At 43.5% G+C, this 72,089-nt stretch overlaps 1 protein-coding gene across 1 annotated transcript; it reads left to right on the forward strand.

Annotated features, from left to right (window-relative positions):
• Positions 1 to 14,443: 14,443 nt before the first annotated feature.
• LOC126458268 (esterase E4-like) lies at positions 14,444 to 46,466 on the forward strand. The gene is made up of 9 exons (XM_050095194.1): positions 14,444 to 14,729; positions 28,404 to 28,541; positions 32,873 to 33,035; positions 38,450 to 38,635; positions 44,977 to 45,167; positions 45,301 to 45,475; positions 45,552 to 45,730; positions 45,818 to 45,965; positions 46,312 to 46,466. Exons 1-9 carry the CDS (start codon positions 14,505 to 14,507, stop codon positions 46,449 to 46,451), a joined length of 1,545 nt encoding a protein of 514 aa, XP_049951151.1. The 5' UTR covers positions 14,444 to 14,504; the 3' UTR covers positions 46,452 to 46,466.
• The last annotated feature ends 25,623 nt before the right edge of the window (positions 46,467 to 72,089 follow it).

The raw sequence follows: 72,089 nt of genomic DNA on the forward strand, positions 1-72,089 counted from the left end.
CTAATGTTACCAGAATTCATTATTGTTATCGGTAGGCTTCAACAAATGATCACTTGCATAAAAGTTGTAACAATGTTTTACAAGCATTCACACGATGTTCTTTCAACAATGCATTAAGTTGTCTCAATATCTACGAAGTATATATTTCAGCATATTATGTACAATATGTATCACGAAAGAAAATTAAATTCTACAGGAAATTCGCTCTTGTACAAGCTCTTCGGTTTCGCTCGATCTGTTGTAGTAATACACTCTGCTCCGTAATCATCCACTTCATGTTAATTACTATAAAATAAAGTTGTTCCAACAATTCCACAAAAACCCATAAAGAACAATATATACATCCATATACATTCTACATCATCCACAATACAAGAGACCTTTGAGGACTGCAACCACTTCATCTAATAACGACTTCACTAAACATTGCGAAAGGGTCAACACGGCTTCAACAAGCACAGAACAGGTAGATGGAAATAAAGAACGTCCAAGAACATAAAATTAAAAAAATCACCAGATAAACCGCTACCGGCTAGCCCCGCACGGATTTTTGTGAAATGACCTTGATGTGGATGAGGACTTGTCACGGGGAAACGAATCCGAAAGTGTACTGTAATTGTACTGCTTTCAAGACGTAAAGTAAATAGAGAGTATTACCAAAAATATGCGTCGTCATCAAAGCGAGGACGAATGCTTGAAAATTGCGAAAATGGTTCAAATGGCTCTGAGCACTGTGGGACTTAACATCTGAGGTCATCAGTCCCCTAGAACTTAGAACTACTTAAACCTAACTAACCTAAGGACATTACACACATCCGTGCCCGAGGCAGGATTCGAACATGTGACCGTAGCAGTCGCGCGGTTCCAGACTGCATCTCCTAGAACCGCTCGGCCACATCGGCCGGCTGAAAATTGTGAAGATGAACCATAACGAAAAAAATAAAGACGAAGATTAGTTGATAAAGTATTATAGGTAGTACAACAATATTCTGTATATACGCAAAGACGTGGATAGCGACACTTGGCGGGCGTGTTGGCCCACCAAGTACGTCACTGAAACGTTGTTGTTGATGTTGTGGTCTTCAGTCCAGAGACTGGTTTGATGCTGCTCTCCATGCTACTCTATCCTGTGCAAGCTTCTTCATCTCCCAGTACCTACTGCAACCTACATCATTCAGAATCTGTTTTGTGTATTCATCTCTTGGTTTTCCTCTACGATTTTTACCCTCCACGCTGCCCTCCAATACTACATTGCTGATCCCCTGATATGTCCTACCAAGCGATTCCTTCTCCTAGTCAAGTTGTGCCACAAATTTCTCTTCTCACCAATTCTATTCAATACCTCCTCATTAGTTATGTGATCTACCCATCTAATCTTTAGCATTCTTCTGTAGAACCTTATTTCGAAAACTTCTATTCTCTTCTTGTCTAAACTATTTATCGTCCATGTTTCACTTCCATACATGGCTACACTCCATATAAATGCTTTCAGAAACGACTTCCTGACACTTAAATCTATACTCGATGTTAACAAATTTCTCTTCTTCAGAAACGCTTTCCTTACCATTGCCAGTCTACATTTTATATCCTCTCTACTTCGACCATCATCAGTTATTTTGCTCCCCAAATAGCAAAACTCATGTACTGCTTTAAATGTCTCATTTCCTAATCCAACCCCCTCGGCATCACCTGATTTAATTCGACTACATTCCATTATCCCCGTTTTGCGTTTGTTGATATTCACTGAAATAGTAAACCATTATCACTTAGCCTTTGGCCATTGCGGACCAAAGAAACGTATAGAGAAAATGGCAGAAGGTTTGGATTTTAATAACATGTTGGAGACATAACAGATAGGATAAAGACTTGCGATAAGCGTCAGAGGATGAAAGTGTTCAAGTGCACAAATCGCAATCCTATGAAGAGCATAAGACCTGATGATGTACTAGAGTCAGTGTGTACGGACCTTTATGGCCCCCTGCCAAAGACCCAGGTAATTTCCTTTATATATTAGTAGTGCGGGAAGCCTTTTCAATGTTCATCAAGTTATATTCGGTAAGAAATGCAACATACACTCCTGGAAATGGAAAAAAGAACACATTGACACCAGTGTGTCAGACCCACCATACTTGCTCCGGATACTGCGAGAGGGCTGTACAAGCAATGATCACACGCACGGCACAGCGGACGCACCAGGAACCGCGGTGTTGGCCGTCGAATGGCGCTAGCTGCGCAGCATTTGTGCACCGCCGCCGTCAGTGTCAGCCAGTTTGCCGTGGCATACGGAGCTCCATCGCAGTCTTTAACACTGGTAGCATGCCGCGACAGCGTGGACGTGAACCGTATGTGCAGTTGACGGACTTTGAGGGAGGGCGTATAGTGGGCATGCGGGAGGCCGGGTGGACGTACCGCCGAATTGCTCAACACGTGGGGCGTGAGGTCTCCACAGTACATCGATGTTGTCGCCAGTGGTCGGCGGAAGGTGCACGTGCCCGTCGACCTGGGACCGGACCGCAGCGACGCACGGATGCACGCCAAGACCGTAGGATCCTACGCAGTGCCGTAGGGGACCGCACCGCCACTTCCCAGCAAATTAGGGACACTGTTGCTCCTGGGGTATCGGCGAGGACCAATCGCAACCGTCTCCATGAAGCTGGGCTACGGTCCCGCACGCCGTTAGGCCGTCTTCCGCTCACGCCCCAACATCGTGCAGCCCGCCTCCAGTGGTGTCGCGACAGGCGTGAATGGAGGGACGAATGGAGACGTGTCGTCTTCAGCGATGAGAGTCGCTTCTGCCTTGGTGCCAATGATGGTCGTATACGTGTTTGGCGCCGTGCAGGTGAGCGCCACAATCAGGACTGCATACGACCGAGGCACACAGGGCCAACACCCGGCATCATGGTGTGGGGAGCGATCTCCTACACTGGCCGTACACCACTGGTGATCGTCGAGGGGACACTGAATAGTGCACGGTACATCCAAACCGTCATCGAACCCATCGTTCTACCACTCCTAGACCGGCAAGGGAACTTACTGTTCCAACAGGACAATGCACGTCCGCATGTATCCCGTGCCACCCAACGTGCTCTAGAAGGTGTAAGTCAACTACCCTGGCCAGCAAGATCTCCGGATCTGTCCCCGATTGAGCATGTTTGGGACTGGATGAAGCGTCGTCTCACGCGGTCTGCACGTCCAGCACGAACGCTGGTCCAACTGAGGCGCCAGGTGGAAATGGCATGGCAAGCCGTTCCACAGGACTACATCCAGCATCTCTACGATCGTCTCCATGGGAGAATAGCAGCCTGCATTGCTGCGAAAGGTGGATATACACTGTACTAGTGCCGACATTGTGCATGCTCTGTTGCCTGAGTCTATGTGCCTGTGGGTCTGTCAGTGTGATCATGTGATGTATCTGACCCCAGGAATGTGTCAATAAAGTTTCCCCTTCCTGGGACAATGAATTCACGAAGTTCTTATTTCAATTTCCAGGAGTGTATAAAGGTGTTTATAACACACTTGCAGAAAGATTACTATGTGCATGTCGGCAATTCAAAAGCGATATTGTCCCACAATGGAGCACAGTTTACTTCAAAATTATGGAATGAAAGTATGGAAAGCAATGGGGCTGAAATGGCGCATATCTCGGCCTGTTGGCCGGCCAGAAATCCAGTGAAATGATACACGCGTGAGCTGAGGCGACTTTGCCGAACGTATTGTCACCACATTCACAAGAAATATATATATATATATATATATATATATATATATATATATATATATATATATATAAACGATTTTGAGAAGATTATGAATGCTTTGACGCACGAAACTATAGGACTCACTCCGGAGGAAATCCTGTTAGACAATAAGTCGAACAGTTTGGTGGAGCAGATAACTGATTTCATTCCGCGAACTAGTACTGCCGTTGAAGTGAAAAAAGAACGATTACGAGAGGTAATGAAAAAGAAAGCAGAGGCGAGAATACGGCGTCATGACGCGAAAGCGCGGTATGCTGAATTTGAAATTGGCGACCTCGTTAAAGCGAGATTGATAATGAGATTTCAATGTAATGGACCAAATGGTTCAAATGGCTTTAAGCACTTTAGGACTTAACATCTGAAGTCATCAGTCCCCTAGACTTAGACCTAACTAGACTTAAACCTAACTAACCTAAGGACATCACACACATCCATGCCCGAGGCAGGATTCGAACCTGCGACTGTAGCATCAGCGCGGTTCCAGACTGAAGAGCCTAGAACCGCTCGGCCACAGCGGCCAGCTGTAATGGACCATTAAAGACTATCAGTATACTGTAAGTAGCCTGTTTGTATGTTGCCAGCGCTATAGATTGTTCTAACATCGCTGACAGCGCTCTGCGCCATCGGTAAGAGATTCTGTGGTTGGACGGAATAGCGGTTAGCGAGTTGATAGAGAAGTGTATGGACATGATATTCTTAGTGTAGACTCTGTGTTGGTAGGGCATGCATAGTAAAGTGAGATGAAATGATGTGTTTATAAGAAAATACGCAAGGAAATGTATGATGGATGTTTGGTTGACAATGTTTGGGCAGTGGAATTATATAATTTTGGAACTGGATGTCATATTAATAATGTAAAATTTTCTAAATACATTGTTTGCTCTTCAACAAAATCTTTCTTTCGCTAACCATATGCCTCCTAGTAGTTTGAGTCTATAGAGTTAGAATCTTTTTATTTAGCCGGCTGTAGTTGCTACCTGCTGTAATTGCTGTAGTTCGTGTTATGAAGATTTTCTGTGAGGTAAGTCACTTATGGAAAGGTATGGGGTCAGCACTGTTGGGATTCGTGATTTAAATTAGTTTAGGCAATTAACAGAGTTGGCGGAACTGCAGTTTCATATTTCTTCAATTTCATATTTTTTGGAGTAGTATTATTCTTATTATTTCTTGCGATTCAGGGTCATTCTTTTGTGCTAATTATTGGAAGTCATGTTGTCAATGTATTGCAGTCACAATGCGTTGGGCTTGTACTTTGTGGGAAATAAATGAATAGATTAAGTTTGAGTTGTGTTTGTCAGGGAAAATTCTGTAGACCAGGCTTTAATAAAAATAATTAAAGAGGTAGTTTCAGTACCTCGCACTAACGCTTACTGTTTAGCTTTTCCTGGTTTTGGCGAGCTGTTAGGTGTAAGTTAACGTTGTTGATTTGAAATTGTATCATCAAGAACTACTATTTTCAAAATTTATTTCAGATTTATTTCTTGGAGCAGACGGTCATCAATGAATTTGCAAAACGTATAACGGGAAATATAGCTTGCAGAGTAAATGTTCTAAAAGGGACTGACATGAAAGGAAAACCCAGGCCATAACGAAGGTGTAAAAACGTCACTCTGCTGTATGTATCATTTGTAATTTTGTAAATAATATGTTGTCAAAAATTTTTTATAACATGTATTATGTAAGTGAATACCTATGCACTCATATATTGTATAAGTTTCAGCCCTGTGTATGCATGTGAGTATACACAGTGTTGGGTTAATCACTGTGATAGGAATATAAGAACTCCTTGAGATTACTCGGGAGTGAGTTTTCAAAGAATGCGAGGCAGATGGACATCATGGTATGCCACTGCTCAAACATAACGCTGTGGCACACGCAACAACGCCATGTCTGGACTGAGCCGCTGCTGGCTCTTTGAATACTGCGCCGTCCTTTGTAAAAACCCTTGTGAACACGACGTTTTTCTTTTCAGTGCAACCAGTGTAAGGCTTTGATGTATTTGTTATCTTGTTTCTTATACTTTACTTATTCTTTTGTGTACCTTTAACTGTGTTACTTACATCTCCTTGTACAGTACAGTACTGACATAACGCTGTGGCACACGCAACAACGCCATGTCTGGACTGAGCCGCTGCTGGCTCTTTGAATACTGCGCCGTCCTTTGTAAAAACCCTTGTGAACACGACGTTTTTCTTTTCAGTGCAACCAGTGTAAGGCTTTGATGTATTTGTTATCTTGTTTCTTATACTTTACTTATTCTTTTGTGTACCTTTAACTGTGTTACTTACATCTCCTTGTACAGTACTGACATGAATTCTCGTACCGCATAAACCATTTCGAAAGTAATGATTTCTTGAAAGCTGTATTTTTATTGTTTAAAAAATGTTATGGTACACTATGATGTTTTGAGTTATATGACACTGTATTGTCGTGCTAATTAAGAGCTCACACGTAATTATGATAGTTATTTTTAAGCTTAATGAGTGATCATCAAAACGTGTGTACACCAAACTGAATGTATTTACGCATCTGCATTTGCATCTTTATTTCTTCGGACATTCCCTGATTCTGTTTACGCTCAGGAAAAAAACTCATGGAATGTGGGGCGCATGTAACACCGAAAATGCAAATAGAATACGTTATGAACCATCAAAATTTTTCGCCGTTTAATATCCATTGACAACTTGTACTGTAGTGCTAATTCTTAATCTGTAAGCTTTATTACAGAAACTACACTCCTGGAAATTGAAATAAGAACACCGTGAATTCATTGTCCCAGGAAGGGGAAACTTTATTGACACACTCCTGGGGTCAGATACATCACATGATCACACTGACAGAACCACAAGCACATAGACACAGGCAACAGAGCATGCACAATGTCGGCACTAGTACAGTGTATATCCACCTTTCGCAGCAATGCAGGCTGCTATTCTCCCATGGAGACGATCGTAGAGATGCTGGATGTAGTCCTCTGGAACGGCTTGCCATGCCATTTCCACCTGGCGCCTCAGTTGGACCAGCGTTCGTGCTGGACGTGCAGACCGCGTGAGACGACACTTCATCCAGTCCCAAACATGCTCAATCGGGGACAGATCCGGAGATCTTGCTGGCCAGGGTAGTTGACTTCTAGAGCACGTTGGGTGGCACGGGATACATGCGGACGTGCATTGTCCTGTTGGAACAGCAAGTTCCCTTGTGGTCTAGGAATGGTAGAACGATGAGTTCGATGACGGTTTGGATGTACCGTGCACTATTCAGTGTCCCCTCGACGATCACCAGTGGTGTACGGCCAGTGTAGGAGATCGCTCCCCACACCATGATGCCGGGTGTTGGCCCTGTGTGCCTCGGTCGTATGCAGTCCTGATTGTGGCGCTCACCTGCACGGCGCCAAACACGCATACGACCATCATTGGCACCAAGGCAGAAGCGACTCTCATCGCTGAAGACGACACGTCTCCATTCGTCCCTCCATTCACGCGTGTCGCGACACCACTGGAGGCGGGCTGCACGATGTTGGGGCGTGAGCGGAAGACGGCCTAACGGTGTGCGGGACCGCAGCCCAGCTTCATGGAGACGGTTACGAATGGTCCTCGCCGATACCCCAGGAGCAACAGTGTCCCTAATTTGCTGGGAAGTGGCGGTGCGGTCCCCTACGGCACTGCGTAGGATCCTACGGTCTTGGCGTGCATCCGTGCGTCGCTGCGGTCCGGTCCCAGGTCGACGGGCACGTGCACCTTCCGCCGACCACTGGCGACAACATCGATGTACTGTGGAGACCTCACGCCCCACGAGTTGAGCAATTCGGCGGTACGTCCACCCGGCCTCCCGCATGCCCACTATACGCCCTCGCTCAAAGTCCGTCAACTGCACATACGGTTCACGTCCACGCTGTCGCGGCATGCTACCAGTGTTAAAGACTGCGATGGAGCTCCGTATGCCACGGCAAACTGGCTGACACTGACGGCGGCGGTGCACAAATGCTGCGCAGCTAGCGCCATTCGACGGCCAACACCGCGGTTCCTGGTGTGTCCGCTGTGCCGTGCGTGTGATCATTGCTTGTACAGCCCTCTCGCAGTGTCCGGAGCAAGTATGGTGGGTCTGACACACCGGTGTCAATGTGTTCTTTTTTCCATTTCCAGGAGTGTATATTTAATACGTAATGGATGTCTAGTGTATTTATTTCTGTATGTATATAATAAATTATAATTATAATGTAAATATTGTAAATAGCTGGGTAATAGCCAAAGGAACTGTATTTAAGTGTATCAGTAACAACGACGAAATGGTGGTGGGTATGGCGCTGAATGTGTTTGCGTATAGAGAGTCTCTGACGCGCTGCGAGGAGACAAGAAGCAGAGTAGTTTGAGTGATGAAGGAGTGCTGAAGTGTTTGGCGCCCCGCAGACGCGGTGTGCAGATATTATAGCGCCTGTGTAGGCGCACCTACTTTGTAAACTCTCGAGTATTGAGAGCGCGCGGTCTAAGTGGACAGGCGGAGGAAGCTGCAGTTCTAACTACTGCCTGTCTCATAATTATCAGTGGCTCTGGAAACGACTCGTGGTTCCCAACGAGCAGCAACAGTAGCTGTTCAGCATTGTCATCGACTAAATTCTCTGTCGTCTGTACAGCTACATCGTTGACTGTTAACTGACAAAGTATATCTAATATTGTACAGGCATTGCACAGTGGCATTTCCTTCACAAAGCGGAATAACTGACTTTCTTGAATGACAAACTGCAATAATTAAAACTGGTTGGGTACCTGTGTTTGGCCGGTTTCGGTCTAAATTTTTTTGTCTCAGTAACTTTTCATTCTTGTATTCCATTATAGATGCTTAAATAATTTGCAATTTTAAGTATTTACTTCACTCAAAGTAGAGTAAAATTTCACTGGCAAAACTAATAACTAAAGACACAGTACAAATTAAAAGCGCACAATTTCTTATATTCTGTACTTTTTAGTGACTTTTGCTGGCTTTGTTCGTATGTTATTGTTATTATGTTAAAAATAAATCAGTTGCTCATTCGCTTAAAATAAATTCAATCCAATCTTTCAATAATTAAAAGTAAATTGCTTTCCTTTTTCCAAATTTTACATTACGCAACGGTGACGTTATGGAAAGTAATTTTTTTTTTACGTAGCAAAAGTTTCAGTTACAGCCACTCATTTATTTAACCAGCAGCTTCGTTTAAATTTAATTTCAACATTTAGCATTTCAGAATAAGCAACTGCAAACTCAGTGCTTTCTGCTTCATTTGTATTTTTGTGGACTATTGTGTTGAGGAAAATCGTGACAATCTTCTGTTGCCATGCCAGTGATGTGGTTCGTGAGTAGTTGCACTCTATTCCAGCATTTCAAAATTGTCAGTATTTAGAGTAGAATTAGAATAGATTCTGCCTTCAGAGGGGTCTGTTGTACACTTTCTTCCTATTACCCGGCATTATTTTCCTTCGATGGCGATAGCCTTACTCACTGCAAGATGTCATTAGCTCTCCGCGATCACGGCCATTTATATCGCAATCCCATAGGCCTATTAGGAAGGGGGAGGTTGCACCAGCACAAACTCCGGACTTGTCTCTAGTCGTTCCTGTGGAAGATGATGGGACGAAAAGAGACTCGTGCGACTCGGTTGAACCAACTCTTACGTGAACAGGCCGAGCACGCGAGAACAGTATTCGCCATCTGTAAGATCGACTTAAATTCCGGAGTCAGTGCCTGCATTGCTGCCTGTGGAGGCTACAGCATGCATTAATATGCGTGTTTCAGCAAGGGTCGATGAGTGGTATCCTTGTGTTATTGATCTGTAAATATAGATATGTGCCGTTTGTTCTTTCGGACACGCTCTAATGAAGAGACACCACATATATATACATGGATCTATGTGAAGCATTCATTGCAAGCAATATTCCACCTCACAAAGTTACAAACGCTATCCTCAAAGGCTTCTTGCGCAAATATTGCTTAAATAAAAATATACCACATGAATCAACACTGCGTAAAAATTACATACAGACAATTTACGTAGATGTTCTGGAAGAAATCCGCAATGAACTCAAGGACAGCATTATCTGGATTTCAGTTGACGAAACTACAGACACTTGTGGCCGTTACAGCGCAAATTTGATTGTTGTTTTTTTAAAAGAAGAGCCTTCTTCTTCCTATTTAGCGGCCTGCAAAGAACTTGAAACAGTAAATCATTCTACAATCGCCAGATTTGTGAATGAGGGCATTAGAAAAATATTTGCAGAATCTTCTGCAGATGAAAAGGTGTTTGTGTTGATTTCAGGTTCTGCTCCCTATATGATCAAAGCAGGAAAAGCCCTCCGAGTATTTTACCCCAATTTTATTCATGTGACATGCTTTGCTCATGGAGCACATCGCCTTGCTAAAGAAGTATGTTCCACGTTTGTGAACGAAAATAAACTGATTTCATCCACAAAGAAAGTGTTTCTAAACGCTCCTGCTCGCATCAAGACCTACAAAGAAAAACTACCACATGTGCCTTTACCTCCAGAACCAGTGGTAACTCGTTGGGGTACGTGGGTCGAAGCTGTGTTGTTCTACAGTGAACATTTCGAGGCCATTAGAGGGGTAGTAAACGACTTCGGTTGTGCATAGGCTTTGGCATTTTGCCAATGCAAGGAAGCTTTGAATGATTCCGGTAGTAAAAAAGACATTGCTGTGATTAGCGATTAGCACTCATTTTTCCCATATACCGGCAAGTATTAAAATGCTTGAAACTCAAGGTTTGGCGTTGAATGAATCTATTCAGTTAATGAATAAAATTATTCTAGTGAACTCCTACTTCCCAGAGGTATTCCCAAGAAAACTTACAGAAAAAAATTTAAAAACATTTTCAACAATAACCCAGGCTTTGAACCCTTGTGTCAAACTGACAGTTTTGCTAAAGGAATGGGTGAACTTTTACCAGAAACAGTAAGTACCAACATAGCATCCAAATTCAAGTACTGCCCAGTTAACTCACTTGATGTAGAAGGGTCCTTTTCCGCTTATAAAAATGTTTTGAGTGATCAAAGACACAATCTTACTACTGAACATTTGGAATAGTATTTCGTCGTTTCTGTTTACAATAGTAGAAAAATGTAAAATAAATTGTAAATGTTGCTTTGGTCCAATAGTATTAATTAAAAGTTAATGCTGCTCAAAAAATTCATGATTACATGTTGTTTTTTAAATAAAATATTACGGAGATTATGAGGGTGATCCTCTGCGTGCGATATATCTCGTAGTTGGCCCTGTCCATATCGGTTGTTTTGTTGCGACTCAGTCACATCGCATCCCGTTGTTACCGACAACAATGGGAAAGAAGGAACAATTCTTGAAACACGGTATGCGTCCTCATTTTGCAAATTTTTAGAAAATAATCCCAGAAAGCCACCTTCCCTAACCTCTAACAGAAAGTATGAGAGGTGGCAGAAGCCCCCTCTCATATTTCTATCTTACTCTGAGTAATTCGATTTTCCTCTCTAATTGCATGCGGTGAAAAGTTGCTATTCCTTCACATGCGGATTTCCCACACAGTGTCTCAGGTCACCCGGGTGGTCCGGTGACAGGCGGGCATTGCTGATCTTGAAAGGGTTAAGCCGACGGGTGTGAGGGAGTCGAGTGAATGCTTTCCAGACGCCGACATTGGCATAATAGCGGCGGAGACATGCCCGCAAGGGCCTGAAGGAGCAGCTGGGCTAGAGGTTCCGTTACTTCGCAGAAATTTAGCGAAAACACTTTCTGGCGGGCTACCAGTGAGGCGTGGGAATGACTTGTGTACCCAGGCAGTCTTGGCGGGCAAATTCCCTCGTTTTCTGCAAAATCGTAACTGTGATTGGCTTGTTCAGGGCATAGCTCCGTGACGTAGCAAAATCGGCGCAGAAATTGGCGCCAAGAATCTCCATTGGTGGAATGGTAGTGCTTCGGCAATAGAGTGGAATTTTCCGCCGGTTTTCGAGCTGCTGATTGGAACGTTTAACCGCAGCCACTGTCGTGGGGGCGGGAATGTTTTGTGTTCGGTTTTGTACGGGTTCTCTTGTAGTAGTCGGCTCTCGCCTTTGGGTCGGAGTAGGTTACAAGTCTGAGCTCTCGCTGCTCCGACAGCCTGCCTTCCGTTGGCTGTCTAATATACTTTTATTTGATTGTAACTGTTTAACGAAGTTGCTGAAGTTTCGACTTCAACGTAACTTTCCGAGTACAGTTGGCAATTGAGCGTTCTGTGTACAAGCGGCCTATGTTGTCTGTCTTGGGCAGTTTTGGCTAAAGTTGACTGTATCGGAGTTACTGTGTGACTGTACCGTCAGTGATTGTGTGGCGAGCCTTCTTCGTCTCCCTCAGAGGCGCATTTGTATTGATAGGAAGTCTTTAGTCTGGAACAACCAGATCAGGACAATTTGTTTCGGGCTATACTCATGACATTATCATCACCACGACGGGACGTCGAAGCAATCAGCCATCACTTCCGGTACGCCAGATCATGTCTTTGCAGTTAAGATGACAGCTTGGTAATGTATGTCCGCAGCACCGGCAGACTAGAGAATCTGCACTGTGATAATCAGACCTCAGCAGAGCGCGCCTGTTCGTCTTTTCTAACTTTGTTCTGTCTTGGGTGTTCATTGTCTGAGTTATCACTACCGTAGCAGCAATTAATGTTGAGTTGGCTGGGTGTTTCTCTTAAGATTTGAGTTGCAAGGAATTGGCTCCACATACCACTTCGTCGTAAATGTCACAATCTAGTTTATGGACAACTTTATTTGAGTATCCAATTTGATCCATTTTGATGTATTGTAAATGTTTCATGTGGTTTGTTGATGATTTTGAGTTTAGTCATAATAAATCAAATTGTGATTTTGGACAGAACTTTCATTCTGTTAATCGGTAGAGCAACCCTTACATTTCTCACTACGTTACTGAAACTTTCATTTATTTAATTAATGTCTATCAAATTAAATTAATGCAGGTACCAAACTCTTTTCTACTCCACTTGCAGGGTCGATTACAGTCAGTTCGCGTTTCTTCTTAATCCATGTGCAACAGCAAACGTAGGAGTTAGAAAAGGGTGGGGGGGCTTAGAGCATCATTTCCATATGAAGATTCGAGAAGAATGTAGCGTTAAATACACTGCTAGCCCCGGCACCTCGCAAGTATTCAGCGTTCTAAATGTACCGATTTTTCGCGTTTTGAGATATAATGCACGCAGGAACTACAATTTTTTATTATTATTATTTGACCTTGCATATTTTGGCACTTTTCATGCATTTTTATGCATAGTTGCATGTATATTTTTAGGTTTCTATGGAAATGGAAGCGCTATTGGCAAGGGATTTCAGATCGATTCCGTATTTCTGGGTTTCCGGAAGGCTTTTGACACTGTACCATTCAAGCGCTTCGTAGTGAAATTGCGTGCTTATGGAATATCGTCTCAGTTATGTGACTGTATCTGTGATTTCCTGTCAGAGAGGTCAGAGTTTGTAATAATTGCCGGAAAGCCATCGAGTAAAACAGAAGTGATTTCTAGCGTTCCCCAAGGTAGTGTTATAGGCCCTTTGCTGTTTCTTATATATATAAACGATTTGGGAGACAATCTGAGCAGCCGTCTTTGGTTGTTTGCAGGTGATGCTGTCGTTTATCGACTAATAAAGTCATCAGAAGATCGAAACAAACTGCAAAACGATTTAGAAGAAATATAGGAATGGTGCGAAAAGTGGCAGTTTACTCTAAATAACGAAAAGTGTGACGTCATCCACATGATTGCTAAAAGGAAACTTCGGTTACACGATAAATCAGTCTAATCTAAAAGCCGTAAATTCAACTAAATACCTAAGTTATGCAATTCCAAACAACTTAAATTGGAAGGAACACATGGAAAATGTTGTGGGGAAGGCAGGACACTTGGAAATGTACAGACCTACTAAGGAGACTGCCTACACTACGCTTGTCCGTCCTCTTTTAGAATACTGCTGCACGGTGTGGGATCATTACCAGATAGGATTGACGGAGTACATCGAAAAAGTTCAAAGAAAGGCAGCACGTTTTGTATTATCGCGAAATATGGGAGAGAGTGTCACAGAAATGGTACAGGATTTGGGCAGTAAATCATTAAAAGAAAGGTGGTTCGATGAACCCTCTGCCATGCACTTAAATGTGATTTGCAGAGTATCCATGTAGATGTAGATCGTATGGCACTGATGCATATAATCCGGTGTCTACTAATTATAATCACATAATAGCTACGGTATCTACAATATGTCGGACGACGCACACTACAGTAAATTGCAGGCACGCTTGGATTCAGTGCTTGAAGACCAGAATGTTGTTTCCATGACACCACTTCATCACATCGGGCTCGGTAAAGGCTACGTGAAAAATGCCAAACCAAGAAGACGCACCAGTGTTTTGTCCGACTGCAGCAATATGTTATCTCTTTCAGAGATAATCGAGAAGTTATCCGTAGTTTCAGAGTGATGGCTGATAACGTTGATGAATAACTGCGAAAACATTGTCGCTACGTGGCCACACTAGCAGGTATTTGGATGTCATTTGCTTCGAACTCATAACTTACAGGTGAAGAATCGAGCAACAGTAGCTGCTGCCTGTCCTCCAATAACTTTAGTTGCCTTCGTGGACGCAACGGCGCTGCTGCAGCCGGCTCGTGCAGGAAAACGCGGTGCGCCGTCAGCTCGTTACAAGACAGCTGCCGATCGCCAGCCGAGCGCCAGTACGCGCCCGCCGCCCACCATGATAGCTAGACCGCGCGCCTGCTGTCTGCTGCTGCCGCTGATGCTGTTGCCGGGTTTCGCCGTAGCGACGCCTGCTTCCGACGTGCAACTGGACGATCTGGTGGTCGAGACGCGCTTAGGGAAACTGCGCGGGTCAGTCATCACGTCGCGGAAAGGACGGCCCATCTACTCTTTCAGAGGGGTCCGCTTCGCTAAACCTCCTATCGGCAATCTCCGTTTTCAGGTAGGATAAACGCTTCTCTGTCGCCGAAACGTAAACACAGGTAGCTCAATAATCTCTGAATAGTGCTCTCTAAATCGTTTACTGATTTTTGTTTTTTAGGGTTCTGTACCTTTACAGGATCGCTTTGTTGTCCATCTGCCTGTTCGACTTAAAATGTTTTTTTTCATGAGCGAGTAAACTTATCAAGTTCAAATTTATTTCATACACTGAAATCTATGATCCCTTGGCGGTGTAGAAAATTGAAGCTTCTAAATCAATTCAATCAATGTTTTAATACTCGCAAACTCCCACACCAAAACCTATTGGATACTTCCTGTTGACCTAGAATCACAAAATCTGGCAAAAAGGAAGGTTTCAGAAGGTTTCACAGTACAACCAAAGGAATAAATCCTTAAACTGTAAATTTGTAATTATATCAGACGAAAACAAATTATTTTGTCATTTTTTTATCCAACGTCATATTTGACATTATAACCTGTCAGTAATTCTGCTTTCAGGCAGGCTGGATCGCAATGGTAAAACTCAGACAAGCAAAGAATGACATTATTGCTCATATAACGTAATTCGGAATTTATCTGCCGTCAGACAGTCAGGAGCGATTACTGCACGTACATATGGCGTTTCAAGCTGTGAAACATTTGTAGACTAGTCTGCGAATATTTGTTTCCCATACAAATTGAAACGCCATATCTATGCGTAATAATCGGTCCTGGGTACCTGATGATGGATAAATCATTAAACGCCTTATATGAGCAATAAAATGATTCCTTACCTGATGTTTGTCTTTTAGCACTGCGACCCAATCAACCTGAAAGCAGATCTGCTGATTGTTGTAATACAGGTCGCCTGCTTCCTGCATGACTTTATGTAAGATTTATATCATTGAAATTAAAAGATTCTCGATAATCTTGGAATCCCTGGGACCGATATCTTGCCAGTATTAATCTCGATACTGGCATAAACGGTTGAGATTCTCGATTCCCAGAATGGATACCTACATAAGTAATTAATTTTGTACGAGACCGTCACTGCGCCAGTTCTACTCGGACCTGGCGATTTTTTTCTTTATATATATTATTTCTACATCTGCATCTACATGGATACTCTGAAAATTACATTTAAGTGCCTGGCAGAGGGTTCATCGAACCACCTTCAGAATTCTCTATTATTCCAATCTCGTATAGCGCGCGCAAAGAATGAACCCCTATATCTTTCCGTACGAGCTCTGATTTTCCATATTTTATCTTGGTGATTGTTCCTCCCTATGTAAGTCGGTGTCAACAAAATATTTTCGCCTTCGGAGGAGAAAGTTGGTGAATGGAATATTTCGTGAGCAGACTCCGCCGCAACGAGAAACGCCTTTCTTTCAATGGTGTCCATCCCAAATCCTGTATCATTTCTGTGACACTCTCATATTTCGCGATAATACAAAACGTGCTGCCTTTCTTTCGTGTGACATGTTTCGGCTGCTGCCATCATGGAACCCAAATTCAGAACGAAGTTTACTCACCCCTGTCAGTGTAAATACTATGCTTACCAGCGCATCAACATTGAGATCATGGGCGTCCGCAGAATTTTTTCCTTGGGTTGGCTAAGGCTCCAAAAATGCCATTTCTGATAAAAATGAGCTGGTCGGTTTCGAGACATCTCATGCTGTAACAACTAAATTTTATAAGCGGCACCAAAAACTTATTATGTCCCAGAGAATTCATGGTTATCCATTCGATGTAAGAATAAAAATTCTGTTCAATAGATTGGACGGAGGGAGGGGAGGGGGGGGAGGCGGGGAGATGGCGCAAGTGCCCCGTCTTGCCCCATACCCCCTTGCAGACGCATATGGTTGAGACTGAACTTTGCTCCAAGCTCTAGGTGTGCATCTGATGAGGGCAGCGGGGAAAACGAGTTACCTTTAGTAATGAAATAATATAATAAATAAAAAGTACCAAGCAATCTAGATAACGTTATGCGTTAAGATCATAATGATCGGACACATCTTCAGTAACATATAAATAAGACTCTAATAGGTACACGTATATCTGTATTTTTCAGATTCCCATCAGCTGAATAAAAGTTTATGTGTATATATAGTTGTACCAGAGAACCGTGGGGTAATTCATTTTTCTTAAATTATTGCTTTGTTGCTCGAACAGTCCACGGGTATACTGCCGGTCCATAGTGACCAATGGGCACAATATTTCGGCCGTCAGACATGTCGCCATCGTCAGGTGCGCTGACAAACTGAGCTCCTGAGAGCGGGCGGCCGTCTTAAATCCCCTCCCCCTGCGAGGCGTTCTCTCCGCGGTCTGCGCCCGCGGCCGCGCGTCGGCGGTCGCTGAGACGCCAGCGTCGGCTCCTGTGGTGGCGTCGGTGTAGTTGCTTTTGTGTTAGCAGAAGAGCCAACACCGTCTTACGAGTGGAGGCCGAACTGCACGCGTTTTAGCTCACGCAGGCTGGCGTGAGGAGGGAAGAACTATACTGACGTGATGTCTGGAACATGACAAGGAATGAGAATTCAGAAAGCGGACGTAATTAGTTTGATACTTAACTTTAATCCATTAATGATGAACGTCGCTCTTGACGGTACATGATTCACAATATTATCTGTTCAGAATTCATTCTTGACGATATTACTTATAGTAACTGAATATGGCGCCTTGCTAGGTCGTAGCAAATGACGTAGCTGAAAGCTATGCTAAACTGGCGTCTCTGCAAATGGGAGCGTATGTAGACAGTGAACCATCGCTAGCAAAGTCGGCTGTACAACTGGGGCGAGTGCTAGGGAGTCTCTCTAGACTAGACCTGCCGTGTGGCGGCGCTCGGTCTGCAATCACTGATAGTGGCGACACGCGGGTCCGACGTATACTAACGGACCGCGGCCGATTTAAAGGCTACCACCTATCAAGTGTGGTGTCTGGCGGTGACACCACAGTAGCCTTCTTTAGACATGTAATATCCAGATGTTATTAAAGCAGAAATTGTCTTTTTAATAGAAGTTTGCACTCAATTTTGGCATCTAAGTTTAAGAATACACGAATCAGGCAGTGATGTCTCACATTAAATTTGTAAACCATAAAACTCATCCCTCTCAGCAATGTTGTGCGACCTGTCACCGAGGCGAAAATAAGACATATGATGACCCTTCTCCCGTACATCCCTTCGGTGCACTATACTTTCTTCAACCAACTGACAACTACAAGTACGGCTCAGGAAACTGGACCTGGACATATTGACCCTTTGGCAGAGGAAGATGATGTGAATGTTGAAATCTAGTAAACAGACATGATCCATTAATAAAGCCTCTTGAAACATCAGCATGACAAGAATTACATTTTAAGACATTTCGACGTTCAGAAACAACAAATTATTTGTAATCTGTGTATGAACGGACTGCTGAACTATTAGACAGACTTAGTAGGTAGCATTCTAGCAATTAACAATAATCATGCAATTATTTTAACTCAGTTTATGAGAGAAAAGTGTACAATGGGAGCAACACGCGCAGACTCACATTTACTGTATCACATTACGTTTATGTTTTATAAATAAATTGCAGTTATGGAGATTAAAAGACAGGGCATTCCTTCACAGGTATTTAACTTCAACAAAACGTTCATAAGAAGAGTGGTATGCTATAAGTAAATTTCTGAGAGGAAAATTGGTACTCCAACTTTTACGGACTATAAAAAGGAAGTGGGGAAACTGAGTAATACCGCTTTGGCTCTCAGCGGCTTGTATGTAAATAACATCGAACATTGAATAGCAAATTTGTTTTACATTCATAAGGAAATTCAAGAATGTATTAAAAACGCTAAGATGAAAAAAAAGTATTAGCGTATAGCTGGACGCAAACTTACTTCGTTCAGCTCTGCAATCCACTTCCTTAGTCAATACGCTACACAGAAAGCATCCAAGTTTTAACTTCATTTCTGTTCATTTTAGTATCTCGTGAAGGCTCTTGCCACCGATATGTTATCAATTGACATTTAATTGTAAGATATCGTATCAGAAGTAAAGTGTTTGTTATGGATCTTCAATGCACCGAGGCCATGAAACGGGATACTCCAGTTTACAACACAAAACAGCGAAATATGACGAAATTAATATGGCATCTATCGTATCCAGTAAGCGGAGGGTGTTACTACATTTTCCGTTGTTTCCAGAGTGAGCGGTGGGTCATCAACAACAGCCTTAGCTGCAACGATTAGATAGAAAGTAAATTTTTATTACGAGTGGTTGTAACAGGAGAGTTGTGTGCATATATATATATATATATATATATATATATATATATATATATATATATATATATATATATATATATTCCTGGAAATGAAAAAAAGAACACATTGACGCCGGTGTGTCAGACCCACCATACTTGCTCCGGACACTGCGAGAGGGCTGTACAAGCAATGATCACACGCACGGCACAGCGGACACACCAGGAACCGCGGTGTTGGCCGTCGAATGGCGTTGGCCGTCGAATGGCGCTAGCTGCGCAGCATTTGTGCACCGCCGCCGTCAGTGTCAGCCAGTTTGCCGTGGCATACGGAACTCCATCGCAGTCTTTAACACTGGTAGCATGCCGCGACAGCGTGGACGTGAACCGTATGTGCAGTTGACGGACTTTGAGCGAGGGCGTATAGTGGGCATGCGGGAGGCCGGGTGGACGTACCGCCGAATTGCTGAACACGTGGGGCGTGAGGTCTCCACAGTACATCGATGTTGTCGCCAGTGGTCGGCGGAAGGTGCACGTGCCCGTCGACCTGGGACCGGACCGCAGCGACGCACGGATGCACGCCAAGACCGTAGGATCCTACGCAGTGCCGTAGGGGACCGCACCGCCACTTCCCAGCAAATTAGGGACACTGTTGCTCCTGGGGTATCGGCGAGGACCATTCGCAACCGTCTCCATGAAGCTGGGCTACGGTCCCGCACACCGTTAGGCCGTCTTCCGCTCACGCCCCAACATCGTGCAGCCCGCCTCCAGTGGTGTCGCGACACGCGTGAATGGAGGGACGAATGGAGACGTGTCGTCTTCAGCGATGAGAGTCGCTTCTGCCTTGGTGCCAATGATGGTCGTATGCGTGTTTGGCGCCGTGCAGGTGAGCGCCACAATCAGGACTGCATACGACCGAGGCACACAGGGCCAACACCCGGCATCATGGTGTGGGGAGCGATCTCCTACACTGGCCGTATACCACTGGTGATCGTCGAGGGGACACTGAATAGTGCACGGTACATCCAAACCGTCATCGAACCCATCGTTCTACCATTACTAGACCGGCAAGGGAACGTGCTGTTCCAACAGGACAATGCACGTCCGCATGTATCCCGTGCCACCCAACGTGCTCTAGAAGGTGTAAGTCAACTACCCTGGCGAGCAAGATCTCCGGATCTGTCCCCCATTGAGCATGTTTGGGACTGGATGAAGCGTCGTCTCACGCGGTCTGCACGTCCAGCACGAACGCTGGTCCAACTGAGGCGCCAGGTGGAAATGGCATGGCAAGCCGTTCCACAGGACTACATCCAGCATCTCTACGATCGTCTCCATGGGAGAATAGCAGCCTGCATTGCTGCGAAAGGTGGATATACACTGTACTAGTGCCGACATTGTGCATGCTCTGTTGCCTGTGTCTATGTGCCTGTGGTTCTGTCAGTGTGATCATGTGATGTATCTGACCCCAGGAATGTGTCAATAAAGTTTCCCCTTCCTGGGACAATGAATTCACGGTGTTCGTATTTCAATTTCCAGGAGTGTATATATGAGTAAGTATCACAACAGTGATCGAGTGTCAATCTGGATTCCAGAGTATTTTTGATTCCAGATTTGGACAGACACACGTTATATGAGTAGTATGTGACAATTAGTATTTCATTTTGCCCTGCGTCGAGGTTAAACGTCATTCGTTTGTGAGAAGTGACTGCCTCAGATTTATGTCTAAAAGAGAGTACATTTCCTTGTCTTGAAATTCAACAGTGGCTTTGACTACAGTGTAATCTCGATTCAATCCATTTCCAGCATGGAATATTGCTCTGAAATACCGCTGAAACATCTCGCTTTTCAAGTCGATCGCCTTTGTCTGGTAGCCACTGTCACAAACTGACTTTAGGCAGCTTTCTTCTTTTAATTAACAGAGTCGGAAAACCAATAAGAAGTGTTTAAGTAAGAGTTGCTTTCTGCGGCTCACACAGTAATAACATCATTAATGTACTATAAAGTGATGAATTAACTCGCCAACCTAAACCAGATTAACAGAATTTAGTTGCAGACGTCAAGCCACCAGTATACGATAATGTACAGGGGGTTCTACACAATACTGTAATGTAAACTTGAGGTAATGACAGAAACAAACAAAGTTATTTCAGGCTTAACTTTCGTAGATTAATTATCACTTGAAACATATTCAAATTTAAATAAAGGAAACACACTGAGCATAAAGGTTCTCTAACAAGTCTGGATCTATACTAAAAACTGTTATGCGTAACAGTTGGATCTTATGTCCAGCAATTTTATCTGCAGACACGGCCAATTCACATTCAGTAAAATCTAATGATGAATATGTATTTAAGAGTATGAACGTTTAAGTCTTTGTGACTGTATTATTTAAAGGATGATGGAAAGCACGCGTGAACAAGCTGCGAGTGTCAGAACGGTACATGGCAAATATCCCTTACGAACTGAACTGAGAAGTGTGTTCTAGTTCATTTCACCTAAAAACAGCTTTTTAAACGGTTTATATAGGTTGATTTAACGTGGATTTCTTATCAGAGTAAGGTAATATTGACCTCTGTAAATGCTTCACATAAGTGAAAATACGTGTTTCGAACGCAATAGTCTCTCTATAACTGGTTGGATTTGCCGGTTTTCAGATGGAAGGAAGTAAGACCGTTACGAACATGCATATTAAAAAACCGTGGTGTGAAGTACAAACTTTGAGTTGAGATCAGATATTTTTCTTACACAGGTTGGCTTTTCGATGTGTAGAGAAAACAAAACAAGAATTGAAAAAGTCACGTACCATTTTTCGGGAAAATCAATACTTGCAGTGCTACTATTGTTTTCCTGGAGCTGTCAAACATGAAGAAGGAAGAAAATTCATGCTAAAATCGTCACACTGTTCAGATTTTACGCAGATACTTTGTCTAAATAAAACGTTGGTCACAAAATTCGCGAAGACATTTAGTAGTGAACCAGGTTACCTATGAAAACACCAGACCTTACGCCATACGCCAGCAGAACTACTACATCCTTGGCAGAGGGTTCATCGAACAACTCTCAGACTGTTCCTCTCTCATTCCCCTCTCGAACGGCGCAAGGAAAAAACTAACACGTAAATCTTTCCGAGGGAGCTCTGATTTCTCTTATTTTACTACGATAGTTATTTCTCGCTGTTTATGTGACAGTCAAAAAAATATTTTGGCATTTGAAAGAGAAAGTTGGTGACGAAAATTTCGCGAAAAGATCTCGCCACAACGAGAAACGTTTTTGTTTTAATGATTTACAGCACAACTCGCGTATCATAGACATCACACTCTCCTCTGTTTCGCGATAATACAAAACTAGCTGCACTGTGAACTTCTTCAATGTTCTCCGTCAGTCCTTTGTGGTAAAGATCTCATACCGCGCATCTGTCCTCCAGAAGAGGACGGCCACTCGTAATGTGGTAGATTCATTAGTAGATTTCTTGGATCTCCTAAGCGTTCTGCCATGAAACGTTATCTTCGATTCACTTTCCTCACAACATTTTGTGTGTGATGGTTCTAATTTAAGTTGTTCGTAACTGTAGTCCCTAGGTATTTAGCTCAATCGACAGCTTTTAATTTTGTCTAATTTATCGTGTAATTGAAATTTAACGGAATCCTTTTAGTACTCATTTGGACGACTTCTCAGTTTTATTGTTTCAATTCAATTTACGCTTTACGCTTCATAGAGATATCTTGTCTAAGTTATTCTGAGATTGTTTTTGATTTTCTGATGACTTTCCTAAACGGTAAACGACAGCAGCATCTGTAAGTAATCTAAAATGGATGCTCAGGTTGTTTGCTAAAACGTTCTGCGGATTTTGAAGAGAAGAGGGCCTATAACATTTCCTTGGGGAACCCCAGACATCACTTCTGTTCTACTTGATGATTTTCCGTCCGTTACTACTTGGCGAGTGTCATCTGACGAATGTGGTACTTTTTTACTTGCACAAAGAGTGGTCACGCAGTTTTTATTACCACCTAGAAAAAATTACGTTACCGGTACATAATTAATTAGTTTGTTTGTTTGCAAGTACATGTCTGCAGCCGTGGTACACAGTGATATCCCAACCCCACAGTGTTGTAGCATGCCGCTAGAGGAAGCGCGACCCATCTCCATTTTACCAAAAGGCTGTTCGTTTGGTTTTGGCTCCTCTAATGGTGTACTACGTACTGTGGCAAGCCCGCCCGGCTAGCCGTGCGGTCTAACGCGCTGCTTCCCGACCAGGATGGCGTGCCGGTTCCCGGCACGAATCCACCCGGCGGTTTAGTGGCGAGGTCCGGTGTGCCGGCCAGCCTGTGGATGGTTTTTAAGGCCGGTTTCCATCTGCGTCGGCGAATGCGGGCTGGTTCCCCTTACCCCGCCTCAGTTACATCATGTCGGCGATTGCTGTGCAAACAGTCTCCATGCACGCGTACACCATAATTACTCTACCACGCAAACATTGGGGTTACACTCGTCTGGTATGAGACATTCCCGAAGGGTCCACTGGGGGCCGGACAGCACAATAACCCTGGATTCGGTGTGGGGCGGACGTGTGGTGGGTGGACTGCTGTGGCCTGTTGTGAGGTTGTGAACCACTGTGGGCTACGGCAGGACGAAGCCTCTCTGTCGCTTCTAGGTCGCTGGTTCCATACACACAATACAATACACGTACTGTGGCACTGTGATTTCACTGTGTACCAGGACTGGAGCCACGTACCAGCTCTTCCCTCAATGCTCTGCAATATTTATGCGAACGACCAGCAATTCCCAGATGGTACCAGAAGCTTCCTATATGGAGGTGATCGAGTTATTGCCACTCAGGTAATCCGCTTTGAGACTGGAGAAGAAAAGCTATGAGAGTCCCTATCTAAACTAACCGACTAATAGAGAGAAAACAACCTGAAGCCCAACGCACGAAAAACTCGGAAATGTGCATTTCATCTAAATAACAAGCAGGCTTCAAGGAATTCCCAAATAGCTTTGCAGGACGTTGAATTAGACCATTGTCAATTTCTAAGCATTCAGACGTAACAATAGGCAGCATCCTCACTTGGAAAGACCATTGCATAAACTCCGTACGGAAAGTGACAGCTCGAAATAACATTCGCAAACTGGCTGGAGCCAATTGGGGTACACAGCCAGAGACATTGAGGAGTACCGCCCCTGCACTGTGCTGTTTTGCCGCGAACTATGCTTGCCCTGTTTGGTATAGATCCAGTCATGCTAAACAAGGTGACACTTCTCTGAAAGAAAGATGTCGACTCATCACTGGTTGCTAGAAATGAACACCACGTGATAAAGTTTAGTGTTTGGCAGGGTTCGTTCCAACAGATATTACAAGAGAAGTTACGTCCATGGATGAGATCTAAAGCAAGTGCCTCATTTTCACCCTCATTGCGTGGATATACACCTGACCAACAACGACTTTAATCTAGGAATATTTCCTACATACAACCAAAAACCTAAACGAACTTCCTCAGACTGCAACGTTAAGATTATGAAGGACGATGCACACCCACCTTGCTGGTTGTATGCTACCAATCGAATACCTCGCCCCAGCAGATGAAAAACGCTTATCTACCAGGAAACCTTGAAAATACTTCGTACAGATACAGAATGTGTATGTTAAAATGGAGCGTTCATATCCCATCTAGGTTCAGCGAATGTGCAAAGATCAAATCACAGCCCACTTCATGAGCTGTAGCAAGTGCCCTTTGTCATGTGCAGTGAAGGCGTTTATGGTAGTGACACCTAATGCGTGTGATTAAAAAGTTAATTACTTCATTTAATTTTTTCGAGATGGTAATCTTATGGCCACTTTTCGTACATATTCGCCACATACTGTCAACACGAACCTGGAAGAAAAGCTGTTTATTCCGGCGTACATGTGGCTGGCACAGGCGTTTTCCGAAGGCGTCCTGATAAACATAAAACTTTGGCGTTAATTAAACACCAAGCCACTGGTCAAACAAAAAGATGGAAGAGGAATTTTCTCTTGCAGTTTATCTATACTTCCTTCAGGCGACGTTATTGTATGAATTTAATAGTATCCCTGTACAATAAAAACCTACTCGTATTATTAGGTGCCCTAGACATGCGCTAAGCCGCCCAGTCTAAGAAATACGTTTCCAATGATCGGTCGCTTAGGGTTTCAGGATGAAAACTAACATTTAAGAATGTTGCAAGACGCAAAAACAGCCCAAGCGAATCCATAGCCCAGTTATATAGAACAGTATGTCGCTAGTTACTGATTAATAGTAGATATAGCACACGTATGGGCTCAGCAGCGATGTCTATTCTACAACCAAGGAGGTCGGTCATATGCCAAGCTCAATAGATGGTGAGCCTACTGATTCAGTATAAACATGAAAGTACTAAAATATGTACTGGTACTTTACCACGATACCAGCATCTGTTATTTGAATATCTTATGTTGAAATACAGGGTATCCTAGGGCTTGTAGAAGGGACTGAATAGATAATATTTTGAACTGGAACCCAGCGCGACCACTTTTACAAGTAATTTATTTTGTTTGATCCAGTACATCACTTAGTTTACAATTCCACTCATTAATAACTGAAGAAACAAAGAAGAAACGTGATGCTATACGACTTCTTCCAGATCGGGTCTCTTCCGAGCACAACAGTCACGCCTGTTGACGGTGAAGATACCCCTTTCTCGAACCCGTTGCGTAACTGTGGCAAAAAAAGATGTTCGATGTAGTTGCACGTTGTTGATAAAGATCTTGACAAAGACGACGAGTAGCTCTTCCATTACCGTGAGTTTCGCCGTACAGCATCATGTTGGTATATTCTGCAAACGTGTTCTCAACCATGGTGCTCTAACACTCACAGACACGTCAACCAGGTCACAGATGTAGGACAGACGTCAAATGACATCAGACCGTCGCACGTAACTGCGCCCCTCCCTCCTCCAACATGACTACCCTGCTGCATGCCTACCTAGCAAACGTGTCTTCAAACGGCTGCAGCCGGACATGCGTTCCTATTCAAAATGTTACGTACTCGCTCCTCTGTACAAGTCATAGAAATACGTATCGGGAATTTACTGACACCCTCTGTTAACAAGCAAAAGACAAAGAAGAAAATGAGAGAATTCTGTCTAAAGTAATATTAGGAAAAAAAATTGTATATTTAGTTAATTAACACAAACGGAGAAAAGATTAGTAGATATTACTGATCACCACTAAACTCGACAGAACTGAACGGGGCGAAAGACACTTATCATACGTAAAAACGCCATGAAACCACCTTCTTGTTCACGAGGAAGCTCTCTCTGTATCTTCCACCAATCATTGCACTACACAACTCTCATAGTACGCCTTCTAAACTTAAGTCGAATAACAACTCGGTGGTCAAATAAGATGTACTACTTTCCATCTTATGGAATACGCTTAGTAAAGGAGCAGAGCAATTCTATTTTACCAAAACTGAAACTGAAACATGGTTTTCCATATGGTACGAATGTTGGTATTACCGACTGTGCGACATTGATCTGGGGCTGCGCGAGTGGCGACAAGCGGATGCTGTCTGTTTTGTCACATACCCTCACAAAGGAAACCATGAGTCACTTACATCTGGCCGCTTTCACTTTCTGCGACGCACCTGAAGCACAAAAGTACCTACGGTCGGTGCATAAGAGACGACAGTTCTACACCGTTGGAGTGGATATCGTCCTGTGGAAAAAAAAGGCAAATATTCCGAATGAACTTCTGCAGTTAAACTTTAATCTCATCTTCACATTGTCATGTTAATGCGGCCACTGTCTGAGCCGACAGGAATTCTAGAACTCTTTCCAGCAATAGTTATGACGTGTAAACACTAATGAAGGAATCTACATCTACAGCTACATGATTACTCTGCAATTCACAATTAAGTGCCTGACAGAGGGTTCATCGAACCATCTGCAAGCTATTTCTCTACGGTTCCACTCTCTAGCACCGCGCGGGAAAAACGAGCACTTAAATCTTTCTTTCCAGCTCTGATTTCTCTTATTTTATCGTAATGATCATTTCTCGTTATGTACCCGTATGACAACACAATATTTTCGCATTTGGAGGAGAAAACGTGATTTAAATTTCACGAGAAGATTATTCCGCAACGAAAAACGCCTCTGTTTTAATGACTGTCACCTTAATTCATGCATCATGTCTGTTGCACTCTCTGCCTTATTTCGCGATAGTACAAAGAGAACTGCCCTTCTTTGAACTTTTTCGATGTCCTCCGTCAGTCCCACCTGATACGGATCCCACACCGCACAGCAATACTCCAGAAGAGAGCGTTCCAACGTGGTGTACGCAGTCTCTTTAGCCTATCAGTTCCATTTTCTAAGTGTTCTACCAATAAATCGCTGTCTTTGGTTTGCTTTGCTCACAACATTATGTATGTGAGCGTTCCAATTGAGGTTATTCGTAAATGTAATCCTTAAGTATTTCGTTAAATTTACAGCTTTTAAATTTGTGTGATTTATCGTGTAACCGAAATTTAGGGGATTTCTTTTAAGACTCATATGGATAACTTCACATTTTTCATTATTAAATGTAAATTGTCACTTTTTGCACCACACAGATACCTCGTCTAAATCATTTAGTAGTTGGTTTTGATCATCTGATGACTTTATAACACGGTATATGACAGCATTATCTGCAAACATTCTATCTAGACTGCTCAGATTGTCTCCTATATCGTTTACGTACACCATGAGTAGCAGAGGGCCCCTAACACTTCCTTGGGGAACGCCAGATATTACTTCTGTTTTACTTATGACTTTCCGTCAATGACTACGAACTGTGAGCTACCTGACAGGGACTCATGAATCCAGTCGCACAACTGAGACGATAATCCACAGACAAGCAAACTGATTAGAAGAGGCTTGTGAGGAACGGTGCCGAAATCCTTCTGGAAATCTAAAAATACGGAGTCAATTTGACAACCCCTGTCGATAGCAATCATTACTTCGTCAGAATAGAGAGCTAGTGGTCTTTCACAAGAGCGATTTTTCCTGACTCCGTGCAATCCGTGAATTGCGAAAAGCCTTGCGGAGTCCGTGGGTATTCTTCCAGATCTCTGCTACTGTTGATATTGTCAGTGTTCTCGAAAGTAACCGCTTTGTCCCGGAAGTTGTAGACACAAAAATCAAAACTGAGTACTTAATTTTTATCAATTAAAGGAACCATACTCCCTAGGTGCGACTTTTTTAAAGATTGGTGTTTCCAATTTCTATAATAGGCTTCAACAGTATCATTTGCATTTCTTGCCTAACCTGAGTTAACCGCACATTCACATACATGCAATGCACTTCTTATAAGTGAATTAATCCTGCCACGCGCTGATCAGTTCCTCATTTCATATTCACGATCCTTCTTAGTGATTCTACTGACAAATGCTGACTTGCGGAAGATGTTTATAGTGTATTCTTTATTTTAGGCTCCACAGGCCCTTGATCCCTGGACGGGAGTTGTGAATGCAACGGAGGATGGAAACGCTTGCCTGCAGCCCTATGCGAGTACTTCCATAGCACCTGCCTCTGAGGACTGCTTGTTCCTGAACGTCTACACAACACAGGTAGAAATACTGCTTTCCAGCACTTTAAATACATCACGTGTGAATAAATCACCTGTTTAAAGACTTATAACTTTGGTACAACTTTCTGAAACATATTATGTTATTTTTATTCTAGGCAGTTGTTGTTACAGGCGACTCTGGATAGGTCGACGTTCAAGGTAACTAACTAAAAACGAAAAAGATTCAACGAAAGTTTGATTAACCAAGGTAGAAACAGGAAAAATCGGATTAAAAGGTTTAAAAATCGTACTGTACTTTCATTAACGTTCATATTTCCTTACAAAAGCAAGCAGTAAGTGGCAAGTAGAGCTCAAACTAAAAGAAAATTGTTTTACCTATTTAATTACTATTTTATTTATTTTAACACTTCAAACTAAAGACACAAACAGATTTTTGCGTGCTGAATAAACTGCCATCAACGCTCGCATTTTCTCAAGAAAATTGTTTTACCTATTTAATTACTATTTTATTTATTTTAACACTTCAAAGTAAAGGCACAGACAGATTTCCTAGAATACGCAAGAAAACTATTTAATTTATTTTTGCGTGCTGAACAAACTGCCATCAACGGTCGCATTTTCTCCACAAATCTTCTTAAAAGCGAAGTCACATAGCTTTTTTTTTTTTTTTTAACAGTTGGTGAGCCACCCTTCACTAGCGAAGGACCCTTCAGCATTCAGAATAACAAAGAATTACAGAATTATTGAGGCTTTTTTAAACATATTACGTTTTGCGCTCTACATTGTCAAAACTATTTTAGTAAGCATTCTTCAAGAAGCAGGAACTCACATCCCCCTCTCCACTTCCTCGCTCCTTATGATACGTTTTCTGCGATCTTATCTTTCTGCATCAGGATTGCCCACAGAGAGGATGACGAAATTCCACGGTTTCAGTAACCTGCTTCGTTTCCATGAAGCCAGCCGGTGTGGCCGAGCCGTTTTAGGCGCTACGGTCTGGAACCGCGCGACAGCTACGGTCGCAGGTTCGAATCCTGCCTCGGGCATGGATGTGTGTGATGTCCTTAGGTTGGTTAGGTTTCAGCAGTTCTAAGTTCTAGGGGACTGATGACCTCAGATGTTAAGTCCCATAGTGCTCAGAGCCATTTGAACCATTTGTTTCCATGAATATCAAACACTTGTGTTTCTTTGAAGTCATTTTTATAGCTGATTTATGTAATGTATTAATGTTATTCAGTTTTGAGAAAACAAAGGTGTGTCGCGAAGAGTTGAATTACGAAATAATTATCCGAAGAGATGATGAAACAACTGGATTAAAAATGTTCAAATGTGTGTAAAATCTAATGGGACTTAACTGCTAAGGTCATCAGTCTCTAAGCTTACACACTACTTTAACCGCCGGCCGCGGTGGTCTAGCGGTTCTGGCGCTACAGTCCGGAACCGCGGGACGGCTTCGGTCGCAGGTTCGAATCCTGCCTCGGGCATGGGTGTGTGTGATGTCCTTAGGTTAGTTAGGTTTAAGTAGTTCTAAGTTCTAGGGGACTTATGACCTAAGATGTTGAGTCCCATAGTGCTCAGAGCCATTTTTGAACTACTTTAACCTAAATTATCCTAAGGACACACACACACACCTATGCCGGAGGGAGGACTCAAACCTCCGCCGGGACGAGCCGCACAGTGCATGACTGCAGCGCCGTAGACCGCTCGGCTAATCCCGCGCGGCCAACTGGATTAACCGAGAGTTATATAGCCAAAGACTGCGAATTAATGAGATTTTGCCGGGCGGTCTGTTGTGACGTTGCTTCGACGCATAGAATTACTTCGATTTATCGAGTGTTTTTCAAGGGACATGAAAACTAGTTCGATTTATCAAGAAATTCGAGTTGGTGATATTCGACAGTGTTGTACAGAGTTCTGTGTATTACGTCTCGTCTGATGCCTGATTGATTCAGTAGCCATGGCTAGTAATGTACTTACAGGCGTGGAAAAAATATGGAAATACTAAAAACCCAACACATTACCACGACTAATACGGTTTAGGAAAACAGTTCGTATTCAGTACAGTCCAGTCAACTTGGAATGGATAAACAGAGGTCCTGCAAGATTTTCGAAGGAATCTTCTTCCATTCTTCCTGGAAAATGGTGGCTAGTCAGGTAACGATGATGGAGGTGGATAGCGACCACGCAAACTTCTGTCCAACGTAGACCACAAAGGTTCAACAATATTGAGATCTGGTGAAGGGTATCGGGCAGGGGAGAAGCGACAGTTCATCCTCGTGCTCATAAAACCACTCCTGGACGTTGCGAGCTGTGTGAACAGGAAGTCTGTTTTCTTAAGACACAACACCACAATCGAGAAATAAACACTGTACCATGAGATGAACCTGATCAGCCAGACTGGGCACATAATCCGTGGTTTTTAATGCGACTTGGCAGAGTAGTCATGGGGCTCATAGAACGCCTCGACTGAGTGCCCATATCATCACCGAATCCCCGCCATGTTTCACTATTGGGACATAAACTGGGCCAGAATTTGGAAACAGTGAGCAACGGGACTCATCCGACTAAATGGCTTTCTTCTATTCCAACACAATGCAGGTTTTATGACTTCGGCACCACGTTTTCCTGTTACGGGCATTTACATCACGATGTGTTGCTTTGGAATTCTAGTTCGTCCTGAAATTCCCAGATTACGAAGCTCCTTTTGTATTGTGTTGCTGTTGACAGAGTTCGCGATAGCGACGTTCAGTTCTGCAATGACTTTTGCAGCTGTCGTCCTCTTATTTTCCGTCACGGTCCTCTTCAATGACTGTCTGTCACGATCACTCAGCAGCCACATCCTTCCGCGTTGTCACTTATCGGATGTTGCATTTCCGCTCTCCCCGTATGCGACATAAATGTTCGATATGGTGCCTCTTGGAATACCAAACACTTCAGTTGCCTTGGTTACGGAGACACCCATCGTACGAGCAGGAACAATTTGCCCCTGTTCGAAATCCCTTAGCTACGACATAATGCGCTCACGACTACACAGGACACTGTTCTGTCCTCGAATGTCACTCACAAAGCATTGAGAAGACTGCACAGATACCGTTCAGGTCAATCACAACAGCGCAACGTGCAGGCTTGGCTAACATTTACATTTTTGTTCAAACATCCATTCCTGTCGGTGTGTCAATGTTTTTGTCCAGCTCCTGTGAGCTGATATGGATTGTTAGTTGTAGTGTTACTTGAGGAAATGTTTAAAACTACGCATTCATTAAACAGTCCTCAACCAGGAAAGTAAGATAAATTTCTTCAATTTAAGTAATATCTACGACTTACACCACTGGATATTAACCACAAGAGCTGTTCTTACTAATTCTTTTTCATGCTTAATTGACTGCAGCAAGCGAAATCCAGTAAAACCATATCACTGCAAACGTACCAAATTATTTTTCTTTTCGGAGTTCCCAGATTTACACTGTTCAGTGTTTGATGTTACATTTCTTTTACCATTTTCTGTAAGTCGGATGTACTGCCCTTGATAACGTCATAAAAATGTTATGTTTCTTTTCAGTTACGGTACAGTTTGTCCATGATTATGGCTGTATAAATTAACTGGACACGCTGCAGTAATGGAGCATCATCGCATGTCAGAAATCGGCTACGACGTTCCATAACTGACTGTCTGTTATCAACATCATTGTGGGTAATTTATCATTTGATGCTGTAGGCTGTTTTACTTCCTTAAAGTAACTATCCGAAAATCGAAAATTTTTCATCGAAGGTATGTTACCTCGTCTTCCATCTGAATAGCTAATTAGAGAGGCACCATTTCCCCTGTAGCAAGAAGTAGTAATTTTTTTAAGTATATAGTTTGAGAATCAAGTTTATATGAATATTAACAGAAATAGAAAGCCATACTTTTTATTGTTTAAAAATATATTATTCGATGCAGATACACATTGTATGAATGTCTCTTGAGTATATCCGATTTACATATAATCTTAGAAATACACGACCGTCATAACTGAATTGCAGTATCATGAACGCTTCTCTATCCCACAGGATAGAGTGGGTTGTTTGAGATTAGATTCATTACGGAGTCGTGGTTCTTTTCGGCCAAATACCAGGCGTTCCGGAAGCGTGTCATGGCGATCGACTAGGTATGAATGGGAGGGAAGTATCAGAGTTATGGCACACACCTTAAAACCAAGGGAAACCTCCCGAAAAACCTAGGTCGGAACTGGAGGATTGCAATTATTTTTATTTATTTCCGGGTCACTATTGATTATTGTCGGGCACATTAATTAAGACGTTTCGTGTGAGTATGTGTTTGTGTACATGTTGGGTGTATATCAATAGCATTAATGTGATAGTTTACTTTTACAGCTCCCATGTAGTGACTGCGAGCATCCAAACAGATCAGTACTATTCTTTATACATCCGGGAGGATGGTATGAGTTCTCCGCAATAAGCAAAGTGCTCGGACCACAGTATCTTCTGGATCAGGACATAGTACTCGTGACTGCAAACTACCGCCTAGGAGCTCTAGGTAAGTGTTTTCAACGTAGTATTCGTTTTTCCCATTAACTGTTAATTACAAAAATCTGTTGTAACTTCTTGTAGTTTTACAAGATTATTTTTAGTTTAGTAGGGCCGATAGAATGATATTTATTTTGCTCAGCATATGTAACGTGACTATAAACTTTATACAGGGTGTTCTAAAATTCCCATTACAAACTTCTAGGACTTCTAGAGAGGACTGAGTAGATAATATTCTGAATTGGAACCCATGTCCTAAAACCTTTTGAAAACATGTTGGTAACGGAACCACTCTGACACGTAAATTATTAAGCGTGACCCAGTGCGTCACTTGTTTTACAATTCCACTCATTAATAACCAAAGAAAGAAAAAGAAAACTTAAACAGTTTCCACAAACACTGTTGATTACAGTTAAACCGTTTTTATCCTTTTCAAATGAGGGTTAGCATTTTGATCCGCTATAGGTAAGATTCGATGTGGCGACCACTAAGTTCGGTGAACACACTGAATCTACAAATGGAACGTGCTACACTCGCTCCATGACACCTAGAGCCTTTGTAGTCTGTCCTGTACCGACCACAACGAATCTCACATGATCTTCTTCTGCCTCCCCAGGCGTCTCAATAAACCAAACTCTTCATTCTACCCCAAATGAAAAAGTCCAGTTGAGTCAAATCCGGTGATCCTGGAAGCCATGGGATTGGACCATCTCGGCCTATCCATTTGTGTCCGAATCGTTGGTACGGGCATTCCCGAACATGACGTGAAAAGTGACCAGATCCCCCGACAAGCTGAAACCAAATGTCTTGACCGACGTTCAATGGCATAGCATCCAACAGCCTTGTCTTTGATATACTCCTACAAAAAGGCGTTGTATGTGTTCAGATCAGGAGAATATGGCGGCCAAACGATGCCCATTCCAGTGGCCTCTGGGTATCCCAGAGCCAGCATGTGGTCCCTAAAGTCCTCCTTCAGAACATCAAACTCTCCTGCTTCGATGGCGTCGAGCTCCGTCTTGCATGAACCAGATCTTATTGAAATCAGGGTCGCTTTGTTTTGTGGCGGTGTTCGTAGCGACAAACAATTCGCTGTAGAAACGGCTTACGAAGTCACCGCCACACTTTTAACAGCGGGCCGACCGGTCCGCTGGAACAGTGAACAGAAAGATGAAAACCCAAACACTCTGATTAAATAAAAGTCGGTACTTATCTTTATTAACGAAGATACAGCAAGACAATAGTGAACTCCGTGTCTACAGAAATCTGTCTAGTTCGAGTCGGAGCGGCTAGGTCAGCGTCGGCTGACGACAAACAACAACTCTGCTGCGATGAACACACGACTGACTAGCAAGTACACAATTCGGTGGCGAGTATACAACTGAGTGGCGAATACAGAACTCCTAGCGCTCGCGACTCCAGCGCTTAAGAAGCCAGAAGCCAGTGGTGGCGCGCGCAGGCTTGCGGCGATTTCCTGTATCGCTGGCGCTGCTTATGCAGACGGCGTCCGGACTTTGATGCTGCCAACCTTTTGGCAGCGGGCTCGGTTGGCATTACTGGCTAGGATATAACACTTTGGATAATGGGGATGAAACATCTTCTAAAACCTAACATACCGTTTGGTATGAAACTTCCTGGCAGATTAAAACTGTGTGCCCGACCGAGACTCGAACTCGGGACCTTTGCATTTTGCGGGCAAGTGCTCTACCAGCTGAGCTACCCAAGCACGACTCACACACCGTCCTCACAGCTTTACTTCTGCCAGTGTCTCGTCTCCTACCTTCCAAACTTTACAGCTCTCCTGCAATCCTTGCCCACAAAAGGCAAAGGTCCCGAGTTCGAGTCTCGGTCCGGCACACAGTTTTAATCTGCCAGGAAGTTTCATATCAGCGCACACTCCGCTGCAGAGCGAAAAACTTATTCTGGAAACATCCCCCAGGCTGTGACTAAGCCATGTCTCCGCAATACCCTTTCTTTCAGGACTGCTAGTTCTGCAGAGATCGCAGGGGAGCTTCTGTAAAGTTTGGAAGGTAGGAAACGAGATAATGGCAGAAGTAAAGCTGTGAGGACTGGGCGTGAGTCGTGCTGGGGTAGCTCAGCTGGTAGAGCACTTGCCAGCGAAAGGCAAAGGTCCCGAGTTTGAGTCTCGGTCCCGCACACAGTTTTAATCTGGCAGGAAGTTTCATATCAGCGCACACTGCGCTGCAGAGTGAAAATCTCATTCTGAATACCGTTTGGTAGTCACCGTGCTATCAAGGAACATCGCATCGATTATTCCGTGACTGGGCATCGTACATCACACAGTCACCCGTTGACGGTGAAGAGACTTCTCGATCGCGAAATGCAGATTCTCAGTCCCCCAAATGCGCCAGTTTTGCTTGGCCAAATGCGCCAAACCATGCATGTGCATACTAATTCCCATCATGCCCCGCGGCCAACCGTACATTCTGAACGTCCTAACCCACCGGTTCAAGAATTATGACGATTTTATTTCATATAGTAAACAGCTTGTATGTAAAAATGTTCAGAACAACGATGTATTATCATATTCTGAATGTTTCTCCTTTAATATTCTCAGTCCATTTCTTAATTCGTTGCCTGATTCATTGATATACCAATGCTAAATTAAGGTGCCTCAAGACAGATCCATGATTCTATAAGGGCTTAAAGCAAAAGCGTATGATCTAAACCGTGCTTTGTAAAGCTGTAAACTTATACGTTCGTTTATTGAGCAAAAGTACCGTCATATGAACTATTTAGAAACAGAAATGAAAACATCTAAAATTTCTCTGATTAATCCTTTTCATCCAAGAGAGTTCCAGTATCTTCTGTGCTCATCAAGCTATCGCAGTGGTTAACAAACTGGACTCACTTTCGGGAGGATCACGTTTGAAACCCGCATCTGGCCACCCTGGTTTACGTTCTCCGTTATTTCCCTAAATCACCCCAGGAAAATGCCGGTGTGGTGACCTTGAAAGGGAACGACCATTTTCCTTCCCCATCCTTCCCTAAACCAATTCCGTGTTCCGTCGCCAATGATTTCGTTGTCGACGGAACGTTAAACATTAGTCTTCCTTTCTTTTCCCTTATATACTCATCTACCAGTTTGAGAATAGTTACGGTTCTAGCACGACCTAATCCTTGCACATTTTTATGTGTTGGGCACTATGTTAATTATACTGTCCATGATCGATTGTTTATACAGTGCCATGGCCATAACGATATGCTGCCCTAACGTCTCTGGGTTACTTTTGTCGGGGGAATATGAACATGGAGGAAAATGAAGAGGCTGTATATGAGACACGGATACGCACTCCAGAAATACGCAAGGACCGCCAAAGCCAGCTGTAATCAACCTTATACGGAGAAGCGATCATCTGTGCAGCAATGCCGGTACTCGGGAAAGCATTAAATTTTCCCCAACTCCAACACACTACCGATTGCGGTCATTATAAGCAGCGTGCAACAAGCCACTGTCAACGAGGCGGAATAAATACGCCATGAAACGTGTAGCACGCTCACGTGGAACACACAACACACGAGCACGCCGGAAGAGCGGGCCACCCGCCTGTTTAACTCGACGATCTGGAATTGGTCGTCCTTCACGCTGGCAAAGAAACGCTACTGTGTTGCTCCTGCGCGCAGAATACAAATAGGAACTTTATGAATTTCTTGGTGACGCTGCGTACCGGGAAATAGAAGGCGATCCGACTAGTCACTTCCAGAAAAAAACCATCGAACTTCTCCGCATTACCTTCGACGCGATGTGTGCGCCCAGGATGATCGATATGTATGGCAAAGAAACCGTGGGATGAGTGCTCCCTGATTTCGGCGTTCAAAAGACTACTGGACGTCAGACTGTAAGGAGACGATTGCGTGATTCTACCCTCGATTATTGATAACCGCGGCGAGCATCACATTGTACCCCTACTTCACAACACCCATGGGCTCCTTTACAGATGGGCAAGAAGTCGCCCCATGATTGGCGTCGTGTGTTGTTTACGGACGAAACTCGGATCTGTTTGAACCCTGATGATAGCAGATAACATGTTCGGAAACAATACGATAACGTAGAACGCCTCCAACACTGTGTCCCATGTGCAACAAAGTGATGGTGGAGTGATGTTCTGAGTGGTATTACATGGGGGACACCGCACACCTCTCGTGGTTGTTGAGGACAACCAACTGCTCTACGGTACAGTGACGAGATTCCGCAACCAAATAGTGGGGCCATATCGCCAACATTTAGTCTTGATGGATGATAAGACGCGTGCTCATCGTGCTGTTCTCGTAGACACTTCCCTTCATCATGCTAGACTGATGTGATCTGACAATTACTGCACTTGAACCCAGTAGAACATGTGTGGCATCGATTGACTCGAGCTGTTTTCTGAAGTTGGTAACGGCCACATACTTTGCGTGACGTATGCAGAATCGCCAGTGGACAGTAGGAAAATTTGGACCAGGGATGGTATGATGAATTCATCGATGGTATGCCGCGACACATTCAAGCCTGTATCCAAACAAGGGGGAAGGTCCCCCATGTATTGATGTTGCTCAGAAGTGCTGTCAAAAACCCCCATGGAAAACAGACGATTTTATCGTTAAACAAATGATTTTTTTTTTAAATTACACACTGCAAATGGATATATATGCATGCCTCAGAGCCAGTTTTGGTTTTCCGTTCCATGAATTTCGAAATAAAGTGGTTATGCAAAACTTATATTGACGTGTGTAGTTGCTGCAGCTCATTCCACCGATGACACTTAGTAATGTAGCTGCCCTGGGACTGCCTCTTGATTTTTTTTCCAGGATATTTTTTTCCAAAGTGTTTTCTATGAAGCTCTCATGATGAATTACGTATTCACTTAATTTATATTTTCTTCTTTGTATCATGTTAATTGATTTTCTCTTTAATTTCTCTTATTATCTGTTCATTAGGTTTTCTATCAGTTCTGGATATTTTGTGGCTTTTCTCTCCATCAAAGTTTCTACAACTTGTAATTTTTTTCTTGTTTCACCAGAGTCAACCCTTCACAACCATAGCTTAGAGTACTCCATACCAATACCTTGATGATTTTTTTCATGTTTCTGTGTGAAAGTGGTTGTTCGTTAATAAATTAATCTTATTTCTGTATTGTTATTTAGTTATTACAGTGTTATTTTAATATTCATTGTACTTCCGTTGTCATTTGTTACGCTACATATCAAGAACCAAGAGATATTCACATGCACTAGCATCTTATTTCCTTTCTTAATATTTGCCCTTACTTGTCTGTTTGGCTTATCTTTTACCATTCTCTTAGTCTCGTTTGTATTTATTTTAATTTTCTGACTATACATGGCATGATTTCAAATGGTGATACTGCAAATACTGTATGCGACATTCCAGCCATTTCTTATTAAATATAAGTAATATGTCCTTAGGTCTTATGAGTACGGGCGATGGCGTGCTGAAAGGCAACTACGCGATGAAGGATCAGGTTGCTGCTCTCCGCTGGGTAAATGAAAACATCGATGCGTTCGGTGGCAACCCATCTAGCGTGACGATTGCTGGATACAGCGTTGGAGGAGCAAGCGTGTTTTTCCACATGTTGTCCCCAATGACGAGGGGTAAGTTCATGTAGCATGTTTCATGACACTCAGTAAACCTTCATCTACCACTTCTTGATTTACGTTACGTTTCAAGTGATACATTAGCTCACCAGACAAAATACACTGACTGAAAAGAATCGCAACACCAAACCTAAATTAATGTAGAGTAAGGAATTTTTGGGAATACATCTGCCCAGGGAACATACTTAAGTGATTAACATTGTAAGATGACAGATTAATGTAAGCGTTTGAATAACTCGTGTAACTACCAGAATGTTAAATTCAAGTAAATAGACGTGAGTCTATTCTGTTTTACGGCTGCCGGATGCCAGTTTGTGGGCTAGTGTTCCTTGCCTGTTATACATGGTCGCTGATTACAGGGACTATTAACACTGCTTGTGGATGACACTGGAGTTGTCGTCTGATGATGTCCCATATATTCTCGAGTGGAGACAAATCGAGAAAGTCAAGGTGACATGTAGACACCCTGTACAGCATGTCGGGTTCCGACAGCGGTATGTGGGCGATCGTTATCCTGTTGGGAAAAACCCACTGGAATGCTGTTCGTGAATTTCTGCACAAACGTGGAATCACCAGACTGACGTGGAAGTTTGCAGTCATAAACGCGAGAGTGCTCCTGCTGCCATACGAAATCGCGGCCCAGACCATAACTGCAGGTGCAGGTCCAGTGTGTTCAGCACCCAGACAGGTTGGTTGCAGACCATCAACTTGCCTCTACTAACCAACACACGCTCATAACTGGCAGCGAGGCAGAACCACTTTAATCTGAAAACACAACAGACCTGCACCTTGCCTTCTACACTACTGGCCATTAAAATTGCTACACCACGAAGACGACGTGCTACAGACGCAAAATTTAACCGCCAGGAAGAAGATGCTGTGATATGCAAATGATTAGCTTTTCAGAGCATTCACACAAGGTTGGCGCCGGTGGCGACACCTACAATGTGCGGACATGAGGAAAGTTTCCAACCGATTTCTCATGCACAAACAGCAGTTGACCGGCATTGCCTGGTGAAACGTTGTTGTGATGCGTCGTGTAAGGAGGAGAAATGCGTACCATCACGTTTCCGGCCGCGCGGGATCAGCCGAGCGGTCTAGGGCGCTGCAGTCATAGACTGTGCGGCTGGTCCCGGTGGAGGTTCGAGTCCTCCCTCGGGCATGGATGTGTGTGTTTTGTCCTTAGGATGACTTAGGTTAAGTAGTGTGTAAGCTTAGGGACTGATGACCTTAGCAGTTAAGTCCAATAAGATTTCACACACATTTGAACACCCACAACACGTTTCCGACTCTGATAAAGGTCGGATTGTAGCCTATCGCGATTGCGGTTTATCGTATCGTGACATTGCTGCTCGCGTTGGTCGAGATCCAATGACTGTTAGCCCAATGTGGAATCGGTGGGTTCTGGAGGGTAATACGGAACGCCGTGCTGGATCCCAATGGCCTCGTATCACTAGCATTCGAGATGACAGGCATCTTATCCGCACGGCTGTAACGGATCGTGCAGCCACGTCTCGATCCCTGAGTCAACAGATGGGGACGTTTGCAAGACAACAACCATCTGCACGAACAGTTCGACGACGTTTGCAGCAGCATGGACTATCAGGCCGGAGACCACGGCTGCGGTTACCCTTGACTCGGCATCACAGACAGGAGCGCCTGCGATGGTGTACTCAACGACGAACCTGGGTGCACGAATGGCAAAGCGTCATTTTTTCGGATGAATCCAGGTTCTGTTTACACACATCACGATGGTAGCACCCGTGTTTGGCGTCATCGCGGCGAACACACATTGGAAGCGTGTATTCGTCATCGTCATACTGGCGTATTACCCGGCGTGATGGTATGGGGTGCAATTAGTTACACGTCTCGGTTACCTCTTGTTCGCATTGACGGCACTTTGAACAGTGAACGTTACATTACAGATGTATTACGACCAGTGGCTCTACCCTTCATTCGATCCCTGCGAACCCTACATTTCAGCAGGATAGTGCACCACCGCATGTTTCAGGTCCTGCACGGGCCTTTCTGGATACAGAAAATTTTCGACTGCTGCCGTGGCCAGCACATTCTCCAGATCTCACACCAACTGAAAACGTCTGATCAAAGGTGGCCCAGCAACTGGCTCGTCACAATACGCCAGTCACTACTCTTGATGAACTGTGGTATAGCGTTGAAGCTGCATGGGCAGGAGGTGTACCTGTACACGCCATCCAAGCTCTGTTTGACTCAATGCCCAGGCGTATCAAGGCCGTTATTACGGCCAGAGCTGGTTGTTCTGGGTACTGATTTCTCAAGATATATGCACCCAAATTGCGTGTTTATTTGTCCAATGAATACCCGTTTATCATCTGCAATTCTTCTTGGTGTAGCAATTTTAATGGCCAGTAGTGTAGTAAGTTTTCGCTTGACACCACTGAAGTCCCAACTGGCGGTGGTTTGAGGTCAGTGGAATACACGCAACAGAGCGTCTGGCTCGGAGCTATCCTTGCAGTAAGCGATTTGTAACAGTTCGTTGCGTCACTGTGGTGCGAACTGCTGCTGAAATTGCTGCTGTGGATGCAGTACGATGCGCCAGAGCCATAAGCCAAACAAGATGGTCTTCCCTCTCTGTAGGGCCACGTGGGCGTCTGGAGCTCGATCTTCTTGTGTCCCTTTATTCGCGTGGTCACCACTGCCAGTAATCATCTACAGTGGCTATATTCATCCCAAGTTTTTTTTTTTTTTTTTTTTTTTTTTTTTTTTTTTTTTTTTTTTTTTTTTTTTTTTTTTTTGCAATATCGCAGAAGAAACATCCAGATTTTGGTAGCCCTATTACACGACGTCACGTCCAATCAGGAAGGTAACTAAGTCTCACAACCGTTACAGCGCGTACTTAAAACAAAACTGATTTGCATCCTCACAGTGGCGCTATTAGCGACACTGCTATGAGATTGGTGCAAAATTTAAATGGACATAATCTTTCAGTTGTAGAAACACGCCTACCAATTTTTGTTTATGTCGGAAACTCCGTCTTGGTGTTGAGACTTTTCCTCCGTCAGTATATTAGTGACTCCGTTTGAACAACACGCTGGTCTCTTTGGTGCTCTGGGGGTAGTGTACAACAGCTACTAGGCTGCCACGTGACAGTCCACCGCTGATGCCAATCCAGACAATCCGAATCGGTTGTATGCCATCACAGCATTAAAGTGGCTCGACATGGAGACGCAACATAATGGCAAAAAGGAGACTATCGTGTCTGGATTCATCCATAACCACAACGTGTATGAATGGCGACTGTACAACCTATTTACAAAGGAATGGAGTAGTAAACGTAGCCATGTCAGACGGTGTAAGAACAGTGGTCGTAACTGGATTCTAACGGTCATGGACTGGAGAAGAAGTGTCATGCCTTGTCAGTGAGTGTCTGTTTCAAAAACGACGGGAAGTGGCGATGTCAGTAAACGAAGATCCCTCCAAATTGCATGCAGAAAACTTTTGCAGTCGGGTACTTCGCAAAGGTCCTTTGTTGAGACCGTTACATAAAGCGCCACGTATTCTGTGGGCCACATAACGCAAAAATTCAAGACGCACTGACTGTGGGCGTGTAGTGTGCTCCAAAGAGGGAATATTTTGCCTCTTTTCATGTCATGCAATGATTCGAGTGGCCTGAATATCCAGTTAAGTGGTTTTACGCGCAATATGTGGAGGCTATAGATCGGTCCGTCGCTGGTTGTGTGATGCTCTGGGGCAATTTTCGTACGATGTGCTGTGTTTACTCACTGAGGTTACTGTAATCATGAACAGGATATTTATTTCAATATTCTCAGTCACCAGTTGTTGCTCTTTGTCGCACACCTACATAATTAGTATGCTGTAGACACTCCCATATTCCACAATGGGAACAGCCCTGTTCACGAGGCTGCCCATGTACCTTCTTGGTTTGATGCACACCCATTCTCCGATGGCCCCCTCTAAATTATGCCTAGTTTAGAGTGGGCCAGTGAAGAAGCAAACGGGTGCAGCAGATTAAATCTGGGACTGTTCAGAAAAGTGGGTGAAACATACCAGTCAACAATGCCTCCGCAATTCGGTAGCCCCATTCGTCAATGAGTGACTTCCCTTGCATATGGCGCAGCTGAAGAAACTTGTTGACTTCCTTCCTCGTCGAATTGAGGCAGTTATCAAGGATAGAGGCGGTGTTACACGGTATAAGCGTGGTGTCTTCTGCGAGTGAGTAAGTCTTTCTCCGATACGATGCTAGAGTGTAGTGCCTGTGCTATTCCGAATTACGATGAAATGTTCATTCGGACGTGCATACACCCCCGGAGCAACATTGCAACGAACTTCTGAACAACGCAGGCACCACAATATCATATTTATCCGCCGACACCGGGCAAGCTACTTTCAAGTGAAATGTCTGTCTTCTGCGGGAATATACGTAATGGAAGTAGGAGTACAGGTTGTATACACGTGGTTGACGATTTGTAGTAATTTGAGTCTGCCATGAATCGCGCTCAGATAGCCTAATGCCAAGGCGACCGCTCGCGATGAGCGAGAAATCCGGTTTCGAGTAACGCTTCGGCACAGCTTTTCATTGTCATCATTCCATTATAAAGCTAATAGTTGTCTATATTTGCAACTGCGTGTACATTTCATGTGTACAGCATGATAAGAGCCAAATAACTTTTGCTAACTTAATCTGTTTCAGTTTCATTAAGTGAACACAAAAGGCTGTCTGAGTTTAGAACATGATTCCTTTGTTTTAAGACGTAAGCTATGAGTAAGTCTAAAAGCCTTAACAAATGTTCTACAATCTTTTATGTACGTTGTAACTGCCCTATGCTGGAATCTTCCGTCCTGCGACACACATCCCGCCAATTGTACTGGACGATGTAAAACGACCGAAAGCTTTTCCATTAAGTTTACATCGATTGATTTTCAATGTAAGTTATTTTATTCGGCCAAAGTAATCAGTTGGAAACTGCGTTAGTATTGTACTGGCCAATAAAACTGCAGCAGCATAAAGAATACCTGACACCAAAATTTAACTTATTGTGCCTGTACAGTACAGTAGGGAGAAAACGTGATTAAATTTGTAGGTGATCTGGGGGGGGGGGGGGGGGGTGTACAGGGTGCGTAATTCAGTGCACTGAGGCACCACCTCTGACAACAACAATGGTCGAACCTGTTTGGCCATCGAGTGCAACTGAGCCGCGATAACAGGTCCCATGCTACTTCAGCCAGAATTCATCAATCAATGTGGTTTATCGTTCGCTCACGACCGAGAAAACAATACACCAGTTCTCTCGGGCGCATGTCTCGTGGGCCTTTGAGACTCTGGATGATGTTGGGTAAGGCCGTCTTGGACCCATCGATTCCACAGCCATATGGCAGTGCGAGCGGCAGTATCGTAGAACTATGGGCGAAGCTAGTTTCACGCTCTGCTTACTTGGAAGTGACGTCAAAAAGACGGTACTCATTGCGACCGCCAAACTCAACAGAGGTGGACCCAGTAAGCTGCTAGCTAACATCTCCAGTCTAGCAGTGGGGCCTTGCATATAGCGACATACACTGGGAGAAAATAGACAACTAAATATTTGTGACAACCAAAAACACAAATATTATAAAAAAGTTTCTGATGTTGCTGAGCAACGGTCATACAGTATTTTTAATGGAACACTCCGCCATTTCACTGTTTTATTGTTTATTTAAATTCAATTCAGGTTTCAGCCGTTTATGCCATTTTCCAGTATGTGAGTTTATGTCTTTAACATATAATCCAGGACACTAACATGATGTCAAGCTCAAAGTTGGCCATAAATTAGGAGCAAATATTTTTCTTAATTTATGGCCAACTTTGAGCTTGACAACATGTTAAGCGTCCTGCAATATATGTTAAAGACATAAAATCAGGCACCTGAAAATGGCGTAAAAGGTCGAAACCTGGGTTGTACTTAAAACAATCAAATGGTGGTGTTTTCTGCTGAATAAAACAAATATTATTGCTGCTCTTTTCACAAGCAGCAATTTATGCTCTGCTCTTTCATGTCGTCTATCCATAACACAGCACAACAGACAGAAGGCGGAAAAACATATACTGGATGACACAGTGGGCGACAAGGTACAATGTCACCAGTTAATACATTATCGTAATGGATATAGAAGCAAACGTACAACGTGAGTATCTTTCTTAACCAAACACCGCAGAACAAAGAGATTTAGAGGACCATCAGTGCACTGTTGATGTCTAATAAGTCACCCTTACTGATGCGTCACGATGCACCTGCTGATAAACTTCCTCCGAATGTCTGATATCTAAGGCTACCTTTCACGATACGAATATGCTTTCGTTCCAGGTTTATTCCAGAGGGCAATTTCAATGAGTGCTTCTATTGACACAATGTGGGACATTGACAGAGATCCAGTGGTGAAGGCGAGAAAGCACGCGGAACTCGTTGGCTGCCCGACGGGGACCTCTCAGCAGATAGCCGACTGCATGCGCGAGAAGACAGCGGAAGAAATCGCGTACTCCATAGACGGACTAGCGGTTAGTATCTCAGGTACATCTACAGCAGTACAGTAGCTTTAAACTAGTCTTTCCAATAGTACAATGTAGACACAAAAAGCCCCAAACCTGAACAACGTGCCCAGTATAGCCATCTAAATACGCAATGTTACAGGAATGGGGATACGATCCGATACTCATCTACTACCCTGTAATTGAACCTGATCTCAATGACGGCAGTGAGAGATATCTTGATCAAGAACCATATCCACAGCTACTGAGCGGGAACTTCACGAAAGTTCCGTGGATGACTGGCTACACAAAGGACGAATTCTCGTGGAAGGCTCTCTGTAAGTACTAATACGTGTACAGATCTTTCTTTCCGCAGTCATGTTAACAGTTCTGACTGTAGCTGATTCTTTTCAGCCGTAGTTGAAAATTCAACATGGGCCAACGACATGTATGAAAACTTCGAGACTGTCGCTCCAATATCATTCATGTACGAAAGAGGTACGGAGCGCTCCCGCAACATTAGCCGAGAGTTGAAGGCCTTCTACCTCAACAACCAACCCATCACTAATAACTCACTCGATGGCCTCGGAAAGGTAATGTTCAATACAAGTATGACATTCATGTAATAAATAGTGAACGCAAAACAGATTTACGACTCACATACAACCGTTTTCTTTCAGCTGTATGCAGATTCCATCATATGTTTCGGCGAAGACCGCGCAGCTAAAATAATATCAGGAATTAGTGATTTTCCAGTTTACTTTTACAGATTTTCTTATCAGGGAAGGTACAGCTTCGTTTACTACCCAAATACTACGACGCCCTACGGTACGTTTTTCCCACAAAGTGGATTTATCTCATCGTTCATATTTTTGCAGATTTACAATGTTATTATCTGTGGGAGCCATTAACTAATGTTCTTAATATCTCTGTCAGATGTAATTATTAGTCGCAATGCTTAGCCTGACTTGTTGACCAAAGCAATGGACTTTTAACGCAATTGGATACTCATAAAACTGTATAATATGGCTGGCATATAAATGTAAACAAAATCCCTATAACATAAGATTAGGTTTTAAGTTGACATTTAACAGTAACAGTATATAAGTATTCCAAGTCAATACGTTATGACGTGAATAAATATAATTACGTCACTTGTTTTCGTCTTTCGTAGGTGTTGTTCATCATGACGAGCTAATCTACTTGTTCTACTTGTCAGCGCTGGATTTTCCATTTTTTCAAGAAAGTGATCCAGAAATCCAAACTCTTGAGCGACTTACGACGATGTGGGCGAATTTTGTGAAGACAGGGTAAGGAACTGTTCAGACAGTCTCGCTTGGTAAAAGTATCAATTTACCCCCCTTCGTATCATTTTACTCCCCTTTCTTCTGAGACATCATAGTCACAATAAATTTCTGAAACGAGAACATTTTCTCCCTCGACCGTAACTACTGTTTGTTGTCCACCACTGGTCAGTTCTGGCTCTTGTGACATTTTCAAGCGGTAGTTGATGTGCATGTGTAGAAGTCACCAAACCATCACTTTTGTCAAATTTCTGATTATGGGGCACTAAAATGAGCAGTATCTCAAAAAAGTAACACACATAGACCCACGCGCGCGCCGCGCGGGCCTAGCCGAGTGGTCTAGGGTGCTGCAGTCATGGACTGTGCGGCTGGTCTCGGCGGAGGTTCGAGTCCTCCCTCGGGCATGGGTATGTGTGTGTTTGGCCTTAGGATAATTTAGGTTAAGTAGTGTGTAAGCTCAGGGACTGATGACCTTAGCAGTTAAGTCCCATAAGATTTCACACACATTTGAACATTTTTTTGAACACACGCGCGCGTGAACACACACACACACACACACACACACACACACACACACAAAGAGAGAGAAAGAGGGAAGTGCAGTCTTCTATCCTCTAATGTTCCTAGAAGAAAGTGAATTTTTTGCTGATGAAGTTATTTCTAAAGGTAATACAAAAATGGTTCAAATGGCTATGAGCACTATGGGACTTAACGTCTGAGGTCATCAGTCCCCTAGAACTTAGAACTACTTAAACCTAACTAACCTAAGGACATCAAATGGCATGCCCGAGGCAGGATTCGAACCTGCGACCGTAGAGGTCGCGCGGCTCCAGACTGTAGCACCTAGAACCGCTCGGCCACTCCGGCCGGCAAGGTAGTACATTGTTTGTCCTGCTTACACTCAATTCTCCCCTGATCCTAATACTGAAATTTTATTTTATTTGTGTTGTATCAGAACTTTATGATTTAATAGCAAGTATTGCAACTGATTGTTAAGAGTTTCGAAAGTAGGAGAGAATTTGTGTCAGAACAAAAGGTGCATACATCAACCATGAGTCATGCAAAGCGGTCAGAGATTAATTTTCTAATCAATTTCACTCAAAAAGCGATAGACAGCCCTTGTTTTAAGTTCGTGGCATTCGCCTCAATAAGCTGTAACTACCATCATCCATTTAGAGAGAGACAAGTGTTTTTACTGTTGGTTACAAACTAGGTCCTTGGACTTCGCGTTTCCTTTTCATTCAACGTGCTCGTAGTCGCCGATATCACGTGAACCCACATGTTCGTAGAGCGTCTCGTATCTGCATCGAACTTGGTTCCAGTTCATTTCGAAGCATCGTAATTTCTGTATTGTATTCTGAAGTTTCCCCAAACAGATCCAGAAAATGTCTTGTGACTGACGAACCTTGTCCAGCTAATAATAATAATAATAATAATATTAACAGTTTCGTCTGGCTGGTATTTAGATTGGATGCGGCTTCAGTGACTTGAACGCCCCTAATCTACCCCAGTGTTCCGAAAGGGGGCCTACAGTCTAACGCGGAACGCGAACCACGTGTCGTCCCTGACAACTTCACACATTGTCGAGAGGTATAAATGGAAATGTCGTGTGGCTAGGGCCTCCCGTCGGGTAGACCGTTCGCCTGGTGCAGGTCTTTCGATTTGACGCCACTTCGGCGACCTGCGCGTCGATGGGGATGAAATGATGATGATTAGGACAACACAACACCACTCCCTGAGCGGAGAAAATCTCCGACCCAGCCGGGAATCGAACCCGGGCCCTTAGGATTGACAGTCTGTCACGCTGACCACTCAGCTACCAGGGCGGACATTGTCGAGAGGTGAAGGCTAGACTTAAAATTTCCGCGGTCCGACCGGGATTCGATGCCGTAACTCTTGGTACTCCAGTACGCGCTTTATCAATAGACCACTAAGTTCGACGGTGAATCTAACGGCAAGGCAGGCACCAATACAAACTAAAAACGCCATGTTCAGAGAGTAATAGAACTTTTTATCAATACACAACGACCATCATTTTTCACATCTCTCGTTCCTCACTAAACTGGCCGTGGCGCCACTCGTTAAAATAAAATAGGGACACCATTCTAATTAAAATTTCTGTTACCTTCAGGCGAACTAGAGCAAAGAAGGGCAGGAGATTATTAGACTTCAATGTCCCGTCGACGACGGGGTCATTAGTGACCAAACACAAACTGGGAAGGGGAAGGATGGCTATTCAAAGGAAATATCCCGGCAATTTCCCTTTATGTTGGCACACCACGGAGAAACAAAATCTGAATGGCGTATCGGCGATTTTAGTTAGCGTCACTCCGAATAAGAGTTCAGTGTCTTATTATTGTATCACCTTGTTCTGTAGCGAAGAAGATACCAGGAAGAAAAATCTATTCCTATAGGACTTTTTGTTTCAGGTCGTTAGCTTATTTGAAAAATATTTTGGCCGTCAGTTTGCCAGCATGTGTCGTTGAAAGTCCCCTGCACATATATTGAACCAAGCTGCCTTTATAGCCGTCCATTATTGCGAAAGTGTTGCCGGTGCGGAAGTTTTTGCACGTACTGACCTCTCGATTGTGTCCCATAAATGTTCGATGGGATTCATGTCGGGCGACCCGGGTGACCGAATCATACCCTCGAATTGTCCAGAATGCAACTCAAACCAATCGCGAATAGCTGCGACCCGGTGACATGGCGCGTTGCCACACATAAAAATTCCATCATTGTTTGAAACATGAAGTCCTGAATGGCCGGACATAGTCAATTCCAGTGAATTTTCGATTCAATTAGACCAGTCCATTTCACGCAAACACATCGCACACCATTATGAAGCTACCACCAGCCTGCACAGTGCCTTCTTGACAACTTGGGTCCATGGTTTCGTAGGGTCTCGACTCCACTTCCACCATACCATCAGCTCTTACTAACTGAAACCGGAACTAATCTGACCTGGCCACGGTCTTCCAGATGCCTAGCGTCCAACTGATATGGTTCATTGGCAGCTGCCATAGCCCAGCAAGGCTAAATTTCACCGCACTGTCTTAAAGGGTGTGTTCGTCGTACGTCCCAAATCGATTTTTGCAGTTATTTCACACAGTGTTGCTTGTCTGTTAGCACTGACAACTAAACGAAAACACAGTTATTCTCGGTCGTTCACTGAGGGCCTTCGGCTACTGCGTGTCCGTTTTGAGAAGTAATGCTTGAAATTTGGTATTCTCGGCACACTTTTGACTCTGTGGTTCTCGGAATACTGAATTCCCCAACGATGTCCGAAATGGAATGTCCCATGTGTGTAGCTCCAATTACCATTCCACGTTCACAGTCTGTCAGTTCCCGTCGTTCGGCCATAATCACGTCGGAAAACTTTTCATTGAATCACCTGAGTACAAATGACAGATCCGCCAATGCACTGCCGATTTATATCTTGTGAACGCAATACTACCGCCATCCGTATATGTGCATATCGCTGTACCCATGACCTTTATCACCTCAGCACAATTGAATGCGACTTGAACGTACCGAGTATAGACTGCGACGTATATGGATTTACTGCAGGTGGTGCAGAGAGATAGTCTTTTGAGTATCTCTGATTCGAATACTGTTTCGGGCAGTGAATTCGACAGACCACACGCAACAAAAATATTTTGGATCTTGTTGCCACAAACAGGCCTGAATTTATCGACGGAGTCGGTTAAGAGACAGGGATTAGTGATAGTGTTATAATCACAGCGACGACTATTAGTAAAGTTAATAAATCCATCGAGTAGACTATGAGATTTTTATGCTGGAACGAGCAAATAAGCATCCTATTTAAAAAAAAGAGTGGTCATCATTAATTCCAGTATGATGGACGTAGAGGAATTCTGAGCAAATTTTAAACTGACTCTAAATTGCGTTTTCGAGAAGTTGTGCTGAATAAGTGGATTATGGACGAAAAAGACCCTCCATAGTTTAATAACAAAATTCGGAAAAATGCTGAAAAACACAAATTCTTGCACTCTTACTTACAAAAATCGCAGATATTTCGACAAACAAAATTTAATAAAAATTCGTTCGTTTATAAAAATAACGTTGCGTGAAGCATACAAGTTCTATTGTCATTCGTTGGAGTAAGATTTTGCCGAGAATCCGAGAAAATTCTGGTCCTGCATAACATCGCTAAACGGATTGATGGCTTCTATTCAGGCACTTGCAGACAAGTTACACATGGTGACAGAATACGGCACAATAAAAGCTGAAGTTTTAAATTTCGCGTTTAAGAAATCACACAGAAGGATCGTGCAGAAATACCGTAGTTCTGACCGTCTCACACACGCTAGCTTCGAGGACATGGAAACAGTCTTCTGTGGGCTTGAGAAGCAACTGAAAGAGCTGAAAACATATAAGTCACCATTTCCTGATGTAATCCCAATTCGGCTGTACAGAGAGTGCTGCACCGTATTGACCCTGTACTTAGCCTGTATTTATCGCGAACCTATCGCCCATCGGAGAGTCACGAGTCTCCGGAAAAAGCGCAGGTGACTCCTGTTGTATAAGAAGGGTAAGAGAACGGATCCGCTAGGTTACAAACCGGTAACGATGTAATCTGTTTGCTGCAGAGTTCTTGAGCGTATCCTGAGCTCGAATGTAATAAATTTCCTTGGAACAGAAAAACTTCTTTCAATAGATCATCACGGACTTACAAGGCTTCACTCGTCCGGACCTCAACTTGCCCTTTTCTCGCACGATATCCTGCAATCCGTGGATGAAGAGCAAGGAGAAGATTCAATACCCGCAGATTTCCGGAAAATCATTTTGCACGGTGCGTCACTGCGCCCTGTGGACGAATATTGTCAGATAGGTGAGTGACTTGAGAACGTTTCAAGCATAGAATCCAGTAAGCTGTCGTGGTCGGTAGTTGTTCATCAGAAACAAAGGTATCGTCAGCAGTGCCTCAGGGAAGGTTATAGGACCGCTCTTGTTCTCTGAACGCGTAAATGATCTCACGGGCAAGATGAGCAGCATCACGAGTGTGTTTGTTGACGACGCTGCAGTATTGTGAAAGTGTCATCGTTGAACAACTACAGAAGATACAAGATGACGGACAAAGTTTCTATTTCGTGAGATAAATCGCAGCTTGCCTTAAATGTAGAAAAATGTAAGTTAATGCAGATGAGCAGAGAAAAACAATCCTATAACTTCCAAATACAGTCACGACGTTTAAATACTAGGTGAGTTGAAACTTCCTGGCAGATTAAAACTGTGTGCCCGACCGAGACTCGAACTCGGGACCTTTGCCTTTCGCGGGCAAGTGCTCTACCATCTGAGCTACCGAAGCACGACTCACGCCCGGTACTCACAGCTTTACTTCTGCCAGTACCTCGTCTCCTACCTTCCAAACTTTACAGAAGCTCTCCTGCGAACCTTGCAGAACTAGCACTCCTGAAAGAAAGGATATTGCGGAGACATGGCTTAGCCACAGCCTGAGGGATGTTTCCAGAATGAGATTTTCAAATGGCTCTGAGCACTATGGGACGTAACATCTTTAGGTCATCAGTCCCCTAGAACTTAGAACTACTTAAACCTAACTAACCTAAGGACATCGCACACATCCATGCCCGAGGCAGGATTCGAACCTGCGACCGTAGCAGTCCCGCGGTTCCGGACTGAAGCGCCTAGAACCGCACGGCCACCGCGGCCGGCTTGAGATTTTCACTCTGCAGCGGAGTGTGCGCTGATATGAAACTTCCTGGCAGATTAAAACTGTGTGCCCGACCGAGACTCGAACTCGGGACCTTTGCCTTTCGCGGGCAAGTGCTCTACCATCTGAGCTACCGAAGCACGACTCACGCCCGGTACTCACAGCTTTACTTCTGCCAGTACCTCGTCTCCTACCTTCCAAACTTTACAGAAGCTCTCCTGCGAGATGTGGTGAGTTGTAAAGCGATATGAATTAGAAGGAATACGTAAGATCGGCAGCTGGGAAGATAAATGCCCAGCTTCGGTTTCTTGATAGAATTCTCGGAAACTGTAGCTCATCTATAATGGAGATAGTGTATAGAACACTAGTGCGACCCATTATTGAAAACTACTCGAGTCTTTGGGATCCTCACCAGGTCAGATTAAAGGATGATATCGAAGCAGTTCAGAGGCGAGTTGCTAGCTTTGTTACCGCTAGGTTTGGTCAGCAACCAAATATTATGGAGATCTTCTTCAACTCAAATGGAAATCCCTGGTGAGAAGACGACGTACTTTTCAGGAAAAACTACTGAGGCAATTTAGAAAATAGGAACGTGCGACTGACTTCTGGAAGTTGTTACTGCCAGTAACGTACATTTTCGATAAAGAATGCGAAGATAAGCTAAGAGAAGATAGGGCTTATACGGAGGCATCCAGACAGCCTTTCTTCCTTGGTTCCATTTGTAATCTCTTGCCGCAGGGGAGTGTCGTAGGACCGTTGCCACTCACAATATATATAAATGACCTTGTGGGTAACATCGGAAGTTCACTGAGGCTATTTGCGGATGATGTTGTAGTATATCGAGAGGTTGTAACAACTGAAAATTGTACTGAAATGCAGGACGATCTGCAACGAATTGGCGCATGGTGCAGGAAATGGCAATTGAATCTCAATGTAGACAAGTGTAATGTGCTGCGAATACATAGAAAGAAAGAGCCTTTATCATTTAGCAGAGCCTTTATCATTTAGCTACAATACAGCAGGTCAGCAACTGGAAGCAGTTAATTCCATAAATTATCTGGGAGTAGGCATTAGGAGTGATTTAAAATGGAATGATCACATAAAGTTGATCGTCGGTAAAGCAGATGCCGGACTGAGGAAATGCAGTCCGAAAACAAAGGAAGTAGGTTACAGTACACTTGTTCGCCCACTGCATGAATACTGCTCACCGGTGTGGGATCCGTACCAGATAGGGTTGATAGAAGAGATAGAGACAGGATCATTTAGTAATCGGGAAAGCGTTACGGTGATGATAGATAAACTCCAGTGGAAGACTCTGCAAGAGAGTCGCTCAGTAGCTCGGTACGGGCTTTTGCTGAAGTTTCGAGAACATACCTTCACCCCCCCCCCCCCCCCCACCACCACCACGAACCATGGACCTTGCCGTTGGTGGGGAGGCTTGCGTGCCTCAACGATACAGATAGCCGTACCGTAGATGCAACCACAACGGAGGGGTATCTGTTGAGAGGCCAGACAAACGCGTGGTTCCTGAATAGGGGCAGCAGCCTTTTCAGTAGTTGCAGGGGCAACAGTCTGGATGATTGACTGATCTGGCCTTGTAACATTAACCAAGACGGCCTTGCTGTTGTGGTTCTGCGAACGGCTGAAAGCAAGGGGAAACTACAGCCGTAATTTTTCCCGAGGGCATGCAGCTTTACTGTATGGTTAAATGACGATGGCGTCCTCTTGGGTAAAATATTCCGGAGGTAAAATAGTCCCCCATTCGGATCTCCGGGCGGGGACTACTCAAGAGGACGTCGTTATCAAGAGAGACAAAACTGGCATTCTACGGATCGGAGCGTGGAATGTCAGATCCCTTAATCGGGCAGGTAGGTTAGAAAATTTAAAAAGGGAAATGGATAGGTTAAAGTTAGATATAGTGGGAATTAGTGACGTTCGGTGGCAGGAGGAACAAGACTTCTGGTCAGGTGAATACAGGGTTATAAATACAAAGTCAAATAGGGGTAATGCAGGAGTAGGTTTGATAATGAATAAAAAAAATAGGAATGCGGGTAAGCTACTACAAACAGCATAGTGAACGTATTATAGTGGCCAAGATAGACACGAAGCCCATGCCTACTACAGTCGTACAAGTTTATATGCCAACTAGCTCTGCAGATGACGAAGAAATTGAAGAAATGTATGGTGAGATAAAAGAAATTATTCAGGTAGTGAAGGGAGACGAAAATTTAATAGTCATGGGTGACTGGAATTCGACAGTAGGAAAAGGGAGGGAAGGAAACGTAGTAGGTGAATATGGATTGGGGCTAAGAAATTAAAAAGGAAGCCGTCTGTTAGAATTTTGCACAGAGCATAACTTAATCATAGCTAACACTTGGTTCAAGAATCATGAAAGAAGGTTGTATACATGGAAGAACCCTGGCGATACTAAAAGGTTTCACATAGAGTATATAATGGTAAGACAGAGATTTAGGAACCAGATTTTAAATTGTAAGACATTTCCAGGGGCAGATGTGGACTCTGACCACAATCCATTGGTTTTGACCTGTAGATTAAAACTGAAGAAACTGCAAAAAGCTGGGAATTTAAGGAGATGGGACCTGGATAAACTGACTAAACCAGAGGTTATACAGAGTTTCAGGGAGAGCATAAGGGAACAATTGACAGGAATGGGGGAAAGCAATACAGTAGAAGAAGAATGGGTAGCTTTGAGGGATGAAGTAGTGAAGGCAGCAGAGGATAAAGTAGGTAAAAAGACGAGGGCTAATAGAAATCCTTGGGTAACAGAAGAAATATTGAATTTAATTGACGAAAGGAGAAAATATAAAAAGGCAGTAAATGAAGCAGGCAAAAATGAATACAGACGTCTCAAAAATGAGATCGACAGGAAGTGCAAAATGGCTAAGCAGGGATGGCTAGAGGACAAATGTAAGGATGTAGAGGCTTATCTCACTAGGGGTAAGATAGGTACTGCCTACAGGAAAATTAAAGAGACCTTTGGAGAAAAGAGAACCACTTGCATGAACATCAAGAGCTCAGATGGAAACCCAGTTCTAAGCAAAGAAGGAAAAGCAGAAAGGTGGAAGGAGTATGTAGAGGGTCTATACAAGGGCGATGTACTTGAGGACAATATTATGGAAATGGAAGAGGAGGTAGATGAAGATGAAATGGGAGATACGATACTGCGTGAAGAGTTTGACAGAGCACTGAAAGACCTGAGTCGAAACAAGGCCCCCAGAGTCTACAACATTCCACTAGAACTACTGACGGCCTTGGGATAGCCAGTCCTGACAAAACTCTACCATCTGGTGAGCAAGATGTATGAGACAGGCGAAATACCCTCAGACTTCAAGAAAAATATAATAATTCCAATCCCAAAGAAAGCAGGTGTTGACAGATGTGAAAATTACCGGACTATCAGTTTAAAAAGTCACAGCTGCAAAATACTAACGTGAATTGTTTACAGACGAATGGAAAAACTGATAGAAGCCGACCTCGGGCAAGATCAGTTTGGATTCCGTAGAAATGTTGGAACACGTGAGGCAATGCTAACTTTACGACTTATCTTAGAAGCTAGATTAAGGAAGGGCAAACCTACGTTTCTTGCATATGTAGACTTAGAGAAAGCTTTTGACAATGTTGACTGGAATACTCTCTTTCAAATTCTGAAGCTGGCAGGGGTAAAATACAGGGAGCGAAAGGCTATTTACAATTTGTACAGAAACCAGATGGCAGTTATAAGAGTCGAGGAACATGAAAGGGAAGCAGTGGTTGGGAAGGGAGTGAGACAGGGTTGTAGCCTATCCCCGATGTTATTCAACCTGTATATTGAGCAAGCAGTAAAGGATACAAAAGAAAAATTTGGAGTAGGTATTAAAATCCATGGAGAAGAAATAAAAACTTTGAGGTTCGCCGATGACATTGTAATTCTGTCAGAGACAGCAAAGGACTTGGAAGAGCAGTTGAACGGAATGGACAGTGTCTTGAAAGGAGGATATAAGATGAACATCAACAAAAGCAAAACGAGGATAATGGAATGAAGTCGAATTAAGTCGGGTGATGCTGAGGGAATTAGATTAGGAAATTAGACACTTAGAGTAGTAAAGGAGTTTTCCTATTTGGGGAGCAAAATAACTGATGATGGTCGAAGTAGAGAGGATATAAAATGTAGACTGGCAATGACAAGGAAAGCGTTTCTGAAGAAGAGACATTTTTTAACATCGAGTATAGATTTAAGTGTCAGGAAGTCATTTCTGAAAGTATTTGTATGGAGCGTAGCCATGTATGGAAGTGAAACATGGACGCTAAATAATTTGGACAAGAAGAGAATAGAAGCTTTCGAAATGTGGTGCTACAGATGAATGCTGAAGATTAGATGGGTAGATCACATAACTAATGAGGAAGTATTGAATAGGATTGGGGAGAAGAGAAGTCTGTGGCACAACTTGACTAGAAGAAGGGATCGGTTGGTAGGACATGTTCTGAGGCATCAAGGGATCTCCAATTTTGTATTGTAGGGCAGCGTGGAGGGTAAAAATCGTAGAGGGAGACCAAGAGATGAATACACTAAGCAGATTCAGAAGGATGTAGGTTGTGGTATGTACTGGGAGAAGATAAGCTTGCACAGGATAGAGTAGCATGGAGAGCTGCATCAAACCAGTCTCAGGACTGAAGGCCACAACAACAACAACAACAACCTTCACCGAGGAGTCAAGCAGTATATTGCTCCCTCCTACGTACATCTCGCGAAGAGACCATGAGGATAAAATCAGAGAGATTAGAGCCCACACAGAGGCCTACCGACAATCTTTCTTTCCACGAACAATACGAGACTGGAATAGAACGGTGAACCGATAGAGGTACTCGAGGTACCCTCCGCCACACACCGTCAGGTGGCTTGCGGAGTATGGATGTAGATGTAGATCTCCCCGCCCCTCCTTCCTACTTGCAGCTATTGTCCACATTAGTCTTTTATGAAGATCTGAGAGGAGCGAAGATTACATTAAAGTTGTTAGTTCACTTATCTTTTCTTGCAGAGTTGGCTCCAATTCTTCTTGTCTATGGCTCTGATTCTGATTCCTGAAGCTGAAAATGTCACATTTTAGATCCTCACGGTTGGATTGATCTAAATAAATTTGAAGATTGTTGTTGCAGAATTTTTTTTGTTACGTTAATATATTTTGTCACATTATAGTATATCATACAGTCCTTTGATTCTTTACTTTAACAAAGCCGAAATTACATTGTTAGCAAAAAATACAAAAACAGGCCCGCTAACATCAGAGGCATACTTACTACTATCTCACTCATCGGAAATAACAATATTCCGAAGGATTTACAGTTTTTCTTGACCAATGAATTTCTATCAGTTTATGTTACATAATTACTTACGATTATTATTTCACAAATGAATCCCGAAATAAACGTAGTAACCAGCACAGTATTGCGTAATTGATAACAGAAATTTTAAGTGTGCCAATAGTTCGTAATTTCAAATATTTCTACAAAATAATTTTAACTGTACATTCAGAACTAGTACTTATCCGTTATAACATCGAAAATAAATTTTAGTTTCAAATATAGTGTAAAATTGTATGTAAGTTTTCAGAAAAACATCTGAGTAATATTGACGTGTCCAAAATTCGAAAATGTTACTGGTATCGACAACTAATGTTGAAGAAAAGTAATGCTAGAGGAGCGTGTCCCGTTACACACTCTCGAGTGGATGGTTCAAATGGCACTGAGCACTATGCGACTTAACTTCTGAGGTCATCAGTCCCCTAGAACTTAGAACTAATTAAACCTAACTAACCTAAGGACATCACACATATCCACGCCCGAGGCAGGATTCGAACCTGCGACCGTAGTCTCGAGTGGAACATTGCAAGAACTATCAACTCTATTTGGCAGGTCTTTATCCGTTCACAAGCGTTTGCAAGGAAAAAACGTCATATTCTTCACGCCTGAACATTCATAATGGTCTTTTAATTAAAAATGGAGCCACTTCAATCTTCCCTGACACTACTCGCTTTTAATGTGTTTCAGACTCGCGAGTAGTAAAACAAAATGAAATGATTTTCGACCATGATTTGCAGACATACATTAAGTATGTTGATAAACTAATAGAAAAAGCTCATTTCGAAGTCCTAGAGTAGGTACAGTTCACTCTGTCCGAGACAGGCAGCATCTTGTAGTCAAAAATCTGAGTGGAGAACTTCATGATACTCTAAAAACGTACATCAGGTCAATGGATAAAATTAAAGCTCATCCTTTCAGTTCCCCACTGTTTGTGAAGTTATCTGAAGGAAACGGTAAGAATGTCACGATGAGATAAGCTGATTCTCGAGAGGTGATAGTTTGCAGAGGCTTGTTGACGTGTACGACTCAGCTGAAGGTTTCCTTGGGAATGAGGATCCACCACGTGTGGCGAGTTAAAACATTGCAAGAACTATCAACTCTATTTGGCAGGTCTTTATCCGTTCACAAGCGTTTGCAAGGAAAAAACGTCATATTGTTCACGCCTGAACATTCATAATGGTCTTTCAAGTAAAAATGGAGCCACTTCAATCTTCCCTGACACTACTCGCTTTTAATGTGTTTCAGACTCGCGAGTAGTAAAAGAAAATGAAAAGATTTTCGACCATGATTTTCAGACGTACATTAAGTATGTTGATAAACTAAAAGAAAAAGCTCATTTCGAAGTCTTGGAGGGAATATGCATGTCCCAGAATGGTTTACTATTCCACTTGATTTAAAAATAGATAAGGAAGGTAGTAAGCCTAGCTTAGAAGTTGAACGGGCTGAAATGCGTGTATATCCCGAAGCTAAGTAGTTGTTTGAAAATGAAAACATCCGTGAATTTTCGAGCAATAACAATGTTGCCACTAAATATTCCAAGCTCAGAGCATAAGACGAACCGTTCCTATCTGCATTCCCAGCCTCATATATGATTGGCGCTGGTTTAGGCAGGCGAACGTAATTTTGACAAAACAGGAGAACAGCTTGAATTTGAAAAACCGTGGTGACTTGTGACTGAAACTTACAGTTTTCAACTAAATATGTATTATGATACCTATGATTTAAGAACTATAAGCTATTTCCATCCATAAACAATTCTGTTATGTTTCAGGATTATAATAACAGTGTAAAATATCCCCTTTTTCTGTTAATGTTATTGGGTGGATTTTATAAGATATACAGGGTGAGTCACTAACTATTGTCACGTAGAATAACTTCGAAAGTATGATAGTAGCTGAAAAGTTTGCAGGACAATTGTTGCATGGGACAACGGGAGCCATAATATGACGTTGGTTTTTGTTGATAGGTAGGGTCACTTCAGATATATGAAGGTCAACTTTGTTTTTTTATGTGGGATGCTATAGTTTGATACTTATTTTCTAATAGCGGCTATCGAGACGAATCCAATGATGTGTAACGCTTAAAGGTCAACGAAGGTCACAAAGGTGGCATGAACGTCCATTTACAGCCGGTGTTCGAAGTGATGACCATTGGTATCAATGCAGTGCTGCAATCTTCTTATCATGGGCTGAGTGGTATTCCTTACCACTTCGGCTATAATCGAAGCACATCCTATGATAATTCTCTCTCGTATATGGTTCAAATAGTAAATATTCGCCGAATATGGCGTATCCATCTAACATGTCATTGACATGTAAACACCACTCGACGGTTTCGCAATACAACACTAATAAGAATGGTAAGACTAGTATCGTCTAATCAAGCGAATGTGAATGATATATTCCTTCGAAGAACAAGTCTATATGCTTCTCGTTTACGGAGAATGCTAACAAAATTCAGTAAGAGCTAGAGACCTACACACTGAAAGATATCCTCAACTTACTGACTCTACACGCCCTACATTTAAAAATATGTGTACGATAAATTGAGAACAACTGGATCTTTAACGCATCGGAATCATATCCGGCAAATGAAAGTTACCTACGAGGAAACGGAAATCTGTACCCGTGCCACTGTGGTTCGAGATCCTTGTGTTTATCGCAATTCTCGTCAAATCACAAGGGAATCTAGATCGAGCCAGAGTAGTGTTGTTCGTGTTCTGCATCGCCATAAATATCATCCTTACCATATCAGTCTCCACCAAGAATTAACTGGTACGGATTGTACTCGTCGCACTGAATTCTGCCGATTGGTTCAACTTCAGATTCAGAGGCATGTCACATTTACTAATTCGATTTTTTTTTTTTTGACGAGGCTGCATTCACGAACAATGGAAATGTTAATTTGCATAACATGCATTTTTGGGCAACTGAAAATCCATGTTGGCTGCAGCAAGTTGCACACCAATAACCGTGGTCGGTACATGTATGACGCGGGGCTCTGGAGGACAGAACCATAGGCCCTTATTTCATCCAAGGAAATCTTAATGGTAGGAAGTACATCCCATTCCTGCAAGAAACATTAGGTGTGTTATTGGAAGAAATACCTTTAGGAACAAGGAACAGAATGTGGTATCAATACGATGGGTGTCCTGTACGTTTTTCGCTGATGGCTAGAAATGAGTTGCAGAGACAATTTCCAAATCGTTGGATTGGACGCGGATGAGATGTGTCGTGGCCGGCTTGTTTGCCAGACTTGAAGCCTCTGGATTTTTTCTTGTGGGGATTAGTAAATGACATTGTTTACAAAGATGTTCCAACTACACCCGAAGATATGCGAGAGAGAATTGTCATAGCATGTGCTTCCATAAGTGCCGAAGTGATAAGGAATACCACTCAATTCGTGATAAGAAGATTGCAGCACTGCATTGATACCAATCGTCATCACTTCGAACACCTTCTGTAAATGGACGTTCATGCCACCTTCGTGACTTTCGTTGACCTTCAAAGACGTTAAGACCATACTGTTACACATCACGTGATTCGTCTCGACAGCCGCTAACAGAAAATAAGTACCAAACTGTATCATCCCATCTAAAAAAAATAAAAAATTAAAAAAAAGTTGAGTTTCATATCTCTGAAGTGACCCCACCTAGCAACAAAAAACCAACGTCATATTATGGCCCCCGTTGACCAATGTAACATTTTGCCCAACAAAATTTTCAGCTCCTGTCATACTTTAGGAGTTATTCTTGGTGACTCACCCTGTAGAAACTGTAAATTCCTTTGTTGGGTTGCTATGCAGGTCTCCTTACTGCTTAACATCAGAAATGCAAGCAATGATTTAATGTTTTTGTTAAATATTTAATCTTGGGGTCGGTCGATAAGAAGGCGAATATCCTTTGAAAGGATCGACGGGATAGACGGTTTGGAACCGTTGATCTACATTTATAATGGAAGACGGAGAAGAGACAACTAAGACATCTTAAACTGAACGCCTAGAGGTTACTGTGAATAGTGACAGGTAAGTTAGACCCAATAAGTACGTTCGTGGAGAAACGAACAATATTTCAGTACCAATTGTCAAACTTTGTGAACTACTGCAACGTGAGTACATTCTTCACGAATAATACTGTTAGTAAACAGCGATGAGAACGCTTTACCACTACCTGCGCTCTACTAGCTTCGGCAGTTATCGCGGTACAAGCGTTCGTCGATAAAGACCACAGATAAACGCTCTTGTCCTTGTGTCTTTCGTGACGTACGTATCTTACGGTTTATTTCTTCGATAATTCCACCGCTTTCTTTCAAGGAAATGGTGATTAATCCCGCCACCATTTTGGAACAGGAATCACAAATCATCCTTTCCGTCCAAACAGGACTCGAATGCTTGCGGAAATATTTTTTTAACGTTTCCTTTGTGTTAAGTCATACTACACAGTCATTTCGTGAAATATGCCCGTGTTGTAGGCCCCTGCACAATACTCGTTCATATTTTTGCGCATATTTGAGCTCATACCAGGTGCGATCAACCTGTAAGACTCCCGTGTTCTCCAGTTCATTCTCACGTACGTATATCGTCAATTTTTTTCTAAATTTTCGCGTAATATATGTACATTATGTGCCCCAAAATAATCGTTGGATATTTGCGTAGTGTCTAATAAAGCTTTTCTGAATTTATCGTACAGTTTTGCTTTTTACGTCTAAAAGTGGTCCAAATAAGGCACGAATGTAGACAACGGTCTAGGCTAGCGACAGCTTGTTCCCACAACGTTTATTTCGCTTTTACTTTGCCGGCCGGTGTGGCCGAGCGGTTCTATGCGCCTCAGTCTGGAACATCGCGACCGCTACGGTCGCAGGTTCGAATCCTGCATCGGGCGTGGATGTGTGTGCTGTCCTTCGGTTAGTTAGGTTTAAGTAGTTCTAAGTTCTAGGGGACTGATGACATCAGATGTTAAGTCCCATAGTGCTCAGAGCTATTTGAACCATTTTTGCTTTTACTTTCTTTTGAAATCACCGCTTACGACCATATTGTCACCTTACATCCTAACCTAGACGGTGGGCTATGCTACAGATCAGTGTGTCAAGGCAACCATGAATTTAGGAAAAGAGAGCATATCACACTCTAGCCTGGCCATGCCATTCACGTTTAGCAGACGGTCATACAGTATTGCTGAGCGCGTTTTCTTAAGATAACGGTTTTTTTTTTTTTTTTAATTTGATGTTCGACCTTATCGACTTGAATGAAACGTAATACGAGTACTTTAAAATGACGCACAAAGAAATTATTCCCGGATCAAATTACCACCTTGTCTTCAGCAACTGAGAAACAACAGAAATGTTTTTCACGGCTTAGAATGTCCACTTTATAAGTTAAAACATAGCGTTTAATTGACGCACAGCAGGCGTAGCAACGTCTTGCTATTACTGATTAAATTGTCATTTACAGAACTTAATACGATCTGCGGCACTCCGCCGGCTGAATCTAGTCTGTAAGAAATGCAGTACAAAAATGCAAAATCAAAGGAGAAAATTCACGTTTATCAATGGTACGAGTAATTCTGTTTGATGTCCTCCTTCATGCTGCAACGGTCAGCTCTAAAGTGTATTGTGCTACCCACATGAAATTGAGGAAACTACTTCGGCGTGTTTGTCGCCACAAAAATGCAAACGAACTTCTCCTTCGTGACAACGCAAGGCCTCACACAAGTCTGCGCATCCCAGAGGTCCTCACAAAACTTCATTGGATTGTTCTCCCTGAACCACCCTACACCCCTTTCTCGCAACTTCCGACATCCATCTGTTTAGCCCAATGAAGGATGCGCTTCGCGGGAAGCTGTGCGTTGATGATGGAGATGTTATTGATGCAGAAAGACGTTGGTTCCGACATCGAAAAGTAGAGTGGTACTATGCAGGCATACAGACCTTCCTAGTAAGGTGGCGAATTGCTGTCGCATTGAAAGGAGATTATGTTGAAAAATAGAGTTTTGTAGTCAAAAGAGTTGGGAGTAATATGGTGTACTGGAATCCCGAATAAAATCAACCTGCTTTCAGGAAAAAAATGTGTTGCATTACTGACTGGGAGCCCTCGCACGTTCGCGTTGGATTATAAAAAAAGCGGATACGTTCCCCTTTAAAAGACTCTGACAGGAAACTGCCTCTACTCGCTTTCCACCTTCCTTGCTACAAATTTTGGCATGTGAACATAGTTTCGCTTATTTGCACTGAAAGACCGAGCACAGAAATACTGACGGTAGAAGAGAGAGGAGACAATGCCAGTGGGAGAGAAAAAGAGTGGAACAGAAACAATGGCAGTGGGATGGAGAGACAGTGAATGTAGCAGCCGGACTAAGTGACCGAGCGGTTCTAGGCGATACAGTCTGGAATCGCGCGACCGTTACGGTCGCGGGTTCGAATCCTGCCTTGTGCCTCGATGTGTGTGATGTCCTTAGGTTAGTTAGGTTTAAGTAGTTCTAAGGCGCTAGGTGACGATCAGTTTGGCTTTAGGAAAAGTAAAGGGACGAGAGAGGCAATTCTGACGTTACGGCTAATAATGGGAGCAAGGCTAAAGAAAAATCAAGACACTTTCATAGGATTTGTCGATTGGAAAAAGCGTTCGACAATATAAAATGGTGCAAGCTCTTCGAGATTCTGAAAAAAGTAGGGGTAAGCTATAGGGAGAGACGGGTCATATACAATATGTACAACAACCAAGAGGGAATTAAAATTGCCACACCACGAAGATCACGTGCTACAGACGCGAAATTTAACAGACACGAAGAAGATGCTGTGATATGCAAATGATTAGCTTTTCAGAGTATTCACAACAGGCTGTCGCCGGTGGCGACACCTACAACGTGCTGACATGAGGAACGTTTCCAACCGATTGCTCATACACAAACAGCAGTTGACCAGCGTTGCCTGGTGAAACGTTGTTGTGATGCATTGTGTAAGGAGGAGAAATGCGTACCATCACGTTTCCGACTTTGATAAAGGTCGGATTGTAGCCTATCGCGATTGCGGTGTATCGTATCGCGACATTGCTGCTCGCGTTGGTCGAGATCCAATGACTGTTAGCAGAATATGGAATCGGTGGGTTCAGGAGGGTAATACGGAACGCCGTGCTGGATCCCAACGGCCTCGTATCACTAGCAGTCGAGATAACAAGCATCATATCCGCATGGCTGTAACGGATCGTGCAGCCACGTCTCGATCCCTGAGTCAACGGATGGGGACGTTTGCAAGACAACAACCATCTGCACGAACAGTTCAACGACGACGTTTGCAGCAGCATGGACTATCAGCTCGGAGACCATGGCTGCGGTTACACTTGGCGCTGCATCACAGACAGGAGCGCCTGCGATGGTGTACTCAACGACGAACCTGGGTGGACGAATGGCAAAACGTCATTTTTTCGGATGAATCCAGGTTCTGTCTACTTCACCATGATGGTCGCATCCGTGTTTGGCGACTTCGTGGTGAACGCAAATTGGAAGCGTGTATTCGTCATCGCCATACTGACGTATTACCCGGCGTGAAGGTATGGGGTGCCATTGGTTACACGTCTCGCTCACCTCTTGTTCGCACTGACTGCACTTTAAACAGTGGACGCTACATTTCAGATGTGTTACGACCCGTGGCTCTACCCTTCATTCGATCCCTGCGAAACCCTACATTTTAGCAGGATAATGCACTACCGCATGTTGCAGGTCCTGTACGGGCCTTTCTGGATACAGAAAATGTTCGACTGCTGCCCTGACCTGCACATTCTCCAGATCTCTCACCAATTGAAAACGTCTGGTCAATGGTGGCTGAGCAACTGGCTCGTCACAATACGCCAGTCACTACTCTTGATGAACTGTAGTACCGTGTTGAAGCTGCATGGGCAGCTGTACCTGTACACGCCATCCAAGCTCTGTTTGTACAGTCTGGAACCGCGCGACCGCAACGGTCGCAGCTTCGAATCCTGCTTCGGGCATGGATATGTGAGATGTCCTTAAGTTAGTTACGTTTAAGTATTTCTAAGTTCTAGGGGACTTATGACCTCTGATGTTAAGTCCCATAGTGCTCAGAGCCATTTGAACCAAGCTCTGTTTGACTCAATGCCCAGGCGCATCAAGGTCGTTATTACGGCCATAGGTAGTTGTTCTGGGTAATGATTTCTCAGGATCTATGCATCCACATTGCGTCAAAATGTAATCACGTGTCTGTTCTTGTATAATATATTTGCCCAATGAATACCCGTTTATTATCTGCATTTCTTCTTGGTGTAGCAATTTTAATGGCCAATAGTGTAGTTTCCCACCTTTCCGTCACAGTCTTTTAAATAGGAACATATTCGCCTTTTTAGTGATACGACGGAGCATTTTTCCGCTGTCAAGGAATACACCTCCACTGCTATCCCCCTGACTCGTCACTGTACAAACGCACTCGTAAAAGTGCTGGGGCTCGTGAACTGTAGAGTTCTCGGTGCGGAATCGGAACTGTTCTGGGAGGAACATGTTAAGCTCCATAAAGAATTTTTGGAGCGACTGCACTTAACGAAGTTCAGAATGTTTCCTAGGAAATCAAGGAGGGAGATGGGTCTATATATTTCAGGGAAGAAGTTTGGAAAGAGAAACTATCGACTTCAGCCGCCTTTCGTGCAGAGGTGTAGTAGGGTAAAGAAAGACAGCGGTTCTAGAAGCGACTCAGTAAGGTGAAATTTGTGGACGGAGGTGTTTGAGTAAAGGAACCCTAATACAATCTGGACCAGGTGCTTTGTGGCTGCCCTAACGCTTGATGAGAGAACACACAGTGTCGTCCACTGCGTCAGATACCCTGCCCGGCAGTCCACCCTCTGTTGAGTTCGTTTGAGGACTGTCAATTCGTGACACTCACTCATCATCGATGACGTGACTTCGGAATTTTATCTCCAGTGATTTGGCCATAATTTCTCCATTTGTCGATCGAAGTAGGCTAGACCGATTTCACCGTGGAGAGGCCTCACGGTACTAGAGGGCTTCTTCTGCTGCGTGAACACCTCCAAAAAATGTTCCGAGGGCGTCCGGTAGCTTTCGAGGATCGAAGCTTTTCATTCCAACAGCACAGTCGGTGCTCAGCAGTATATTCTTGACGTGGACTTCGAGACTCCTCGGCGTTCTTCAATCGACAGGGTCGCGAAATCGCAACACTTCTGTCTCGTCTTGTGTTTTGCATAGTGAGGTCCTAAGTACTAAGTTCGGTGGCAAGCCTGGCACTACAATCGCTAGTGCAGGTGTGGAGAATATGCTTGAACACTTGACTGCCCAATACACCTCCCTGCCCGAACACAGTTATAAGAGATCTTCCACATATTGCCCAATTGGAAGCTACATTTCCTCTATATCCGGTTCATACCGAAATCACGACTGCACAAGACTGTTTAGATCCGACATGACGTATTTCCTTATTTGGGTATTAAATCATGAACTTCTGATTAAGAAAGCAGTTTGCTTCATGTTCAGATCGGATAAGTCCTAAGTAATGAATACTGAATTACTTCGAAACTAATAATCAGATTTTGAAGAATGGGATGCCGTTGCAGTCGTCTCTCTTACAACTACGATGTTAGCAGCAGAAGTGATTACAGTTCCATTTAAAAAATAAAGTTGCTAGCGGTATCTCTGTAGCTATGAAACCAGGCTATGTGTCGTTTAGTGAGGACTTTCCCACAATTCATCTGGGCAGAAGTAGTATTACAATACCAAAATAGTAGATTATATTACATTAAATGTACTTTTTGTTCCATAAATCCGTAGTAATGGAGTCCTCAAGGTTGTAGACCACCTGGTAAAACAATACATATTTACCAATAAAAACGGTTATACTAATGTACATTCACAATAATGGTCCACATGGGTGTGTAATAAATAAAAGAAAATGCGGAAAGCTTTGAACTGTACAGCTTAGCTGAATGACCCTGACTTTCGTTACGCTGGTGTTCAACTCCCCTTGTGGGGAACTTTTCGTGTGTACTTGTTAAACTCTGTCTCATCTCTTTCCGGGAGTGCACCTGGGACATTATTATTAAACCTTCCAATATTTCAGGTGCAAAAGTTATGTGGCAGCATGCTCCGAAAAATAAAAAGTACTTCTTGTCAAGGAGCGTCACTGACTAACTCCAGAGTGCGATGCGGTGCCTGTTGGGCGTCAACGTCATTAAACGAAGAACTAACAGACAATATGCATTAAGCTTCGTTTAAAACAGGAACATTAAATGGAAGACGTAAGTCCATAATGGTTTGGGATCAGATGGCTGATTTACGTCTGCATAGATACTCCGCAACCCACCGTAAGACGCTTGGCGGAGGGTGCCCTGTACCACTCCTAGTCGTATCCGTTCCTGTTCCACGCGCAATAGTGCGATGAAGAAACGACCGTCTATATGGCTCCGTATGAGCCCCAGTTTCTAGTGTCTTATCTTCGTGTTTCTTGCGCGAAATGTGTGTTGGCAGCAGTAGGATCGTCCCGCAGTCAGCTTCAAATGCGAATTCTCTAAATTTTCACGACAGTGTTCCTCGAAAAGTAAGTCGCCTTCCCTCCAGGGATTCCCATTTGGGTTCCCGAAGCATATCTGTAACGCTTGCGTGCTGTTCGAACATACCATTACCAAGTCTAGCAGCCCGCCTCTGAAGTATTTCGATATCTTCCTTTAATCAGACCTGGTGTAGATCCCAAACACTCGGGCTGTACTCAAGAATAGGTCGCACTAGCATCCTATATGCGGTCTCCTCTGCACATGAACCACGCTTTCCTAAAAGTCTCCCAATAGACAGAAGTCGACCGTTTGCCTTGCCTACCACAATCCTTAAATACTGATTCCATTTCATATCACTTTGCAACATTATAACCAGGTATTTTAAAGACGCGACTGTGTCAAGCAGGACACTACTAATGCTGTATCCAAATATTAGAGTTTGTTTTTCCAACTCATCACCATTAATTTGCATGTTTCTACATTTAAGGGCAGCTGTGATGCTGACTCAGAACATGAGCTTACAATAAAGTATGAGCGGATTCCATGTATTGTCGAAATTAAAATCCTCATCTCAATTGATTAAGCTGTCTACTACTTACGAAAGCACCACGAGTGGGATTACCGAAGTGTCCGATTCCACCCATCTGCTTTTATCCATGACGTCATCAATATGGCGGAAATGGCTATTCTAAGCGTCTCCGATATGGCGCCTATGATGTCAGTACATACACACGGCCACAAACACGAAAATACGTACAAATAAGACAATAACATCTCCCTCCAAAAATATCATCAAACTAACAGTGCAGCTGCAGGAAATTAGGGGTTTTAGGGAGGGGCCAGCTAAATACAACAGTAAAAAAAAGAGACACCACGATCCCAAAACACAAAAATGACGAACAAAAAAAATTACAAAATCTACGGGCACCAGACACTTCCCTTGACCTATATAGGTCAACCATAACTATTGATACTAATAAACTACCACCTACAACTACGAAAAACAAAAGCAAAACCACAACACATCAAAAATTCAAAAGCCAAACCTCCCTGCGTAAATTCAAACACATTCAATACACAAAAAAAACCACAACAAAACATCTACAAACACAACCAACTCAAAAACTCCGCGTGGTAATGACGTCACACACCACAACACCCTTACGTCATGGGTCAAAGCTGACGGGTGGAATCGGACGCTTCCGTTGACACTCATGGGTTTATCTAAAGAGTCCCAAAAAAGTGTGTTTTTTTCATTATGTGAATGTTGTTCTAATTCATAAAGCGTATAGCAGACACGTGCGGCTCAGCCTTCACATATATACACGGCTGCTGAAGGGGGTACGCCGCTGGTCACAGACACATCACTCCTACAAACTGCACGTTGCTTATATCGTATAACATTCACCACATTGACACGGAATTTTATAAATCCCCGCTTGTGGTAACAGCATATCAGCCTTGATGCTTAATAGGAGATGTGCAGGAAGACAGTCAGTGGGGTTCTGGAAGGTACCGACAGGGATGTGGAGCCCTGCTGACTCCAGTGACGAGGACAGCGGCGCTACATTTCTCAACTGAGGATCAGTGGCATAAACAGCCTGACTGAGGTGGTCTCACAGATTCCCGATTGAGTTTTGATCCGGAGGGTTTGGTGGCTAGAAGAGTACAGTAAACTTATTCTGATGCTCTTTGAACCACGCACGTGCACTGCGAGCTGCGTAACATGCTGCATTCTCCCGCTGGTAGATGCCATCGTGCCGAGGAAACACAAACGGTATGTAGGGGTGGACATGGTCCCAGAGGATGACGCATTGTTGTGTTGATCCACTGTGCATTCCGTCCGCCCCCAGTAGCTGGATGGTCATCGCGACAGAATGTCAATCCTAAGGGCTCAAGTTCGATTCCCGGCTGGGTCGGAGATTTTCTCCGCTCAGGAATGGGTGTTGTGTTGTAATAATCATCATTTCATCCCTATCGTCGCGCAAGTCGCCGAAGTGGCATCAACTTGAAAGATTTGCACCCGGCGAACGGGTTACCCAATGGGAGGCCCTAGTCATACGACATTTATTTATTTACTGTGCGTTCCAGAATGATGAGATCATCCAGGAACAAAAACATTTCCCAGACCACAACGCTCCCTCCTCGAGCCTGGGCTCTTCCGATGAGTGTTCACAGTGATTGCTTTCAGACATTTCACGACGAATACGCAAACGTCCATGTGTCCAATGGTGCATAAAATGTGATCCATCTGACAAACCCACCTGCCACTACCCAATGGACGTCCAGTTCCGGTACTGATGCGCAATTTCTAGCCTTTGTCGCTGGTGAACAGCAGTCAGTATGGGTGCATACGCCAGGCCCCTGCTGCGGGGGCCCAAACAAAGCAATGTTCGCTGAACAGTCGTCGACGAGGCACTGTCAGTAGCCCCATGATTTATCTGGGCGGTCAGTTGCTCAACAGTTGCACGCCTACTCGCCTGTACACATCTCCGCAGCCATCGTTCACCCTTGTCATCTATGCACCACAGTTTCCACAGTGCTGGTTATGGATACATTCATTTTGCCATGCACGGTACACTTTAACCATAGTGGCATGCAAGCAGTTTACAAACTTAGCCATTGTAGAAATGCTTCCACGCTTGGCCAGAAAGCCAAAGATCATGCCAATTTGGATATCAGATAAATCAATGATTTCCACATTATCACAACGACTGCACTGTTTTCCACGTCGCCCGACATGCATTATGTGCTCAACACTGCTAGAGCTGTCACCAGCCGTCTGTGAGTGAGTTGATGTTGAACCTAGTCTGTAGTCACATTACTCTGATTGAGCCGTATATTTGCTCACATTTCTGAGTACCAGGATACATGATCTAATCACTCTAATGTTCGAGAGTTGAACATAACCAATACATACAAATGTTTCCTAATAATGGCCTCAAAAAGGTAACGGAAGATGGTAAAGCTTAATCGTAAGGCAATAGGCATACCACAGACACTGGCACAAGCAAGCTATCAGAGAAAAAATGCATAAACTAGATAGGGAAATAACAAAGAAGGTTCGTCCAGCTTTTATGGAAACGTACTCGAGGTATTGATAGAGCACCAGTCAAAGGAATTCACAAACAATTAATCAGCCGTGAAAGTGATTGAGACGAGGGACAAGAGTGCATGAGTGTTGCTAACCACAGACGCATGAAGTACAGGATGCTGCAAGATACCCCCCATTTGCAGATAAGAGCGCGTTTCACTTTATTTCCAGTTTTGCTGTTTCACATACGTTAAGTGAAGGTATCAGCGCTGCAGTACCTATGAAGTAAGGAGAAAGACCGGCTGGGGTGGCCGAGCGGTTCTAAGCGCTTCAGGCTGGAACCGCGCGACCACTACAGTTGCAGGTTCGAATCCTGCCTCGGGCATGGATGTGTGTCATGTCCTTAGGTTAGTTAGGTTTAAGTAGTTCTAAGTTCTAGGGGACTGATGACCTCAGAAGTTAAGTCCCATAGTGCTCAGAGCCATTTGAACCATTTTAGGGAGAAAGCTGTTGGTTCCCACGCTGGCTAGCAGAGGCGGTTGGCCATCTGGCGCTTTCAGGTGCCAATGCAGAAATCGCACCTGATGTCAGCAAAAAGACGCTTAGGGAAAGTACAGATATTCTGGCGCGGTTCAAGTAGTTATTATTAATAAAGATTTGCTAACGAAAGTTGCCTTTTGCCACTCAGTCTATGCGTCATAAATAGCATATCTTAGTAGATTTACAATTCCACGAAACGTTAATATTAATGAATAAATGAATAATTTTAGCATAACAGAAGATGTACATTTCATACAACTATACTGATTGTATGCTCAAGTTATAGACTGGGCGCCATAGTCCGTAGTCGTCGATAGGCTGCCTGTCGATCGAGTCAGACAATGTTCTCGTACCGTTAATAGTTAGCTTGTAATCAGTGTGAACAATTCCATTTTACGGTGTTTCTTAAATAAACGCACCATAATGGCATCCCGTATGAAAATTATTTGGACAAAAACCTCTTCCCATTTCGTTGTGTAGAACTTAGACAGTAGTATTGAGGTTTCAGATCCCGACAGAGCTTCTAC

Source organism: Schistocerca serialis, chromosome 2 (genome assembly GCF_023864345.2).
Source record: "Schistocerca serialis cubense isolate TAMUIC-IGC-003099 chromosome 2, iqSchSeri2.2, whole genome shotgun sequence".
Classification (NCBI taxonomy): domain Eukaryota; kingdom Metazoa; phylum Arthropoda; class Insecta; order Orthoptera; family Acrididae; genus Schistocerca; species Schistocerca serialis.

Excerpts from the sequence above, each read along its gene's own strand:
- LOC126458268 (XM_050095194.1), top strand. The coding sequence starts at position 14,505 with ATGATAGCTAGACCGCGCGCCTGCTGTCTGCTGCTGCCGCTGATGCTG. Across the intron at positions 28,542-32,872 it reads TGAACGTCTACACAACACAG|CTCCCATGTAGTGACTGCGA; the intron begins GTAGAAATACTG and ends TTACTTTTACAG. Across the intron at positions 45,731-45,817 it reads CACTCGATGGCCTCGGAAAG|CTGTATGCAGATTCCATCAT; the intron begins GTAATGTTCAAT and ends GTTTTCTTTCAG.